This window comes from Pseudopipra pipra, chromosome 1, assembly GCF_036250125.1.
Source record: "Pseudopipra pipra isolate bDixPip1 chromosome 1, bDixPip1.hap1, whole genome shotgun sequence".
Lineage (NCBI taxonomy): Eukaryota > Metazoa > Chordata > Aves > Passeriformes > Pipridae > Pseudopipra > Pseudopipra pipra.
Genome location: NC_087549.1, coordinates 3,500,672 through 3,572,760, shown reverse-complemented (window position 1 = coordinate 3,572,760; position 72,089 = coordinate 3,500,672). Strand labels below are relative to the sequence as shown.

Sequence of the window (72,089 nt, the reverse complement as noted above, 5' to 3'; positions counted from 1 at the left end):
GAGGCTGCTGAACGATGCCACAGGCAGAATTCATTGGGAGACATTAAATAGTAAATTTTAATACATTGAAAATGAGTTTTAAATTGATTAAGGCTTATAAACAACACAAGCGTGAGTTTTCATTTTTTTCCCAAGTTTGTTTTACTTGTTCCTTATGAAAATTAATCTATTTTCTCACATGTCATTTTTTTTCAGTACTTTTTATAGGTTGGCTTGATTGCTGTCAATTCATTTCTTTAATGTAAGCAATTAAACGGTTGATCGTTTTGCTGCCTTTCAATTATCTTCCTGCCTGACAATTGCTCCAGCTGTAACTAATTTTCCTTCTTTATGTTCACAATCCCGGCCACATCAGCTGTGTCTGGCAGACAGTGGGAATGTCAGGTGTTAGCTGAGGTGAAGGAGAGGGAGTTGGAGAAGAGGCAGTGGCTGGAGATTTGGTCTCTTCCTTTGTGTTCCTGATCTTTTTGGCTGGTTTGAGCTGAGAAATGATCCCTGGGATTAAGGGTGGTGTGGCTGAGATGGTGAACAGACTTCTCAGTTGTTGGAGGAGGTGGCAGATTGTGGGCCATCAGTTGGAGCAGACCCTGATGCCTCTCTAGATGTTTATAGGGAATTTGCTTGAGGCACCAAGTATAGAGGATTATCTGGCTTATGATAATGAGGGGTCAGGGCTCATTCAAGTTTTTCTTGAGAACCTGAACCTATCTAAGGGCTTTGAGGGGGCAGGGAAAGGCAAAATAGAACACAGAGAGCAAGGCCTCATCCTTGGATAAGGACTGAATTGACACTCCCTCTTCACATTGGCATTGAATCATAGAATGGTTTGGATTGGAAAGGACTATTAAAGATCATCTAGTCCAACCTTCCTACCATGGGCAGGGACATCTTCCCACTAGACCAGGTTGCTCAAAGCCCCGTCAAACCCTGAATGTTTCCAGGGATGGGGCATCTCCCACCTCTCTGGGCAACCTGTTCCTTCCTCCCTATTAATGAGAGGTTTCTATTACAACAATGGATCTCTCCACTCAGGCTATCCATGCTGAGGTCAGAGGTTGAGCCTTTGTTGTTTCAAACTTTTCCAGGAAGATGAAACCTTTATGCTGTTTCAGAAAATTTGTATGTTTCTTTTCTTTGTTCCTCTTATTTTTATTTAGTGTATTACATTTTGCTGGAATTTTCCAGACTACCCTGATGACACCAGGTACTTGCTGTAGCAGGAAAATGGTCCTTGCTATGAGAAGAGGAGACCTGAATCAAATATTCAGAGAAAACTGTGGGAAACTGGACTTATGCAAGCTTAATATTTTGAGATAAAATGTTCAGACAAGTTGTTCACCCTTTGGTGACTTGAGTCACCACAACCCATTATGACTGCAGTCATAAGGGCCTCATTACCCTGGTGGTCCCTATTCAGGCTTCATTATTTAGTTCAGCTCTATAGGGGTAATAGATTATAGAAAGTACAGTAGAAATATGATCTGGATTTCAGCTGTTGAATCCAAAATGTTGTGTCAATCCAGTGCCAAACTTGCTGACTCCAGAACCAAAGGCATCTTTCCCACCAGGACAAATACTGCAACAAGACTAATTAACTGCAGGAATAATTAAACAGAGATGAGAACTGTCACAGTTCTCCAGCTTTCTGGGTCTCACCTGACTTTTATTTACAACATGGAGCTCTGTCCAGAGTCACATCAGCATGTTCAGAGCTGGTTCAAGGCTCTCTAACCTAGCACTGCATTCTCTGATGCAGATTCATGTTCCTCCCTCATCTTTCTCCCCATGTTTCTCACTTAACTGCCACTACCTGTTGCAATTACTTGGGTAATTTACAGGGTAAAGCTTATTAAAATGAGTCCTCATGGCAGGAAGCTTTCAATGCTGGAAACACTGTTCACATGTTCATGAAGTTCATGTATTAGAAACCTTGGTCAAATCTGCTTACATTTAGAAAAAAATCAAAGGACCTTTCTCTGGGCAAGGTTTCATTATGTTCCTTCTGTTTCGACAATGTTTGTGGTGTTATAAATACTTAATACTGAGCATCAGTATCGTGATATTGAATTCAGCAGCACTACACAGGGTCCTACAGTCAAAAAAGCTTGGCAAACTCATGTTTCTCTGATCTCAGAGCAACTGAGAATTAATTTCACAGCAGTATCATGAGAGCTTTGCTTTTACTACCTGTGCAAGGCACTGATTACCCTTTCAGTGCTTGCTGGAGACACCTTTGCAGCAGATAACTCTGCCTCAAGGACTGAAGGGAGTTAGAGACAAACTTGTGCCTGAGAGCAATGTGCTGTCAAGGAATCCTACTGTCAGTTATCCCATGCACAAGCCCTTTCCCAAACTCAGAAGAACAGTTTAACCCAAAAAACATTTGTGAAAACTCACTAAAGGATTTTCACAGCTGGACTGAACACCCCCACCTCTCATCCCAACATAAGAGAACCTATAAAACAATGGGAGCAAAAAGTAAGCAATTTGAATTGGACCATGGGGGTTACCAGAGGCAATTTATGAGAGTGTTTCACAGCCAGAAGTGTCTCATTAACTTGCACTGGCCATGGGAAAGATTTGTTGTCAGTGGGGAGGAAATCTGTGTAAAATTAAGAAAGATATTTTTTTCCTGCAGTTTTCAGAAAAATATGAATGTAATTAATGTAACATAAGTTTTACTATGTCAGGCAAATCTGTGGAAAATGCAGTGGAGAAGTCTTACTGTAAGACTTGTCAAGTGAACACTCTACATGAGATCTATATAGTGAAGAAAGAAATAAAGAAAGGTAACAGAGAACAAACAGACGGCAACTGTTTCCAAAGATGTATCTATCTGCTAGATGGAGATGTCTGTCTGAAAACTGAAGGAGGGTCTGATGCCCATCTGTTAAGATGTTCAGTGACATATTCTATAGTAGTGGAATATTTTATTCATATACCTCATAATAACTCACCTCTACGAGGTAGCAGAGGAAGGTCTGCCTGTGTCTTGCATCTTGGCAATAGTCAAGTAACTTGCTGTGCCAGGAGGTGAATGGGGAAATCTGTGTTGCTTTTCTGCTCAGGTTTTTTACACAATAAACAAATTTTGTCAGTCAGTGCCATCTAGGATGCTACATTTGCTAAAGACTATGAAAAATGAGTATCTGCCTAGATGACACTCACAGAGTCATTGAATAGAATAGAGATTGGAAAAGACCTTTGAGGTCATCAAGTCCTACTGTTAACCCAGCACTGCTGAGTCCATCACTAACCCGTGTCCCTAAGTGCCACATCGACATGTCTTAAATACCTCCAGGGATGGTGACTCAGCTACTTCTGTGTGGCAGATGCCCTTGACCCCTTCACTAAACCAGCAGAAGTTTGGTTCAGGCTCTAAGGAGCTCCTCTAGTTTTTTTCTGTTCTCTGACAACCCACAGAGGAGCAGAATGACCTGGCGAGCTTGGAACACCAATCACGCAATTAACGAATGAATGGCTGTTTCAAGACTCATTTATAAAGGAAGAAAGAAAGGTGTAGGTACAAGGAGCATCATAGCTTTCCCACCACATGTAATTTGACTGAGTCAGCTGCTTTATTCCATAAAGAGGACAGGTTAAGTGAGCCCTCTTTGTCATCTCCTGGCTGCATGGTGTTGATCTCCCCTTGAGCTGGAATGACCCTCAAGATTGTTTCTCTAGGCACAGAGACCTTTTACCAATGGCAGATCTTTGGTAATTGGTTGATATCATTCATAAACTTCTATTGACATGTGCCTTGATAGTTTAGAATAGAGTTTAGGAGAATTAGTTTAGAATAATAGAGTGAACCTTCCCATCAAACTTTTTTAAGTCACTCTTTTACAGTGTTGTACTAAACCCACTTTTACTAATGCCTTTGATAGTGGTTCTTTAAATTATCTAAATCACCCATTCACAGCAGATTGGTGTAGCTGGCAGGATGGCAAGTAGCATCACTGATTGTTTATGGAGGCATAGAATAAGTTTGAGTCCCAAATTCTCAGAATGGGCTCATGACCACTGCCATGAGTTGAGTGTTATTGAAAAACAACTAAAATTAGCAAGAGGAAATATTAAAAATGATAAAGGAAAAGGAATTATTTGTAAGAAGTTAGGCAGCTGCCTAGAAACCACCTGTCAGGATAGGAAAATGCATAATAGAGACAAAGAAGATCTGAGAGAGGAAATAGAAGGCAGGAAGGCAGCTGAGTTATTACTGTCCCGGCAAATTGAACAGCTACAGAAGCAGTTACAGGAAGAAAAGAAGAAAACACAAAAACTGGAAGAAAAGATCTAGATGATGCTCATGTGGGCCCCACATTCCCCTAAACCATGCAAATTAGGAAACTGATGGTGTCCCCAGAGGACCGGGATGGTAATATTTGATGATTGTGATGAGGGAAATGATGACTCATTTCTTCCCTCAGATTACTCTGAATATGAGACTGTACCCATCACTAAAGTGGAATGGGCTTCAGTGCCCAATACTGCAGTTTTAACAGCCACAGTATGAGTGACCTCACATCCATGGATGGTACTGCTGGATGTCAGGGATATGTTCTTTACGGTCCCTTTGCAGAAAAAGGATGAAGAGAAATTTGTTTTTTCTTGGGAAGATTTAAAGTATCTTCCACAGACTTCTGCAGGGATATAAACATTCACCCATGATTATTCATGCTACCCTTACTGAACTTTTACAGACAGTCTTGCTTTCTCAGGATGTGAAACTGAATCTTTCTCAGGATGTGAAACTGAATCTTTCTCAGGATGTGAAACTAAGAGTTTCACAAGTTTCACCTGAAAAATCATAGAATCATAGAATAGTTTGGGTTGGAAGTGACCTCAAAGACCATCTAGTTCCACCCCCTGCCATGGGCAAAGCAAAAATTTTAGGTACTAGGTGGATGGCAGGTAGTGTGGCAATTCTGCCAGACACCTCAACTAAAATACCCCAATTGTGAATGCCCCAATCTAGTAAAGAATGATAACAAATTGTTGGTTCTTTAGGGTGCTGCATGATTTTCTATCATTGTTCACCCACTGTCCTCCTATGAAAAGAAAAATGGAGGGAATGGAACCAAGAACATGAAAAGGCAGTCAAAACCCCAATACAGTAATTAAAGACTTAATAACCAGCGGGGCCAATACACCTCCAAGACCCTATTATAGCAGAATGGGGTTTTGCAGGACATGGTACTTACTGCAATCTATTCCAGACTGGGCTAAAGGGACCAAAAAGGCCTTTGATGTTTAACTCAACTGCATTTTAAAGAGACAGAACAGAGACATTCCAAGTGGGGAAAGGGAGTTTTGTCTTTAATACGAGCAGTTAAACAAGGGGTGACCTGTAAAACTGTCAATGAGACTTGATTTTTTTCCTTTCTAGGGATTGTAGGACAACAAACTTGGTAAAGAGCTGAGAGAGTAAGCCATATGAGGAGTGGCTGAGGGATCTGTGGGTGTTCAGCCTGGAGAAAAGGAGGCTGAGAGTAGACCTTCTCATATGTTACAGCTCCCTGAAAGTAGGTTTTAGCAAGGTGGATGTTGGCCTCTTCCCCGAGGCAACAGGACAAGAGGAGATGGCCTTGAGCTGCACCAGGGAAGGTTCATGCTGGACATCTGGAAGAATTTCTTCACAGAAAGGGTGGTCTAGCATTGGCATGGACTGCACAGGGAGGTGATGAAGCCACCATCCCTGGAGGTGTCCAGGATAAGACTGGATGTGGCATTTAGTGCTGTGGTCTAGTTGTCATTATGGCCATCAAAGGTTGGACCAAATGATCTTGGAGGTCTTTTCCAACCTTAATGGTTCTGTGCTTCTGTGATTCTGTGATATCAGGAATGATACCAGCACACATCCTCTGGAGATCAGGTTATCCCTTTGAAGATACTTTATCCTTTTCTAAGGAGAACCAAAATAAATTCACACACTGACAAGCCCAACACACAGGGTGATGACCCTCTCGTTTTACATGTGCTAATCAATATGGTAACTACAGTAAATTCTGCACCATGTCTTTCTTGGTTGTGGTTGCAATTTACTGTAACAACAACTATAAGGGAAGGCAATGAGGGCACCTTGACCACTGAGAACTGAAAGCTAATTTGGGAATATGAGACTCAATTTGAAAGGGGTTCCCAATCTTGGTGGCATCTAGTTAATGTTACTTATGACCCCATTGATGGTAAAGCCACAGCTTTTGTTTTACCAGTACTCAGTGCTTCAGTATATAACGTATACCCAATTATTGTGCTGATTGATTTGCAATGGAAGTGTCCTCTATCCATTAGAACACACAAATGTGAGCCCAAAATGGGAACAAATGGCAAACTGCTGATATTGGTGCATGATTGCACAGGAACAAGGATTTATTTGTGAAAATAATACTATTAAGGCCCAAGACATTTGCCTTGACAATGAAAATAATGTCATTTTGAAATACATCCTGATGAAACCCCTGGGATTGTGCTTGTATATGTTGGAAATGGATGTATTTTTATGAGAACCCTTTATGATTCTATATTTATAGAAAACACCACCGTAGAGACATATAATCACTCGAATATCTATATATGTACTTTTATCAAAATTATGTGATGTGACTTTAACTGTTCAGCTCCTGTCACAACTCACCAATTACTATAATCTAACTATACATTGTGTCAAGTTTTATTGCTTACCCCTGTTGGACTAAATCTTGCATTGGTAAAAAAGCTGTTGCAACGGTCAATTGCTAAAATGAATGCATCACAACAGACAAAGAACCCTGATTACCATCCGTCATGCTGCAGAGAAGATACACCATATCCTAGAAAGGATGAAGAAAGATGGAGAACATCACTAATGGGAGACTTTTTGGATGGTCAGTAACAGCAACTGGAATTTTGAATCTGATGCTGCATCCAGTTGTAGTATTTTCAGTTTTGACTTTATTATCTTTACTGTTTATAGTCATTCTGTCTATCAAATCTTGCCAGAAGATGAGACAAATTATGCCAAGTCTAACATGTAAACCACATACAATCAACTGATTATGTGAAATGTTCTATAATAAACATTAATGCTGACACTTAAACCAAAAAAACTTAGTGAATAGTTGTATTCTTAGGTCTGATCTGCAATATGCCACATATTTATGACACAGAGACAAGAGATAACTGTACTACCACTCAAGGAGTTGGTACTGTGGACTGACTGTAGTCAGGTAGTAGAGGCACCCAAAACTGGACACTGAGTTTGAAGTGTGGCCTCACCAGTGCCCAGCCCAGAGGGGCAAACACTGCCCTGGTCCTGCTGCCACACTATTGCTGATACAGCCCAGGAGCCATTGCCCTTCTTGCTCACCTGGGCACACCCTGGCTCATGTTCATCTGCTGTAAACCACCACCCCCAGGTCCTTTTGACCTGCAGCTTTCCACCCACTCATCCCCAAGGCTGTAGAACTGCAGAGGGTTGTTGTGACCCAAGGGCAGGACCCGGCCCTTTGCCTTGGTCAACCTCATACACTTGACCTTGGCCCATTGATCCAGCCTGTCCAGATCTCTCTGCAGAGCCTTCCTGCCCTCCATCAGGTCAACATTCCCACCCAAATTGGTGTCAAACTGACTGAGGGTGCCCTCGGTTGCCTCATTCAGACCATTGACAGACAATAAACAGAACCTGTGCGATGATTTGTGAAAACTGTGTGGTTTTGATGACAACACTTTGGTTGTACTTCAGACAGACTTGATGTGACAACGCTCCTAAAACCTGTGTGTGGAGGAGGTGCAAAAGCCAACTGCCAGTGTCCTGCAGAGCCCTGCATAAAACCCACAGAAGCACAAATCTCTTGTGTGATTTGTCTGAAGGGGGATCTGTGCAAAGCCGCTGCTCACAGTTACACCTATTTCAAAGAGGTGTTTTGGTGTCCTGACAGATATTTATTGAAATGGTTTCCCACTGAGGCCTCCACAAGGATCTTCGAGTTGATGATAAATCTGCTAATTGCAGCTAGCAGAGGTGCCTCTCCTTCCTTAACCTTTGAAGCAGATGGCTGCATAAAGCTACATAACTAGCAAAACAATCATCCAGGTAGTACCTGACAGTTCTTTCTTTTTTTTTGTTTTCCCCTAATTTAATGGATGTGACAATATGTTCTGTCTTGATGCAGGAAAAAGTAAGCAATCAAACCTGAGGGGCAAACAGCAGTGAGTGGTAAGGGAGCTGGGGAAAACACAGCACCTGACAGTCTTCACAGAGGAGCCAAAAACACCTAGGGAAGCTCAAAGTGGGTACCAGGATGCTGAGAAATGCTATTCACAGAGCTCCTAAATTACTTACCAGCCTCAGAGATGAATTCACACAAAAATTTACTGATGAAAATTCAAAAATAAAGAAAACAAGCTTTGGGTTTAAGTCCTTTTCAACCTTCAGAGCTTTGCATGGCAGCAAAGTCCTGCATACAACCTGACAGGGAGACAAGTTCATGCTGAAATGTAAATTCACTGAGTGGGAAGCATCTAGTGGGCTGTGGGGACTGGAACTGGTGGCTTTTTCTCCTGGTTATACAGAAAACTGGGATCCAATGGTCAGAGCATCCATGCAGGGTGTGGGGTCCGCTCCTGGCTACTGGTGCTACCTTCAGCTGGTTGTTTTGCTCCAGCCTCGTGAAAGGCCAGGGCTCACAGCCTTAAGACATAATATTAACTATTAGGTGTTAAATGGGAACCTGTTATTAACTTAGTCACCTCCAGCTCTCTCTGAAGAGAAAGAAATGATGATTAAATAATCAGCTTAGTGTCTACCACTCCTTCTCACACACTGAGGGTACCTACAGCACCTACTCTACTGAAAGAGGAGAAATTTAGATTAGATATTAGGAAGAAACTCTTTACTGTGAGGGTGATGAGGCCAGGTTGTCCAAAGAAGCTGTGGATGCCTCATCCCTGGAAGTGTCCAAGGCCAGGTTGGATGGGGCTTTGAGCAACCTGGGCTAGTGGAAGATGTCCCTGCCCATGGCAGAGGTTTGGAACAAGATGATCTTCAAGATCCCTTCAACTCAAAACATTCTATGATTCTATGAACTACCTCAGCTGGATGCCTAAAATGGAATGTGAGCTGCCTGAGCCTTAAATCAGAAGGAATTAGACCCTAAAAAGCTTTGAAGGTCACTCACGTTGTCCAATTTTTCATATTTATAATGAGCTTGAGTTTTCTTATCTCTGAGAAATGTGCACTGTATTATAAACTGTAATCAGGCACTGGGGTACCTGCACTAGCAGGGCTGATAGTACAAAAACCATCCTTCTATCATTGTTATGGACTGACTCCATTTAGGTGACAAATCAGCCACATAGATCTCATCCATCCTTTCCCTGACCATTTTTTTGGTCTGGTCTCCCTCCTCAGCTATGGGTAATTGTGACTCTCTCCAATGCTCTTCCAGCAGCAGCTATGGAGATTGATATTCTGGCAGTGTTACTGTCAGATTTATATCATCTGAGAAATATTTTTCTGAAACAAATGAAAATAAACATGACTTGGGAAAAGAAAAAAACAACTTAACTTTGACTTTTGTTTTAGGATCACTTCTTTGCTCTATTCCAGAAATAGAATCTGTCAGGATGCCTGCTTTTTTATATTCCAAACAAGATGAGTATGGCAGGACAGTCAGAAACTGCAAAGTAAATCCCAGGTATGGTGATCATCCTTCAGCTCCAATTTTAGACAACTCTTTCCTTCTAGTAAGAAAAAAAGCCTAACATTAAGCAGATGCATTTTAATATAACTTGATAGTTGAGCTGAGCTAGAATACATTTGAGCAGGTTGCTCAGATTTTTCACAGTACCTTCCATTATGCTATTTATTATAATCTTTGCTAACAATCATCACCAGCTAATTTATCCCATGTTGCAGTCCATCTGGTACCTTTAACTCCAGAGTAAGTTTTTATATAAAAAAAAGAGTTTCAGAGCTCATTCAGCAAATTTTGCTGGAAGTATTTATTGATTCTCATTACCTGGAAAAACCAAACCAGTATGGACCAATTTCTCATTTTGGTTGTGATGATGGATACATATATATTTCAGTCCTGTTGGTGGAGGTGTAGGCAGTGCATCTACTGCTCATTCATATCAGCAATATATATATATATATATATATATATATATATATATATATATACACATACACACTGCTATTCCAATAATACAACATATAAGTCATTCCAGGTTATTATAAGTGGACCCAGAAATCCAATACATCATTTTTGTCTTTTGAGATTTCCAGCTATAAATCTCTGACTTGTTTGATGTGAACTTCTGCCATTATTTCCCAGGAGAAATTAGCTGGTGATATTTTGGTCCAAGTGAGCCTAAAATGCACTCTGTCCATGTTAAAGATATCTGGAAAATCTTTGCTGGAAGAGCTCAGATGTCCTTACTGGAAAAGAGATGCTTATTCTTATTGGATTTAGCGGAGCTCTAGTGATATTATCTCTGTTTACATAACAAGAAAAAAAAATACACCTTGTCATTGAAGAAACCAGGGTGCTTCTTACATTTAAATTCTCTGATGGAAATCATAAAAGAGTCCTTTACCCATCACTGATTTTCCTTCAGCAGCTGTTGCAGAAAATGCTGGCACTGAGTAGTTAATTTTTTATGTAGTCAAACACCATGTAATAGGAGAAGTGTGTCAGCAGGGTCCAGATACACATCACTAATCTCGTTGTAATCCGGAAATCTTTAAATTGTCACTCTCTAATGGAACAAGAAATGTGTATTCTAAATTCATAAAGATTTATAAACATTCACTGTGCTGCCATCTGACAGATTTATGCATCACCTGCAGTTTTCTCATTCCTCAGCTCTGTCCTATGAGCCATGGGAAAATGATGTTCCTGCACCCCTGTGCAGGGGTGAGAAATCTTAAGAAGGTCAAGCTAGAGAGTGAGGGAACTGGATGACTAAAAATGAACCACAAAGGAAGAACAAGCCACTTAAATTGATAAATCATGAGGCAAAAAAATTGCATAGGAGCTTGCCTTGTGGATAACTGTCTTGCCTGGTGTTTGACAGGGTAGTCACTGAATGCCTTTATTTTAAGGCAGAGGAACTGCTTTGTGGCACTGGAGCAGTGTACAATATTCTGGTTTTTGAATAGTCAGTACAAGACAAAAATGTTCTCAGAAAATCGTTTTTCTCCCTCCCGTAAGAAGCTGATGTTTCATTATAGAAAGCAATACCCTCTGCCCACACACAAGTAATATGTAAACCTCTTAAAACTGCTCTTTGGGCTATTGTCTGCAAAGAAAAGTTAGCCTTCACTCCTGAAACTGGGAAGCATTTTCACTGAATTTCATAATTATCATGAATCAAGCTCAGCATAATCCCCAAATGAAAAGTCTGTTTTACCATTAGGACTCACCCTCACAGCCCTATATTGACTCCACTTATCTGTGTTGGACTAAGATGGCACCAAAATTTGATGTGACAAGTGAGAAATTCATAATTTCCTGCAGGGAATTTGCTTCACTCTAATCATCTTCAGCCTTACAAAAAAATGATGACTAATTTCTAATAGGAAGTGGTGTGGATTTAGTTTCCATCCACTGGGTTTTCATCTTCATTCCTTCTCCAAACTGAAGAGCCCTAGTGCATCTAATATTTCCCCCTCATGAGTTTTCTGATTTTTCTCTAATCAAACCACTTTTAATTTCTATTTTATTATAAACTATTTGGTATCTTTTACATTTTAATGGTGACTTTTTTCCCCCCATCCCTCAGACCTATCTCTTTCTCTTTACAGTGTTAAATTACGCACCTGGGCAGACGTGGAAATGAACTCACCTCCCAGCATAAAGCTATGGATTGCAGGGTGCTATTCTCCTGAAAGCCTGTGCAGATCTGCTGATACCCTGGGTACAGGGCTCATGTTCACTAGACATCAACTCCTTCACTTCTGGGCATATTGTTGTGTTTGGCTTTGTTGGAAGATCTGTTGTTTACAGGGTTTTGTCTTAGCCCATGCTCCTGATTGCTCAGTGTCCAGAGATGAATAAATCTGTTTGAATAAGGGAAGGTAAACAGTGATAAGGCCACTTCACAGTTGCATTCAGGAACAGCAACAGCATTAGTTAATGTGTCGTGGAGGAAATATAGCCTCTTCAGCCTCTCCATTAGTCCTGCTCCTGTCTCTTCATAATACTCCAAGGTTGGTATTGTCTATAAATAATTGCAACAATGATGGGTTTTGGTCTTTAGAACATGAGCATTGATTTGGGTGTGGAAGCAGCTCTGGTTGAGAGCTGTGCAAGGCTTGCTGAGATTCCTCTGTGTGGCCTGTCCTCAGCTTATGTGTCTATAGTGCATAGGGGTATTCCTGCCCAGATGTCAGGCTCTCTGGCACAGAATGTGTCATGTAAATCTTATTTTGTCATGTCTGTGCAAATGTTTTTGTCAAGGACATGCAGACCTGAACAAGGACCCACACTCAATGGTGTATACTTATTATTATAGTGACAAGTGTACACAAAAGGGGAATAAACCACCGTGAAGCAGTTGATTGTTGTTACTCCTAAAATATGGCTCAAGAAACTGTGACATTCACAAAAGAAAATGAAAACACGTAGGTGGGGCTAAATTGATAAAAGACAATAGGTTTCCTAATTTCTCCAATGACCCTGCTCGTAAGTCCAGCCACTCAACTCTGAAAGAGATTCAGAAATGGAATCTGATAAACCAGCTCCTCTGTAAAGGAACACGTTGGCATATGTCTAACATTAAGGGTGTTCTGACAAGATCTTAGCTTCAGACTAGATTCCTTGGATTTGATAGAGGTAAGGCCACAGGTGTCATTACTACAGAGAAGTGAGAAATGTGTTTGTAATGGATTTATGGAAGAATTCATTAATGATCATGATTTATTTTCTCCTAACAGAAGAGAGCAGATGTGCTGAGGTTTTCTCAATGTGTGTGTGTGTGTGTGTACATGTGTACACACCATTCCAAAGTGCTTGTGTTGTGTAAACCAAAAGACAACACAGCGGCAATGAGAGGTGGTCAACAGGAGATTACATTCAGCAAACAAGAAGCATCTGTGAGATGCATTTCTGACTGATGATCTGGTGTATAACTGTAGAGAGCTCCAGCAATCTGTGCTCAGTTTTGGCCTCCATTGGGTAAGTTACCAGCTCCAAGTAATTTGTAATTTTAAATTAGTACAAGACTCATGACATTTCTCTTTTGGGACTGTTCCAGTGAGTGGTTCCCTGCCATCATCTTCACTTTTAAATAGGTAAAGCTGCTTTGGTCAAACTCTATTTATCAGTTGCCAGTTCTTACTGTTTACTTGGAAGTCAAAAATGAGATACAAAAGGAGTGCAAAGGCAAACTTTTGTTGATATTCTTCATGTTTTCTGAGTTTTTGTTATTTCTGGTTTGCACTTGGGGAGATGTAAGAACTCCAAGTATTAATGTTTTATTTACCGACTCCTCTGGGCTGGAGAAAGTGCTTGTTTGATGTACAAACAGAGAAAGCTGGGTGGAAGTTTTAAAATGTTTTGATGTGCTTCTGTCAGCCAGAATTATCTCTGCTATTTGCCAGTTTGGTTTTTGTTCTGTGGAATGGAAAGCAGAATGAAAACAAACTGAAGGAAAGAGGAAACTTCACAGACATATTTGCCACCCTCAACCATTGGGGATGACCTGTCCTGTGGCTGTATGACACCTTTATCCTGCCAATACCGTTTTTGTGATCAGATTAGAGCAGAATTTTTATCTCCTTTGTTTTTGAAATGAGTAGTGATGGAGTGGGACAAAGAGAGACAAAAAAGTAGCAGAGCAATGCTAATGCCTTTCCTCAGAAAATGAACTCATTACCAGGAGGCAAAGTCCAGTATTATTCTCCATTAATTCAAATCGTATTTCTTTATTTTTCTAGACATTTCTAGCAGTGGCTGAAGGAGCCGTAACACAGTTACTTGGTGGTCATATAATTCTCCTGATCAGTGGGAAATCTGTGCATGAATCCTTGAGCAAAATTGTATGGCAAGTGGATCTGTACACAGCTCTTCTCTGATTGCCTGTTGCCAGTGAGAGTGAAGATGTCAAGCAGGTCCAGAGGAGGACATGAAGATAAGATAAGATGAGAAGAGAAGAGAAGAGAAGAGAAGAGAAGAGAAGAGAAGAGAAGAGAAGAGAAGAGAAGAGAAGAGAAGAGAAGAGAAGAGAAAAGAGAAAAGAGAAGGTTCCAGGGAGACCTTACAGCACCTTCCAGTACTTAAAGGTGGCCTACGGAAGGACTCATTCTCAGGAAGTGAAAAGACAAGTTTCCAACTGAAATAGAGTAGGTTTAGATTAGATAGTAGGAAGAAATTCTTCCCTGTAGTGAGGTACTGGAACAGGTTGCCTAGAAAAACTGTGGCTGTCCCATCCCCGGAATTGTTCAAGGCCAGGTTGGACAGGGCATGGAGCTACCTGGTCTAGTGGAAGGTGTCCCTGCCCATGGTAGTTGGTTAAAACTAGATGGTCTTGAAGGTCCCTTCCAACCCAAACCATTCTGCAATTCTATGAATGTGATTATTTTCACTGAAACATCTATGGAACAGAAAATTACCCAAAAGAGAAAAATAAAATCAGCTTATTTAGTCTGTGATTCCAATATTTACAAGTATATTTTTGTTGTGAAAAGGAAGACAGCAACCAACTGCCAGGAGACATTATGGAATTAGGTGTTCAGGAAACTGAGCTCTCGGACAAATACATCTCTTGGGCACCACCAAGCTCCAAAGAGAGATCAGATCAGGAAAACTGTTCAGAGATTTTGTTCACTGTTTCAGTCAATATAGTGCCCTATTCCAAAACAAGGCCTGCTTTAGTTTCTTCATTTTCAACTGCTTTCAGCCTTTGCCTAATTTTCATTTTTAGCAATGCTAATCCGATGTTTGACCACATTTCCCACGGCAACAAGTTCAGATTCTGCCCTTTCTCCCTGACAGCTTGTATGGGGTGTCTGTGCCTGGGTAGTGGCGCTGGAAAGCAACTGAGCACATTCTGGGAAGAGCAATTCCCCTCTGGGACTCATCCCCACCAGCATCCAACTGCTTCCTCAGCAAGTTGAGTTTCTGTGCCCTAGATCACCCCTGCAGGATGCTCTGTGTCCTTGTCTCCTCCCACCAGCCAATGTTGTTGGAGGCAAAGCTTGGTGAGAGAGTCCTGTAGGAAACTATACTGCAGCACTCCAGCAACAGTGCAGTTTAGTGGGATCCTTCACAGGAAGAAAGATTAATTGATGTGAAACACAACTAATTTAATTCTCTCACACTCACAGCCACCGAGAGGCTTTTATTTTAAACAGCCTGCCCATCACTCAGGCACTAAGGCCCCTGTTTCCAGGGAGCTTGTCCAGGGTGTTTTCAGGGATGTGGAGGACAAGGAAATCACTTTTTGAGACCCTCCCCACATTTCACTGCTTTTTCTTAGGTATGTGTTGGTGGTTTTGGATGTGTCTCATTAAACCATTCAGGACCTGACAGTGATTAATCTCTTTATCTTGTCCCACCTCTGTGAGTCATCAGGATTTAGTCACTGCCTCTGTTTCAGAGCTGCTTGTCATGAGGAATTGCAGGAAGTTGTGTGCTGGGATCTCAATGACCTGCTACTGTAGGTGTCAGCAGCATGTGCCATTTGACCCCCCCTTCTTCTGATGTTTTGCACCTGTGCATCCACACAGCCTGGTTTCAAATCAGAATAAATATGTTTTTTTTCTACAATTTATCACAGCTGTAGAACTTTCCTAGGCCTCTGTTTTCTAATACATTGTCGGCATGTTGGTACATACTGACAAAAAAAGGTGATAGCTACCTCTTATGATTCACTATTTTTCTCCTCACAAATATCACAAGCTCCTAGTATTGCCACCAGTATTTCAGCAATATATTATAGTGAACCTTCCTCCTTCCTGGCCCAGGATTACAAAGAAATATTACAGTTTACTTCCTCCTACATAATGATTTTGTCTATAAATTTTAATCTTCATATTCACTCTATCTTATTGGATTCTGGAGAGCATTATGATGTCCCTTCCTACCTTCCCATCCTCTTTTATTCAATGTATATAATTCCTGTTTATCCAAGACAAACCAAAAAGAGTTTGAAAGGAAAGAGAAAAGGTGGGTCAAACAAAAAGAAATCTTATGAATAATGCTAAAAAAAGGTACTGAGTTACTTTTAAATATTATTCTAAATACTCTATCTGCACATTTCAGTGTTTTCATGCCACCTCCAACTGCAATTTTGTGATTGATTGACCTAATTAACTTCCCACATCCACACATTGGGGCTTATCCAACACCTTGTGAAGTCAGAGATCTCAAACCTGCCTCTTACTCATATTTTTCATTCCCATTTAACATTCAATTATTCATTTCTTTTTCTCCTTAAAGAATGTTTTAATCATTACATATGTACCTCTATATGTATAGATATACTCAATTTATATATACTCATACATATATATTTACACACTATTTATAAATAAATATACATATGTAAAGTGAATCTATGTATAATTTTCACACATATTTGTGCTCTCTTTCTATATTTATATATAGGAAGAGACATCTGTATGTCTATAAATATGTACATATTTTTATATATGAACACTCCTTGGTCCAAAGGAAATGGGCAGCCAAACAGGAGCACTCTTAGATCACGTATAGATCACAAGAATGTGTATCCTGTATTTTCTTGCATACAAGCTGTCCTTGTGTGACTGATACGCACTAAAAGAAGGGAATATAGAAGGGGCTGTAGTGAATATAAGCAGAAGCCTTGTAACTAAAGCACAGGGTTATGCCAGAGGCCTCAAAATTATGAATACAAATTACAGAAGTTCAATTAGAGGGCACTAAAAAATGCAGCCTTGACACCTAGATAGAGGAAGTTTAGAGTTTACATGAGTTTTTACAGAGTTGCATAACAACCACTCCTGATGGGCAGCGCAAGTCGGGGCATCTGTAGATGGCATGTGAATTTAACAGCATTAACTCATTGAATGTGGTCCTCACTTCCAAATTAGACCTGTGGAATTGGCCTCTCTGGTGTCCTTTACTGCTGCAAATGTAAGCAGTGCTTGGTTATTGTGAAGGGAAAAGGCACATGGAGGGAGCAGTGGATGAACACATCAAGTGCCTGTGGGATGCAGGTAAAGGCTGGGGGCCAGATTTGGTCAGAGCCTAATCCAGAGCCTAATTTAATTCATCCCACCTTGGCCTATGCACAGTGATTTCCTCAGGATGGTATCCAGGATGTGGATGTGGATAGGGACACAGAGTAGGTTGAGCTCCTACAAATCCCAAAGGGTCCCTCTCTCCAGTCATGTCTTGGGAGTTATAGTTAATACCACAAATTTCCAGAATCTTCTCCAGAAAGTGAGGTGGGACCTGTCATCTGGCCCGTAAGAGGTACCAGAAAACACTGTGGCTCAATTTTAGTTTGGAGTCCTGCATTTCCTAACATCCACTGCCCAGTACCCCACAGACTTCATGAACAGTTTGCTCTAAACACGTCTTCAACAGAGCTCAGGAAATGTTGGGCCTGAGCTCGAAATTGTCTACAGAATTTAGTACCTTCCTTTTTTCTGTGTGAAAGTCTTTTTTGTTTCAGCAGGGTTAGTGGAAGAAAATGCAGGAATGAGGCCAATGGAAAAGAACAATGCAAAAAATTCATAAGGAGGGTAATACATCCAATTATAATTTGAATCCTAAACAGTGTGCTGTTAAGTGTAACTGCAGTCTGGCATTATTTTTAATTCATTTTGTCGGGCCCATCAAGGAAAGCAGACTAAAGCATGCAATCTACTTTTTCACTTGGCATTTCTGTATCCATCAAACCATTTCAAGTAGCCTGAGAGTAATTTCACATTATGGCCATTTGCCTTTAAGTTAGGCCAGCTCAAGTGTGGAGAATTAAAATTAATTATTCAGTGAAAACAAAGGCTGAAATGTGATCAAATTTGGCTGGTTTGTTGGTTTGTTTGTTTTTCTCCTCTCTAGGCTCTTCAGCTCCCCAGGCTTCGTCCTCCTCTTGTACGTGGCATTTTGAGAGGCAATGACAGATTGTAAATTCAGCCCAAGGTTGCTGAACCACTCAGCAGAGTCAAGGGAGGCCTGATGAATTTCTTTTATGTGTCCTGCATAAGTGTGTGTTTTACAGTCGTTAACAATGTGAGTGATAGTCTGAAGTTTGTTGCAGTTGTGGTTCAATCCATCACTGTACCTCTGTTCATACGGAAAATCTCTGCCCCTCCTGTGAGTCGCTTAAATGCCTTTGTGCATAATCTGGTATCCTTGAGGTGAGACAAATCCTGGCTGTTGACATTAAACTTCAACTTCAGCACTGTAGTGTGTGAATATGGGTGTTCAGCACTGCTTGAGATGCTGTAGGATGTCTGAGATAGCCACATGTGGCACTGAGGCGTGCCTTGGGCTTCTAATCCATCAATGCCACTGGCATGGCAACTGGAGGTTGTTTCATATTATGATAGATCTTTATCATCTCTGGCAGTTTGGCATTTCCTTAATAGAGTAGTTTTAAAGCAAAGGAGTTGGAATAGAAAAACTTCAGATAATCTCTGCAGAGATGCTGAGGAATGCAGGCTACATACAAGGGTTTTCTTCTGAGTTTGAGTCCTGCAGTTCTGGCAGGAAGGTGTGCTCCTTTCTCTCTTCCTAATGGGATTATACAGAGTGATTGTGCACAGAAACCTCTAGACCTCAAGTTTAACACCTGCTTCCTTTCAGAAAGCTTGTCCTTGTTGCTTTTAGTATGTTTGCACTGAAAAAGTAAAGGAAAAACAAAAGGGACCTGTTAAATCTGTTTTCCACGTTTGGTTAGAACAAGTAGAGTTTTAGGAAGAAAACTGGCTGCTCTAAGCTTGGCCAAAAGTTGTGCTTCAATGGTTCAATTTCCTCCTCAGCCTGAAGAAGTTTTCAGGGAGAACACACAGCACCTTCCAGTGCCTAAAGGGGACTGGAAGGCTGGGGAGGGACTTTCCATAAGGGCATGGAGAGAAAGGACAAGGCGGAAAGGATTTAAAGTGACAGATGACAAGTTTATACTAGATATTAGGAAGAAATTTTTTACTGTGAGGGTGGTGAGGCACTGAAACCTTTACCCAGAGAAGCTGTGGCTGCTCCATTCCTAGAAGTGTCCAAGGCCAGGTTAGATGAGGCCCTGAGTAACCTGGGATAATGGAAGATGTCCCCGCCCATGGCAGGGGGGTTCGAACGAGATGATCTGTAAGATCTCTTCCAACCCAAACCATTCTATGATTCTATCACTTAAAATACATCTTTCAACTTGTGCTCACCTACAGACCATATACCTTCAGCAGCCTGGGACCAACCTGCTGCATCAGATGACACAAAAGGCCCAAGGAGGAGGTATTAGGAGACATGTGCCTGGCTCTGACATCTTTTTCTGCTGTTTATGGGGTAAAAGAAATTCTGGCAGCAGCAACAAGCAGTCGGCAGCTCCAGCTCTGGAGTGCAGGATGTGGGGATACCACTTAGGAATGCAAACTGAAGAGCAGTACTGGAAGAAACACTTCATTACTAGCCATGCATGACACGCTAGTGGGGGAGATTATTATTCCAAGTAGGTTTTTCTTTCCCTTTTTTTTTTTTTTTTTTACATACTTCTTGTGTATGTTCATTATTTGCTAAAAGGCAGAATGACTTTTGAGTCATTTTGGGCAATCTGAAAGCTTCCCACAGAGATTAAACATCTCCTGGGTGGAGTTTGCCTGTGCTCACCATCAGAACGTCAATCTTCCTTCACCTGGAGCCACAGTGAAGTATTTTAACTGGATATCTTTATCAGAACTCTGCTGACAGCCTGTCAAAGCATTCCTGGGGAATTACTCATTTGCAAATGGCTTTCCTACCTTTCCCTTCTCCCTTCACTCTCTGTCTCCTTAGATTGTGTGCTATAAATGGCACTTGGAGAAGCAGAGTTTGAAAAGCACTGTATTTCATATAAATCAAGGGTGGGATGTTGCCAGGGCTGGAATTTCCTGAAAAAAGGTGGATCCAAGCTGTTTTTTGCATAGTTCTGGGTATGACTGTCATGGTCCATCAAATCAGTGACCTGTTCTGACTGCTGCCACGTTTGGAATGGTGGCTGGTTATCCCACTGACCATTTCCCATGTCGTTCCTAGGAGGAAATTTTCTTTCCAACACTGAGTATTTCTCATTAAGCCATTTAGCTGTTGTAGTACATGAAGATTGATTTTATGAATTTTTATCTTACATAATATGGGAATCACACTGTTAATCAGTATTAGGTATTTGATGCTGGCTGTTAACAATGCCCTGATATACTACTTCTGAGATCATTAAAGGTTGGAAATTAAATTCCTATGGCAGGGAAAAGCCTCTTAAACTTTCTTTGTCTTTCAATGCTTCTGATTTCAGGTTTAATGCCTGTGAAAAATCAGTGGTTTCTGATCTGAAATATCCCCTTTAATCAGAGACCAAGAACAAGCTAGTTTGAATCAAACACACTTCCATAGGATGCATACTCTGTGCTACTGGAGGAATGGTGCCCAGCAAGGGGCATCCCCCATTCCCCTCTGACTTCTTCTGTCTTCCTCCCTAACCTTTTGCTCACCTCATTGCACCTCCTCCTAAGGAGGAGACCTTACACAGAGGTATTTCAGAACTAAGACAAATTATCTGCCAACATGCAGCTCTCTCAGATCTTTCATGCTACTAATGGTGTAAGATTGGACTAATCTTTTCTCTCTCACACAGCCTCGCTCTGTAAATTGAGTTCAAATGATTTGGAGGAGCATAAACCACTCTGGCAATGTTTTCGTGAATATCTGATCAGCCTAAAACACTTTGAACCCAAGGCCTTTGCAGATGCAGAGATTTGCTTTCAGTGTTTCTGTATTTGCTATATTGAAGTTAATCAGAAAGAACAATGCAAGGAATCAAGTAATAACCAGTATCTGTTATCTCTATGCAGCAAAAAGAATGTTGACAGTGATGCAGCTCCCTGAACGTACAGGCAGTGCTGTGCTATACTGACAGTAGTTAATTGAAGTGGCCAGAGATGAATTAAAAATATATTAACTTATGTGTCTCATGGCTTTCTCACTGTATAACCAGTTTTAATTGGCAAAGGTTAGTTTTAGCCTTAGGAGATGAGTTTTCCTCTATGACCAGTGGGGAAGGAAAGAGCAATTCAGAACAAAAGGCTGACAGAGGTGCTGATAAATCAGCCTGAAGCTGTTTAAAAAGGAAGAGGGGATGAAATCTGATAAACATAGAACAAACACATGGTTTGGCTTTATGAGTGGATTTCTTGTAAAAATGTCACGACTCTAGTGAGAATTTAAGCCTTTACAGGGCAGGGGGATTTTTTGCTCTGTTCTGTGTCTGTGCTCAGCATCTAATGATAGGACTATATCTCAGAAAATGATGGTGTAGGAGAGGTGACATTAAAAGGCTGCAGGACCACAGGGAGCTGTACACCACCCACTGCCCAAAAATATTATGTTGAAACCATGTCTGGTTAAAAAGATGATTTCATGTTCTCAGTTTCTGGGCTGTATTTCTGTTACCTAAACACAGATGCCATTGCCCTTGGAGATGCTGTGTAGGAACACAGCAGACTCTATCCCAGAGAAGGTGTGGCTGCCCCATCCCTGGAAGTGTTAAAGGCCAGGCTGGATGAGGCTTGGAGCAACTTGGTCTAGTGGAAGGTGTCCCTGCCCATGGCAGGGAGTTGGAATGAGATGATCTTGAAGGTCTGTTTCAAATAAAGCCATTCTATGATTCTATGATTCTTTGACTGAATTCGGAGTTCATACTTTAGTGAGTTCTGCAGGCTGTAGTGCAGCCCATTCATTTCTATGGTGTCCGCATTTTTTTCGGTATATAGAAAAGGACAACTCACCAGCCAAAGTAACCGAACTGTTCATGGTAGGATTCATTCCACATGACTCTGCACCTCACTGAAGACTGTGTTTGACTTCATCTGCCACAGACTGAGGTAAGAGTGGCTCTTGCAGGTTGGATGGACATCAGGGACAGCAGAGGTGGCTGTCCCCTCTTCCCTGCCAAGATTTGCCTCTGCATTCACCTTATTTCTCTTAGAGATATAGAATTCTGCTTACATTTCCTAAAAGGAAATCCTTTTATTTTTTTCTTTTTGCTGACAGCATCATGTCAAGGCATATTGGAACTGATCATGCTTTGCAGCATTAAAAAAAGAGAGAAAAGGTTTTAATTAATGTTAAGATATTTCAGAGAAAAGAAAAAGTGTGAAACTTCAGGGGGAAAATCAGTATGTCGGTCATGGTGTGATTTATGCCTTTGTTCCACAATCCTTCTCTGATCTAGGATTTTGAGTCAGTTAGCAGATCACAGAATTTCTCTGATGAGGGTGATTTTGTAGTTGTCAATCTGGATCAGATTCAGGATCCAGCAAGAGCATTGTATGTCTCCAGCATGTTTAAGTCAACCTGGCTGCAAAGGAAGTCTACAAATCCACGTCGGAAGCTGACATAAGATTTCTATGGCCAAGGCACAGTTGTTTGTTTGTTTGGGTTTTTTTTTGAGTAGTTAGAGTCCAGTTTAAGATTTGAAGCTTGAAGGCTTTTATTTAGGCTAAAGTTCTCATCTAGATTTTTGTTTTTCATCTCAGAACTTTGGTTATGTTTCCTATCCATAAAAAATTAATTTCACTGGGGCTTGCATCTGGCCAGTTCTTACTTTAGTGGTGCCTTGTGACAGCCTGTTTCACTGTGGCAAATGGTTCATTGTCTGAGAAAGCTTTTATTTCCTACTACTTTGTTTTATTTTCCCTTTGCTCATGTCAGATGTCCTTTTACTTCCTTTATTTTATTCTTCAAAGGTCAGCAGAACTCCCTGTCACCTACATGTGACACCCAGTTGGTTTTGACTAGGAATATTTCTGTGCTAAAATGTGGATGAACAGACAACTCAGCACCTTCTACACCCAACCCTGATCACTCTTTTAAGCTAAACTACATCTTCTGCTTCTTGAAAATCTGCTTTCTGCTAATTTTTTCTGGTTCCCTCCAGCTGGGTTTTAAGCTCAATAATTTTGTTTTCCACAGTTACTCTACCATCTGGTGCATTTGTACCGTGCATTTGCTGGCCTGATGGGAGGAACTTTGGGAAATTTTTTCCCCACTGCACCTTTCCTGCCTTGAATAAGCTACTTTTAAGCCATGTGTTAATATATTTACATGTACCTGCAACTTCCTCTCCTTGTCAGCCTGAAAGATCTGCACATCAAAGCAAAAGGTTGTGCTGTTTTAAACTATTAGCACATCTTTGAGGGAATATATCTTCAAAAGTGTATATAGTTTTACACTTGCAGCTACTTCTGAAGTTCCCAGAGATTCACTTCACATTTTAACCCCAGAGGTGCAGGAAGACTGTGGAGTCAAAACTAGCAACAAAACTGCTTTGCTGGTTCCTCTGCTCACACAACACACTGTGAAACTTCTCCTTTAGAGAATTGCTCACAAGCAGCCCAAGCCCTCAACCTGTAAAAATTTCAGACATAAGATGGCAAACAAGAAGAAACAACCCCCCAAATCCAATATGTTTACCTTTCATTTTAGCCAAGCCTGTGAGAGGAGTTGGACTTCAATGATCCCTGTGGGCCCCTTCCAGCTCAGGATATTCTATGACTCTATGATTTTGGGGGGAGGATGCAAGAAACTGATGACTGGATGTTGAATTCTGGGAGTCTGTGTCACTGAATCTCTTTAATTTAACATGGAAATGCAATGCTGCATTGCTGCAGTTGATGGTTAAGGCAATCTAAAAATAGGATGTGTTGAGAAGAACAGGGAAGATGGCAAACCTGGAAGCCATCTCCTGTGTAAGGTGACATCATTTGATCTCTGAAGGAATAAAAAAATAATATAATTCTCCCAGAGCTACGAAGCAGCTCTTCAAATTCATCTCACAAATAACCCTACATAATGACAAGATATTATTGCCACGCTGTGTAACATAAAGTCTCTTGTTAAATGTACACAATTCACTGCCTGGTCCCAGCAAAAGGCTCTCCTATGTGCCAGGAAATCAACACATATTCAGCAGTGACTAACAACAATATCTGATTTGGAGGTTTTATATATTTTTTTCTTCCCCAGCAGCACAATTAGAGGTTCATTACATTCTTTCCACTTCTCTAATGAAGCAACCAAACAGTTTGATCTTGTTAGAAAAGGGCAGTCACATAAGTAGCTAAGTTAGGCAAAGTCCAATTCCTCCTAACTTCCCAGTTTATTTGCTTGACTTCAGAGCTCCCCCCTGAGACATTTCCATGCCAAGAGTTCATCTCTTGGTATGACAGATGCTAGTCCATGCTGTTTTTCATATCCCTAGGACTTTGGTCTGTAAACTTGTGTTTTCAGTGGAAGTTAAACATTTGGAGAGAATGCTACAGGGAATAGGTTTTGGCTATTCCTCCACATCTGCCCTATGGAGCTGGGGGAATATTTGTGAGGTTAACTTCAGTAAAGATTGGGAAGCCTTCAGATGGTGCAGGAATGGGAAATACATAAATAGAGAGATGCACAAATTGCATTTAACAGCTGAGCCAATGAATCAGCGCTGTTAGAATACATTTGATTTTCTGTGTGCACAGCAATTAAGGGAAATAGCTTGCAGGTGAATATAGAGGGGATAGATTCAGGTCTCTGCACAACAATGATGGCTGATATAATGAAGATCTAATGAGAACAAAATTGAGATTCAGAGTTACAGATGGTGTTCCTTTCCATCACTATCTGAGACATTATTTTCTTCAAGGATCTGTGGTATCGTTTTTCTCTGGTGCTTTAGAATAGAGTCAGCTGTCAGGAGGACTACATATATAAAATAGCTGGGAAGTGTGTTAGGGGATTATACCATCCAATTTTAGCTGCCTAAAAGCTAAGAACCTTTTCCAAGTCAGCTGTCTAGTGTCCCTGTAGATTTGGTGCAAATAAAGACCCCTCAAGAAGACAACCAATTTCATCTACTCTTAGCACCCAACTTGAAGTTTTAGGTCCTGAAAACCCTATAGAATTTCTGCTTAACTTGGGGACTTTAAATTATCAAACCATCCCCGATTTTGCCAATAGTGTGTCCTGGCTGTTTCGTTTCTACAATGGGCACAAGGAGAACTTCTACTGCACAACTAATTAAGTGACAGGACAAGAGGAAATGGCCTCAAGTTGTGTCAGAGGAGATTTAGATTGTATATTAGGAAAAGTTTCTTCACAGAAAGAGTTGTCAAGTGTTGGAACAGACTGTCCAGGGAAGCAGTGGCGTTACCATCTCTAAAGGTGTGCAAAAAATGTGTGGATATGGCACTTGAGGACATGGTTTGGTGGTGAACGTGGTGGTGGTTCTGGGCTGATGTCTGGAGCCTTTTTCCAACCTTAATGATTCTATGATTCTGTGTTCGTTAGGATCAAGTTGGTGAGGCCAGCACCTTGAGTGCTGTGCCCAGTTCTGGACCCTTCAGTTCAGGAAGGATATTGAGGTGCTGGAGCAGGTCCAGAGAAGACCAACAAGGCTGCTGAAGGGACTTGAGCACAAGTCCCGTGAGGAAAGGCTGAGCAAGCTGGGGTTGTTTAGCCTGGAGAAGAGGAGGCTCAGGGGAGACCTCCTCACTCTCTACAACTCCCTGAAAGGAGGTTGTAGCCAGATGGGCATTAGTCTCTTCCGCCAGGAATGAGCAGCAGGACAAGAGGGTTCGGTCTTAAGCTGTGCCAGGGGAGGTTTAGGTTGGATATTAGGAAGAAATTTTTTACAGAGAGAGTGATCAACCATTGGAATGGGCTGCCCAGGGAGGGGGTGGAGTCACTGTCCCTGGAGGTTTTTAAGATGAAACTGGATGTGGCATCAGTGCCATGGTCTGGTAACTATGGCAGGGTTGGATCAAGGATTGGACTTGATGATCTTGGAAGTCTTTTCCAACCCGGTTGATTCTATGATATGATTCTATCCTGCCTGTGGTCACTTATCTCAGAACTAACCTAAGTAAGGCTTGGTGACTACAAAATTTGAGTATTCCTTTTCTAATTCAGGGCAATGGTTAAAGTACTTCCATGAGATGTCAGAGACAGGTCAAAATTCTTTTTTACTGACTTTAAAACCATGCTTCCTTCCTTCCATGGCTGTTCAGGACTTCATAAGTGAGACAAAACATTTTCAAGCACCTCAGAGGTGTTTTCATTTTTTTATGTTTTAAGTACAAAAGGACTGACTTGGCATAAACAACTTTATGTCAGAAGGCAAATGAAACTTGTTTGAGAAGAATGAAATGTCAGGTTTGCTGTAATGCCTTGTGTCTGGGGCTGTGCTGATGTGCCCAACTAATCCTACTTACTGAACAGGAGTCTTCTGACCCGAAGCTGGAAGGGCCTCCAAAAGTTAAGACATCAAAATATTGAATTTTTCTTCTCTCAGTATTCAAAATCCAGGGGTCTGTGAGGTCTGTGAGAACTTCCCATACACGGATGAACTGAAAATGCTCAGAGTAGTGAGGGTATATTATTATCCTGTTATTATTTCCAGATATCACATATGTTGTACTCCTCTGATCAGTAAGAAAATACAAATTTTGTGTGTCTGCCTATGTGTTTGCTACAAAGCTGACTTCTTTCCTGGCCAAGTAACCTCTTCTTCACTCCTTTTTCTCAGGGAGTGTCTCCTGTGGCCCAGTGTTGAGAAAGAATCAGCTTTCACATTTATGAGCAGCTGCTGCTGCCTAAAAACCTGTAGAGATGCTGAACTCAACAGCTGTTTGGTGGTAACTGTCTTCACCTTCTTGTGGCTGCTGATCCCTGCTTTTCATTGTGTCTCGGGCTCTGACAGGCTCAAGAGCTCAGAAGTGCAGAGAGCAGGGTTTTGAGCATTCCCTGTCTGCTTCAATTACCAGCTGGAGCTTCATTTTGGCTCCTTCTGCTCAACAGGAGGCTGTGGGTCTCAACCATGTGCTGCACACCATCTGAGTGGTGTGTCTCTCTGCGTTGGCTCTTGTTTGGCTCAGCTGGTGGGGAGCCCTTTTTTTAGATCAGGCTGACAAGCTGCTGCTGTTTTCTTTCTGTGATTACAGGCATCAGCTTCTGACGTTTTTCGATTCCTCATGGTGACGTCTCAGGTGATGCCAAACAAAGCATTGCCACATCTGCAGCCTCTCCTGTCTCCTCATCTGTTTAGGTTCTCAGTGTGGTGTTTTGGGTTCCTAGCTGTGCTCTGCCTCTCCCTCCTCCCCTTTAGAGCTGTGAAACCAGTTTTGCAGCTCAAGCCACAGCAGTGGATGGTTCTTTACTTTCATCATTATGGTTGCGGTGTGGTCGCTTTCCCGAATTCTGGAACAGCCAATTTCTCACACCTTTTCCTCAACGTTTCTTAGGTTACAAAACCAGTGGCAGGTTGGAAAACTGCTTATCTCCTGGGCATACTGAGCTCACTGCCAGGCTCAGTGCAAACCCTGGTAGAGGAATTCCCCTAAATTTTCGTGTGTGCTCCAGTAATAACTCCAAAACCTGTGAAGTCCAGCCTTTGAATCATCACTCTTTGGGAAACCAACAAAGAATCCTATTGTATTTTCCCTTTTTTCATCATCGTCTCATAATACAGGGATACCGATACACATATTGTCCTATTTGCCTTTGCTTTCTGCTCTGCCTCCAACATGACCTTGTGCAGAGACATTGATGCTTCAAGGTCTGCCTGATGCAGCGTGGACTTACCCTGGAGCCACAATTCCCTCAGATGTGAAGCTGTAGCACAGGTACAACCACAGCCACAGCAACTTCAAGAGGTACCTGCTCTGGCTGGACTGGTTGGTGGCCACAGACATTCCAGGGTGTCCTGCTCCCACTTGGACTCATCCACAGGTCACTGACCCTTTGATTCAAGTTCACACTGGAGTGCCAGTGTGTCCAGAACAGCAGCACAGTGATTCCCTGGCCATCTGCCAGCCCAGGCACGTCTCTGCTGCTGTTATCAGAACATTCCCAGGCACAGCACAGTCAGATGACGAGCAGTGCAGCACCACAGTGAGCAGTGGAAGCAAAAAGCAGCCACTAACAAGCACTGGGCTCTAATACACAGCCAGGCAAACGAGTCCCATGGCAGGCACAGGAGCTGTCAATTAATAGCTCAGCAGTAATAACAGCCATAAAATTCATCTAGCATATGCCAATCAGGGCTGTTGCTATCTTGGGCTCTCCAAGCCTCATTCTCAGTGCCAAAAAGGACTGTTGTGGTTTAATTCAGCCCCACACAGCCACTCGCTCACTCCCTGCCAGTGGGACGGGGAAGGAATTGGAAGTGTAAAAATTAGAAAACTCATGGGTTGAGACAAAAGCAGTTTAATAGGTAAAGCAAAAGCTGCACATGCAAGAAAAGCAGAACAAGGTATTAATTCGCTGCTTCCTATGGGCAGGCAGGTGTTCAGCCATCCCCAGTACAGCAGGGCTCCCTCACATGTGAGGAACAGTGACTTGGAAAGACAAATGCCACTATTCCAAACGTCCCCCCTTCCTGCTTCTCCCCCAGCTTTGTATGTCAAGCACGATGCCATGTGGTCTGCAATATCCCTTTGCTCAGTTTGGGTCAGCTGTCCTGGTTCTGCCCCCTCCCAACTTCTTGTGCCCCCTTGGCTCTGTGTAAGCTCTGCTCGGCACAACCAAAAACATCTCTGTGTTACCAATGCTTCTTTCATCACAAATCCAAACCACAGCCCCATACTCTCTACTGTGATGAAAATTAACTGTCTTCCAGCCCAAACAGATGTCCAGGGTGTGAACTTCCCCCAGCAGGACAGTCCTTCCTGAGGATCGGGGCATTGTGCAGACAGGAGACAATCTCAGCTGCACTCCACTTATTGTAGGATGATTAAGGGCCTGTGAATATGAGTGATAAAAAGACTTAACTACCAGTTAAAAGGTGGTATAGCTCAGAGGAACCACTCCAAGGGTTTAAGATGACATAACATTTCTTTCCTGGGGAGAGATTTTTACAATTCCTTGTCCCATGATCCTTTATTTCTGGTTCTGATCTCAAACTCATCACATGGAGGGGGGTGTCTCTGCTTCTGGAAAGATTTTCCCCTCTGCAGTTCCTTAATACCAATGATAGCTGCATCAAGACAGATTTAGCTTTCAGCCTTTGCTGTTGTGCTTCTTTTTGGGGCAATGAGCATTGCAATCTGTGAGCAAATAGCTGCCGTATGGAGAAGTATCATTTATTTAGAATAAAGACCCTTCAGATAAAGCAGATGCTTAAAAGCCTCAGTGAAGTGAACTGTTAAACAGAGCACCCTTCCCTGGCAGGTTCCCCCCGGTGGGGGGAAAACCCACCTCCATCAGACTAATCCACATTGTTGGTTTTCCCCTTTACATCCTCCCCTTTAAAATAGCTTTTTAGCCCTATATGGGACTTTTTTATTCCTTTACTCACTGCTAGTCTCGAGGTGCTTAGGAGAGGTGACCACCAGGAACCCAACCTCTCATATATTTCTTTAGATTCTTTTTTACTGTGTACTGTTTCCTTCCTGGTGCTGTAGGGACAAGGGTCTTATTTCAGTATTTTCAGTTTAAAAAGAATTCCAAAATTTAGACTTGGGAAAATGCCCAGGCCAAAATCACTCTCAGATTTTTCTAGAATACACACATGCTTTTCAAGGGGGGCCAGACTAAACTCAGCCCATTTTTCTGAGAATGCTGCTGGTGCGGAGAAGAAGATATTTCAATAAGAAATTTGTTTTAGACCTAATCAGAATGCAGTCCTATATGATGTGAAAGGTGAATATTTTTTGCCTGTCATAACCACCAACTTGTTTCTCATTGCTCAGTGTGGAGAGAGTGTTTGCTTTTCTGTCTTCTGTTTTCTGTAGCTGGAGACTCCAGTAATATTATTGTCCTGAAAAAAATAGATTTACTCTTCATTTACACCAAGGCAACACAGATCAGAGTGAAGCTCCAAGTCTCCAGTGCAGGGGGGAAAAAAAACCTAAAAAAAAAAGCTAAAAATGAGCTTTGTGTGTGAAAATAGTGTTAAGGGTTTTATCTACAAGCTCAGGAAAAAGCAGGGAGTGGAAATGTTGAATGTGGCGAGCTCCCTGCAGACCATTTCCAACACTGGAAGACCCTCTGGAGGAGGAACAAGCTGTCATGCAATTATTTACTCTGCTATTTATGGAACAAACCCCACACGTTTTCCTGCCATAGCAACTGGTGCAGCACTTGGTGTTTGCAATGCAAACCCAGTTTCTATGAATCATCATTAAAATAATCATCTTTGTGACCAGTTGACTTGAGCAAGTGACTCATTAAGAGAACCTCTTGAAAATAATTAGCACACACACTTGTTTATGTGACTGCTTCTCCACAGAGGTCTTGTTCTTGTTGAGGTTTGGTTTAACTCCAGGGGAATTTTGCTTTTAGTGTAAAAACACTTGTTTCAATCAAGGTAATTACCTGAGCAGTACAGTTTTGTGTACAGTGTTTCCACTAAACCATCCTATTTATCATGAGAGTAAATGAAACAGAGTTGGTTTTAGAGCAGCTCTTGGCAGTGATCCAGACTAGGGGTTTTTTTGTGAGGGGGGGAAATGTCTATGTTGTTTTCAGCTCAAACACCTAAAATTGCATCTCTGTAAAAACCTCATTACCAAATGCTTCAGATGCAGAGCTTGCTGCCTCAGGTGCTTGGCAGGTTCTCTGAGGTCACAGCCATCTGTGACTTACTGTGGAATTCTCTTGGAACGGAGTCCCTGTCTCTTCCTGTGTCTTGGTGTAGCTGACATACACAAGAATGGATAAAAGTGGTGTTAGTTTGTGTGTATAAATACCAGTTTGGCAAATGTTCTTTTTTTTTTTTTTTTCTACCACATTTCAAATATTTTCTTTATCTGGATCCACTGTTAACTTTTCAGCCTGGTGCTTTTCAGCATATGTTTAAGAAATGTTTCTTGTGTTTCTAGCAGACTTTTATTTTGAGGAATTGGAAAAGTCTTTATATCTTCTTTGCAATGAAAAATCAAAGCCAGGAGTAGGATTAAATTGCTTGAATTCAAGTGGTTAGTGCTGTTTGGGTTGTTGGAAGGTATTCTTGAGAAGAGCATGACTTCCCTATTATCCAGTGTTTTAACTGCCAGCTCAAAATGGATGTCGTGTCCCTTGGTCATGGGCAACTGGGTCAGATTCAGATCTCCACTAGCAATGAGGAGATTTCAGATGGCAAGGGTAGGACTCAGTTACTCATGTGGGCACCTAGAGCCAGTTGGGTTGATTTGGTATCTCCTTTCTGCCCTCAGGATGCTCCAGATGGGCTTGTATCTCTTGTGTGTCCAGTGAGACATCTGCCAGGACAATATAGGTGTTTTGACTCCTTTATTACATCTCAAATAGAATCATAGAATGGTTTGGGTTGGAAGGAATCTTAAGGATCGTCTCTTTAAAACCTCACTGCCATGGGCGGGAACACTTTCCACTAGACCAGGTTGCTCAGAGCCTCATCCATCCTGGTTTTGAACACTTTCAGGGACGGAGAGTTTACAATCTCTCTGGGCAACCTGTTTCAGTGCCTCCCACGCTTATAGTAAACATTTTTTTTCCTAATTTATGATCTAAATGTACTCTCTGTCAGCTTAAGGTCATTCCCCCGTGTCCTGTCACTACTCACCCTTATGAAAGGTCCCTCTCCAGCTCTCTTTAGACACTGGAAGGGGCTCTAAGGTCTCCCCTGGGCCTTCTCTTCTCCAGGCTGAACACCCGCAGCTCTCCCAGTCTGTCTCTATAGCAGAGGTGCTCCATCCCTCTGAGCATCTTCATGGCCTCCTCCGGACTTTCTCCAACAGCTCAAGGTCTTCCTTGTGTGGTGGACCCCAGAGCTGGACACAGGGCTCCAAGTGGGGCACAATGGCAGAAGATTTCTGCATTTAGGCAAATCAGAACCCTACAGGTGCCTTCATTTAGACACCTGAAGTTTGGTGCCTCCTTCCCTCCTGTGGGGTTTGTTCCTGGTTCTCTGTTACTGGACTAAATGTTTGATTTGTCATTTCCTGGAAATGTGTTCAGTGTTGATTTCTTCAAAGATGAATATTTCCCATGTGTCGAGGAGCAGCTCTGTGGTGCAACATGCTTTGGACAGCCCAGCTTCACAGTGTTGCTGGGGAGCAAATTCAGATGCTGTGTTCTGCACACAAAATTCCTTTCATTTAAGATAAACACACATGCCTGTTCTCTGTAATGTAATGAATTTGAGCATGTTCAGAACCACCCAGTTGCACTCACTCTGTTTGATATAGGTCAAAGAACTGCCATGAACTGCCTGGGAAATACAAAGTCTATTTATCTTAGCTATACTTCTGGAATAATGGGGAGCTGCAGAATGTCATTTATAAGATGCTAATTATTAGACTAATGAGCTGGTTGCTCTCAGTCTTCTGAAAGACTGATGGGACACCCATCTTTGAAGGGATTTACAGACTAGTAAATGTCCAACTATTCTACTTAGAGATCCGTTCCGTGATCTGACCACATTTGTTGGTAATGGCTGGAACTGAGTGTATTGATGGAATAATTAATCAGTTAAGAAGTACTTGATGGAGAATGATGTAAGACAATAAAAAAAGGAAGAGCAAATGATGCACAAATGATCAATTTTTCTCAGATTTAAGCTGCCATTAATTAAGACATATAAATTTGGATCTCAAATTGCTCTATTCAGCCACTTCTGCACAGTGGTACTGGTCTTATCTACTTAAATATCCTGAAAGAAACTCCTGCCAGACAATTCTGGTGTTCAGTCAAGCCATTCGGGTGGTTGAAAGAGTTCTTTCTTGGTAAAGATCTGGAGTATCTAAGAATATAATATATTTACTATATTTTTATAGTAAATACATATAAATACATAGAGAATATAAAAATACTCTAGAAAAGAAGCAGTTGATGTCAACAAGAGAACAGGTCCAACCAGGTGCACCAGTAATGGGTTGATGTACTCCTAGTGCTGAGATTTCTTATGGCGGCCACTGGAAGATGTCAAGAGCAGAGCAGGTGAAAATTTTTTGAACAGTTATTTCTTTTTTTCAGTATGAACAATAAAAATATGTTGTTAACATGAACATCTGAGTCTTTTGGTGTTCTTTTGTTCTTACCCCATTTAATGCTGTCTGAAGTCCTGGGAAAGTTGACTAAGTTGTGTTTCCAGACAGAAATTGAAATGTTTTATTTTTTGCCATTTTCCATTTATTACCACTTCTGTAAATTACCCTACTGCTCAAATTATTCTTTTTGGCCATCCTAAAAGTGCATTTATTGACAGATAATATTTTCAAGCAGAAACATTCCTTCATTCTGATTACAGTACTAAAACTCAAGGAGAAGAGTCCTCTCGGAATGGGCAATAAATAGTGGTATCAATCACTACAGAAATCAAAGTTTGTGTTCTATGAAATATAGACATATTACAGTGATGCAGGTGATAACCTGAGATATAATAATGAGTGTGATATCAGAACTAGAACAGAACAGGCTGAAAGACAATCTAAAAACGTAAACTTTCAGGAGTCGGTGTCTTTTCCAAATAGTGTCCTGAAGGAGACACTAGATTTTATGTCTCAGAATATGTCCAAACTGAACAATTCTGTGCAGCAGAGATAAAAAACATAGTTCCCAGTACAAGAAAATTATCCCTCAGGAGCTCAAAGCTAACAAAGCTATTGGTAGCTGGTGATTTCTAAGCTGCACCTGACTGTGTAGGATGCAAATAAATATTTGTAGAGGCACTTTTATTTGGAAAAGGTGATAAAATATATTATTTATTGTAGCTGCAAAACACCATGCTGTTAACCAGCAGCCTGAGAGTGAAAGAACCAAACTTCAGTTATGGGGTTAGATTTCAAATGGTCAGCAGATATTGTAATGCTGCTGCATGAACCCCTGGCACAGATACATGAGAAGTCAGTGGCCAAACATTATGTTTATGTTTGTTAGCAGGAGATAAATCAAACTACTAAACTCAGTGTGTCAAAATTGAAACTCAGTAGTGGATTACTCTGTCTGGGAGAGAAAGATTGTATTGACCTTAAAGAGTGAGAGATTGTGTTGACCTTAAAATCAGTAATTTCTTTTGGTTAACCCAACAACAGTTCCAAGACAAGCATTTTTAGTCTCAAATATTCTTTGCACATACGCGTAATTTGAAATAAATGTAATTCATTTTGTGGTCAGGTGGTCCAGTTGCTTTACAGGCAGCCAGGTTCTGTTCCTGAAAAATTATATTTTTAGAAAAGAAAATAAATTAGAGCTTCAATTCACCGTTTTATTCTGTTTTCTACCCTTGTCATTTCTGCTGCACTCACTGTTTACAGCGTAAGCTGAGCAAAAATCACAACTTTTGTCAAGCAGCAAAGCAGCAATATTTTGTTTCATAATGTTTATGTTCTGATTTATGCTGGTGCCTTAGTGTTACACTCAGCTGCATATCCAATTCCATTCTTTATGTTGCTTCTAAGATTTACAATGTTGGCATCTGAAGATGTAAATGTTAGACTCTTACTCATCTATCCTGTCGTGGATTCTCTTCATGATGAAGCTTCTGCCTTTCTGCGAAAAAAATCTAGAAGATTTTCATCAAAGGCCGTGAATGAAATGCTGTGAGATTACCAGATGGAAGATGTTGACTGAGAACTAAACAACTATAAGAGAAAAAAGATTGCTTTTAGAAAAGCAGAATAATTTTTTAGATCATTGTCCACATTAGTATTTTGTTCTGTTATTGAAAGAAGCCAAGATCTTCACAGAATCATAGGAAGATTTGGGTTGGAAAGGACCTTAAAGAGCATCTATGTCCAAATGTGAACATCAAAACCATGAACACCTATACTCAAATTTATACCTACTGTAATTTAGCCCTTAATAAATTAGGAGCTTAGTCTAAGTGTTTTGTCTGGGATCTCATTATGCTCAACAAAAACAGAAATATGCTTCCATAGTCAGACCCATCCACATGCATTAGGAACAAAAGGGAAGGATTCATTCTGTGGATTAAATAACTGCAGTTTAGGTCTCCAAGTGTAAGTGAAGATAAATAGACTAAGTGTCTGAATTCTCATAATAAACAATGGGCATTGTGTTAATGCAGTTAATGAAGTGGGAAAAACTGTTCTACTGACCAGGAAATTGGTGTATTATTCAGTTCCCTAAACACAGACTTCTATTGTCATTCAGGTGCTCTATGGAGACACATGGACTGGTAAATATGACACAATCAGAGGAGATCACACCCTTCTGAAGATCGTGTGGGATACCCTATAGGGCCTAGAAGACCAGTAAGTCCTAATAGCTGGGGAACTAAATGTGCCACAGATCTCTCAAGAGTGAAATCAGTCTTGTAACCCACTGCACAGGAAAACATCTCCACTCAGGCATTTTTCCCCCAGAGCTGATTCTTATCCTGGTTTATGATTGCATGAGTTGTGCTCTGAAGATTCTTCATTCCCTGCATCAGCTAAGACACAGATGACTATCTTGGATTAGATGTCTAATTTTTAGATAGTTGAAATTAGGTGACATAAATTTCTCCTTCCCTTTAGGGCTTAAGGGAAAAACTTTACTTTACAATGCTGGAAAGACAGTGGAGCCATTACATTTTACAAGCAAGGCACTGAACGAGGAAATGTGATGTGCCCTTAATCGCGGTTTATATTTGTGTGTTTAAAAGCCTGAAAAACCTGGTTGTACTTTCACAACTTTTTGTGTGACCAGTGCACAAACAGGCAGAGGAATGAAATAATATGATGTGATTTTCATGCCCAGGGAAGAAGGCCGCAGCTCAGCATGCCTTGATATAAAAGCGGTTTCATGAAACGTGACTTGGACGAGAATTGTGACATTCATAATACACAAAGTAATAGGAAGTTTGGAGCTGATCCCCCTGTAATTCCAACTCCAAGTCCATCATTGTGCTGAAGTCCTTCTCTGTATTCACAGAATCATAGAATGGTTTGCGTTGGAAAGGGCCTTAAAGATCATCCAGTTCCAGCCCCCTGACATGAGCAGGAACACCTTCCACTAGACCAGGTTACTCAGACCCCATCCAGCCAGGTCTGGAACACTTCCAGGGGTAAGGAGTCCACAACCTCTCTGGGCAACATGTATCAGCGCCTCACCACCTTTATAGTAAAGAATTTCGTCCTAATATCTAATCTAATCTTCAGCATCTGAAGGCTCAGATCCTTTCTAGATCTCCTGGTTGCTTCAACCCTGTGCCCTGCAATAGCTTTACTTTGATTTGGTGATTATGTCCTTAATTCAAAATTCACTGGTCTCTTTCCACCAAACAGGTGAGTGGGGTGCTCAGTTCCACTGTACATGCTGTTTTGGTGCTATTTCCATGGGGTCTGGTGGTTTTTTTTCCCAAGGACTGCATTAGAAAGTGAAAATGATGGTGGCAGGGACCCTCAAGGTTCTTCAGACAGTTTCATTTTGGGTTGGAATAACTATTTGCATCTCATAACTTAAAGCATCAAGCTCCATTTGACTTTGAAAGCAATGGAGTTGTCTGTGATTTGACATTAGAGATTTGCATTAAATTTCTTATGGTTCCTAGCCTGGCTCAGTATCCAACTGCAGCCCCCTGTAAATGTGCTTGTTTGTTCTTTTTATTGCAGCCATCTCCTGCAGACATGGAAATGGCTGTTATCAAACACCCCATTGTATTCTTGCTGGCCAGATGGCTGAAGGGGCATTACTGTGCTCTCCCCATAAACTCTATGCTTTGCTGCAGGCATTAACAAGGCAATATATTTTTTAGGAACCATTAAATACTTGAGATTTAGGTAGTAGCAGGTATTGCAGTTGTGGGCTTAAAGATGCTTTTAAAGTCCTTCACTTTGTCCTTAAAACTCAGCTCAAATGAGGTTGCCTCAGGAGACAAATTAAAATAAAAATAACCCTCTAAACGCAAAGTTTGGTGGTGCTCCTGAGATTATCTCCTGTTAGGCGTGGAATTGTGCAAGTTGTGAAATGCCTTTGAACTTCCCTTTTGAGACACAGATCCAGATTTCCATGGGCTCAGTAATGATCCCTATTTTTATACTGTTAGCCTGCTTCCCTTACCAATGTGTCTGTTCCCACCACCTCAGAAAGGAGCACCCTGAGCCCAGAAAAATCCAATTACTGAAACAAAAAGCAAAGCAACCTGTGCCCCTGTCATATTTCTTGTGAGAGGCCAGGCTGCCAAGTCTTTAGTGAGCATTTACTCTCTCACATACTCTGTGCTGGGTGATAACACAAGAGGACTCTGTGCTTGTAAAACTAAACTGTTCTGCAGTTAGAGAGCCATTTACAGCTGCACTTTCCAGCCCTTCTCACTCATACTATCAGTTCCAAAGTTCTTCCCCTGTTTCCCTCCTCTAGTATTTACATTTGTCCTTCCAAGTGGTGATGTGTTTCTCCAGCTGAGCTTTGCTTCTGTGAGCTGTAAGGCCACCACCTTGCAGTGCCCACTCCCAAAGAGCCTACTTGATTTAATGTGTGAGAGACTAGATTTCCAAGGAAAATGCTGCAGAATATGAAGATTTCATAGAATAATAGAATCATTAAAGTTGGAAAAGACCTCCAAGATCACCAAGTCCAGCCTTTGTCTGAATACCAATATACCCACTAATATATATTTTGAAGTGCCATGTCTACTTGTTTTTTGAACACTTCCAGGGATGGTGACTCCACCACTTGCCTGAGGAGCCTGTTCCAATGCTTAAACACTCTTTCAGTGAAGACATTTCCTCCTAATAGCCATATTCTGATTGTTAGTGTCTGTGTTTCCCACTCACAGCATCCCTCTGAGGAAAATGTCATTATCCCCATGGGACCAACGAGACACTGGAGTAACTAAATCATTATCTTTGTGATATCTAATGCCTTCTTCTCATGCCTGTGAATGAGCTTTGGTTTGTTTTCAAAACCTGTAGGGACTGTTCCCAACCCATCAGGTTTCAGTGCTATTAGGAATCTACTTCCTTCCTTCCATCCAAGAGGTCAATGCTATTTCTGCTGCTTGATTTTAGGTTCCTTGAAGGCAGCTTTATATCTTCTCCCGGATATCTCACCCTTGGAAGGAGATGGTTGTAAAGCAGCCATGGAGGCTACCTTGGTCTTCTTTTCTAATCCCTCCTAATTCATAACTGGATGATGACAGGCTACTGATGAATGAATTTGGACAAGTCAGTGATATTCCTTCCTCACCTCCATGGATATTAGCAAAAAGATTCTTTACTCTGAGGGTAATGGGGCACTGGAAGAGCTTTCCCAGAGAAGCTGTGGATGCCCCATCCCTGGAAGTGTTCAAAACCAGGTTGGATGGGGCTCGGAGCAACCTGGGATAGTGGAAGGTGTCCCTGCCCATGGCAGCGGGTTGGAATGAGGTGATCTTTAGGGTCCCTTCCAACCCAAACCATTCTGTGATTCTCTGATCCTGCTGCACCCACCTGCTGGGGCTTGTATGTTAAGTTGCTTGGGGAAGGGCTTACACAGCTCATACAGTTTCTTGATCTGGGTTTCTCCAGCTGATGAGACAGCAGGAATAAGGGCTAAGATTAGTAATGGGGTTTTGACACAGAGTAATAATAAAAATGTTAGTCATCAAGAATTTGTAATGCTGTGACTCCATCATAACCCCCCTACTCTGTCATCCTTTGCAGATGTGTGCTCTTACACTCAGGTGTAAGGCTTGGGTAGAGATGATAGCTGGTAGTTTCCAGCTGGAGAATAAAGTGATTCCAGGGGTTTGGCCATCATCCTGTGTCCTGACAGACATGGTTTCAGTTCACCAACAGGGTTCTTGAGCATTCCTTGGCCCCTCCATATCTTCCTTCTTCCAAGCTCTGTTGGGATGCTGACACTGCCTTGCATTGAGTAATGAGGGGAAAACATGAAAGATTTTGGAGAACGTTAGTCAGGAAGCCTGAGAGGGACTGCCTGTACTTACTTTCAATGCCTGTCATCTCCTTTATGCTGATGAGGTGTCAAGTCCATAATCTACTGTCTCCTCATGATGGCTTTCCTACATTCCTTGCCTAATTTTCAACAGTGCTGTTTCTTTGCTCATACGAACGTGTTAGCAAGCAGCCAAAAAAACCCTGCACTGTTCTCCACAGTCTCCTTAAGATTTTCTTTTTTGCCTAGACCTACAGAAAGTGTCCAGCAGTCAGGCAGCTTAGTGGGATCACTTCTTACCATGTTTGTGACTGTATTTTCACTTGTCCTGTATTAGGAGTAGGCACTAAGGCAGTTTGTTGTTTTTCTGTATCCTGCACAGCACATCAAGCAGAGTGAAGCTTCCATATTTACTTTTTGACATAATCAATCAATCACAGTAATTAGATTACATAGAGATATCAATACCTGCTGTGCCTCCCCCGGCACATCTCACATTTTATGTGCATCAATTTAGATAGGAAATATTTGTAAGAGCAAACCTGAAAGCTTTGTGGGCATGATAAGCACTGTCACACAATTTATGTTGACCAAATGCACAATGAAATAAGTAAATGTACAAACTGCAAGCCCATTAGTACTTTCTGAGAAGTCTGCCAGAAACTATTAGTCCACATTTGCATCAAATCACTTTGAGTCATGAAGAAATGTGGAAAAATCAAAAGCTGTTAAATGCATAGTTTTCACACACGAAAATGAAGTTTAAATCCTTTTAATAAATTACTCAAGAAATACTTTGCTAGGCCTTTTAACACAACTGTAACAATGGGAACAGGAAAATTTGCAGGCAAATTTAATCAATTTCCCTAAGCTATAGTCATTTTAGTTCAAGATTATGCAAATCCAAAATTATTTTTCTTTTCAAAACCAAATTACTGCTTGGAATTTGATAGCTTCTATTGTCTTTGCTTTTCAGCATGCCATTGATTTCACCTTATTTCATTTATATGAATGTTTTCTGCTCACTAGGGCAACTCAATCAAAATTTGGATTTTTGTTTTGGACTTTCTTTGAGCCTGACAACAGCAAGAAGGTCAAGTCAGAGCACTGGGGCATTAGAGAAGAGTGATAATTATTGTCTGTAGTGCTAACATTTCATTTTATCCAGAGGATCTGTTTTCACACTACTTAATGATTTCTCAGTTCCATTATCTATTTCATCTAGTGTTTGTTGTTACAATGGCGACATTGCTTTTGGCTGATGATGTTTTAATATCATTTTTTCTTTCAAACTGTTATTAATTTTCAGACCTATGCATCTCTTTCATCCAAACCTTAATGAGTTGATATATTTATGGTCATATAAATCTTCTGTCCGCCTTTAGAAATATTTCAGTCTGCAGGGCTGGCATTGATTGAAGGTGGCTTCAAGTGTCATGTCAAGAAGGGATTTTTGTTAATTCTGACCCCATGAGCCTTTATCCCTCCTGTGAATACCTTGTTCATGCTCTTTTTTGGAGTCAGTGTCTGGGAATGGTTTAGCTGCACCCCTTGTTTTTTCCTGATCAACACAAATGGTGACTTTGAGGCTTTATCTGCACTGCTGATATAATTTCGGGCTTTATCTCTCTGTCCTAAGTTATCTTTAGAGAAAAAGTAGTTTCCATAATGCAAAAATGCCTTTATTTTGTTATCTCACTCCATTTGAGTTTTTTCTAGGGCAGAATAGAAAGGAACAGAGAGAAAGAGGGCTTGGGGAAACGAGCTAGTTTGGGCACAGGCTTCAGCATCCAGCTCTAGTCCTGATCCAGTCATTGCCAGCTGTGTGGAGCTGCACTGAATGAGAGAGATAAACCTCCCTCTCCACCTCTGATGTCTCTCACAGATGTACTTTAGACCTTAAAGAACTCACCTCATCACTGTTGGCAATGGTGCAACTGTATTTCAAGCTGAGGTTTTCTCCTGAAGAGCCTGTGCTCAGCCAGGCAGCCACCTGTCTGCACTGTTAATATTTCAGCCAAATATCAAACTTCATCCATACCTTTGCACCAAAATTGTGATGTGAAAAGAGTAATTCCAAGCAAGTCTGAAAAACTGATATTCTCTGTTTTCCATAGAAATGAGTTTGTTTTTTCCAAGGGGACAGGTCTAGGAGGATGTAATAGGCTATTTCAACAGAGGAACATAACTAATTGGATGCTGAGAACGGATAAAATGGAGCTAATCCTTGAAAACAAGTATTCCCTATTAAAAGAGAGGATTTTTTTCTAGTTAAATGAATTTGCCTTGCCTTTTTCTGTGCTATAGTGACAGTAGAGTGCAGACAACAAGCAAGAGTAGAAAAGGTGTTCATATTTCATTTCGAACGCTTGTCTCCATATCAAGAAACCTTACTGGAATTTGCATTTTTCTTAATTCCCAGATGTTTTTGAAACAAATGAAGCTATTTCTCCTGGAGGCACCAGGGGTCACTTCACTAATTTTTGATGTCTTGAGGTATGCACTGGGAATGTGACTGAACTTCCCCTGCTCAAGCTGTCCAGAGTGGGGTTCTTTTATATGGGACTCAGGTATTTGAGCTGATGCTGTGGGCAACAGAACTCTTGGCAGTGGAGTCATAGAATCATGGAATCACAGAATGGTTTGTGTTGAAAGGGGGCTTAAAGATCGTCCAATTCTATCCATGGGCAAGGACACCTTCCACTGGAGTCAAAGGTATTTATATCTCAGTCCATCTGACCAAATGTAGACTTGCCTTTAACATTTTTGACTGTGCTGAGTAGATCACCTTGAGTTATAAAAGCTCCACACAGAGGTCTCCTGCCATTTCCCCACTTTGGACAGTCTATGTCATGGCACTGGATGCTCTGCTGGAGCAATTGAAGTCAGCCTTGATGTGGAATTCAGTTTGAAATTGAAACAATTAAGTGCCTCTGTGCACTAAGGTCCGACAGCAGTCAGGGAAGATAAGGTTTTCTTGAGCTGCCTGAACAGAAGCATCCAGCACATGAGATGCTGTAGGACAGTCTGCCTGTACCTCAGCTGCTGGTCTGGACTGGAATGTCCTTTTTCTGTTTGAATGTAGGAGCTGTGAGATCATCCTTCTATTTTTCAGGCTGCTGAAACCAACCTCTGTTGTTGGTCAAACCTTTGTTGACTACATCAGGAGTTCAGACACTTAACCCTGTTGCACACACAGAGGCATCACAAGAGTTCTCAGAGTGGCAAAAGCATCCATATAGTCCTGCCTGATCTGCAGAGATAACCATGTCCTTCTGCAACAACATCTGGAATCCAGAAAGGCTTGTTGAGAACAGCTCAATGTCTTCATTTGCCCAGAGAAGCTATGGATTCCTCATCCTTGGACGTGTCCAAGGCCAGGTTGGATGGGGCTTGGAGCAACTTGGTCTAGTGGAAGGTGTCCCTGCCCATGGTGGGGCATTGGAACTGGATGATCTTGAAGGTTCCTTCCCACCCAAACCATTTTAGGATTCTATGTTTCATACACCTGCAGGCAGGCTATTAAACTGAGCATCTTGCATACATATAGATACCTAAATTTGGATGCATAAATTCAGATTTGTCAGTTTAAATGTGTACGTCGACAGTTTTATAGCACAGAACAGACAAGAGGAAATCCATTAATTCCTTATTCTAATCCTGGAACTGGAGAACACCCAGCATCCCAGTCTATGTTACTGCTCTCCTTGCACCAGCTGAAATAGTTTAAAATCAGCCTGACTGCCAGAGATGTGAGATCCACGCTCAAAACATGGTCTGCAGGATGATTCTGGAGAACAATAAAGACATATTTTTCTCTCTGCTCCCAGAGAAATTTTTATATGGCTGCTAGAGCTGAAATTTAATACTCCATAAAAACTTTTAGTGACAGGAAATCATGATCTACCAGTCAGTTTAACAGAAGAAGGTTGCAAATAGGTTCAGGTCAAATCAAAGAAGTTATTAATATTTGGTTTCAATTTAATGAATAAAGTCTAAGCAAAATGCTTATAACTGAGAGTGGGGATTTTTCTTTTATAAAAAGAAATAATTCAAATGAGCAGTTATGAATTGCACTTTTCAAAATTTCCATTTTTAAACAAATATTGCTTGTGTTCCAAGTCCCGCACTGAGGCAGAAAAAAAACCCATAAAAAATGTTCAGTACTATGGAAATCCAACTTTTTAATCTCTTCTAGTTATAAATCACACAAAATCATGGAATCTACTAGGTTGGAAAAGACCTCTATGATCATTGAGTCCAACCTATAATCCTATTATCCGCATATGGTTACATGGTATATGAACATTTTCCTTACTCTTGGATCACCTGCCTGTCTTCGGTGGGTTATTTACTTTCAGTCAAGTGAAGTAGCTCTCAGCCTGCAAAAAAAAAAAAAATCTAGAAAAAATCTAGATTTTACCCACTAGAAAATAGTGGGTAAAATCTTAACTTTTTTCCACATGTGGCTGCCAACAACTCGGTCAAAAGATAACATTTTTTGTTGTGAGGTGCCTCAAATGACGCAGGAGGTTGGTTGCCATCAATGCTAATTATGACCTGGCATCTCTTTAGGGAACTGTTATTTTTCTAATTTTCCACGGAAATTCCTTCAGTCAAGGTCAAATTCCTCCAATGTTTTCATCTTCAGGGAGCATGGACAATGTGCCTCCTCTCCCCCCTGGATGTGCAAAGACAATTGATACTGTCACTTTTCTGAGCAGCCTCCTGTAATGTGTGTGTGTGGTGGAAGGAAACAACCACAAAGAAAAGAACTTTAACATTCAGAGGAGGACAACATGTCAAAATTCCTTAAACCATGATAAATGTACCAAACTCATCCAGCTCTTTCCAAACAGCGGTGATTGATGGTGATTTATGACTGTGGAGATTTTTCTTAAACTAGTAGTTTTTGCAGAAGAAAGAAAGGTCACTGTAAGTTGGGTTGTGCACAGTTTATCTTGTTCTCTGCAGTTTGTTGTTCCCTTTGAACTAGTCCATACCAGATTAGAGACCTCAGCCAGGGGAGAACCATTAATAATCTTAGTTATCATCAAAACCAAAAGAAAATAAGGAACACACACAAATCTTAACAAGCACTGTGTTTGTGAACTTTCTGACACCACCACATAAATAAAGCCAGTAGTTTGTAGATGAGAAAAGTAAATCCTCTCAGGAGAAAGAATAGCTGATCCCTGAACTGAGCAAGACAAACTGAATCAAAGAAAATGAATGGAAAAAAATGCAGCGATTTGCACCGTGTCGAAGAGACTGGTTGATCATTTATAGGTAACAACAGTGCAAGCCAAAAAAAAAATTGGTGAATGAAACTATTGCATGGATAGGAAAGTGGGAGAAAAGGTCGTTCAGCAATTCCTGTCTCTTTGCCACAGGCAATAGCACAGCAAGCCTTGCTTTTTCATTGCTCACCTTGGAGACTGCCTTGCTGCACCAAGCAGGGAGAAAAACCATTGGGGAAGGTCTGGGACTTACCAAGGCTTTGTTCCACCAGGATCTCTGGTAGAACACACCTCAGAAAGCCTCAGAGGACACAGAAATTAAACACGATGATCATCAATACACCATGGGCCTGTTCAGCCCCTTGTTCTGACACCACGGGGACAGGAACCAGGAAAGTTAAACCACCAGAAAAATGTGCAGTGAGACTTGCTGAGAAAACTCACTTTCCAGGAATTTCCAACTTCCTAAGCAAGAGGTGAGCTCGTATGGAGGCTTCAATGAGAATTTAGTGCAATTTTCTTTCCTGCCATACTATTGCCAAATGGAAAGATAGTCCTGGCTAAAAATAGAGTTAGAAGGAGAGCATGATCAAGGAGAGATTTAACAGATGTCTTTATGGAGGCCGTAAGGGGTGAGTGCTAGAAATCTATAAACCTCTGGCTAAGACCTGAGTACATGAATCTTGTTAGTTTTAAAGGTAAGTGAATAACCAGAGCTGTTGGGAGTCATTGGAAACGCTCAACGGTGGGATGAAATTCTCTTTGCATAATGGACGGTACAATACGCTGATAATAAAACATAGCTGGGACCTCCTTCTTCTTCTTGCTTTCATTTTTTGACTTGTTTTCTCTAAAGAATGGGGTTTCAGCCAGCAAAATTAAGCTTTGTGATGTTTCCTTCATGTTGACTAAAAATAAGCCAACTGATCTTAGATGGTAACAAGAGAAACCAGGCAGACAGGAGATACCACGTGACATCCCACCAAGTCACCAACACTGTATATTATTATGAGCAGTATAAAAATAAGAGTGTGCTTGGAGCAAGAAATTTGCAGAGTGATCTGGACAGAGTGTTTGTCAGAACAAAGGGTAGTGGAGACAAATAACAGAGTCAGATCATGTCAGAATAGTGGAAAATAAGGCTGGCAATTTATTTGTCTTAATCCTCTGACCCAAAACATGATTAATCGAATATCACCTTCTCAATTATCTCACACTTTCTTTAAAATCTCTGATGGTGGAGGTTCCACAGCCCTCTCAGACACCTGGCTCCAGTCTTGGCTTGCACTGACAGTCACAGAATCACGGAAAGGTTGAGTTGGAAGGGATCTTCAAGATCATCTTGTTCCAACCTCGCTGCCATGGGCAGGGACACCTTCCACTAGACCAGGTTGCTCCGAGCCCCATCTAACCTGGCCTTGAACACTTCCAGGGATGGGGAATCCACAGCTTCTCTGGGCAACCTGCAGTAATATAACAGTCTTACAGAAGATGGGAAGAGTAGGAAGAAAACTGTCAGTGAAGGAGCAGAATGCAACAGGAGGTTGCAAACTGGGCAGCAATGTTTTCAGAAAAATGGATGTCTGGAACAAACTTAAAAAAAGAGTCACTGTGTGAATTTGGATTCACACAGACAAGCAAACAACTACCAAGAAATTATAAATACCTTCTAGATTCAGAATTAAATCATCTATAAAAACTTAGTATTGCATCTATTATCCCAAGCTTTTTTACTCTCTTTCAGCTCACATACAAACCTAATTAAGATATTACACAGAATGAACCCAACACTTACTTCAGAACTTTGGGAATAAATTAAATTGCTTTGCCTGTGAATGTGTGTCTTGTGGTAGATTGACTTTGGCTTTAAGCAAGGTTTAAACTATGACTGAATATTTTCTTGTGCTTGGGGGTCCTGTAAAAGGCTCTCTCCCATGTGGATTTTCCTGTGTATGCCAAGATTTATGCTTGTTTATTTTCCTGCAGTGGCAGTGCCTGTAAGATTTGTCTTCTGCCTTCATGAAATGTAATTATCTATGAGGCTTCGGGCTTTTCTATAATTTTGTTTAATGAGGTCAGAAATTATTGGTGGTGCACATAGAGACACTCACAATGTGAGTGAGACCACCCAGGCTTCATTTTCATCGGAAAACAGGGTAATAGTGGAACAGTTAACCAGAAAACAGATAGCTGGAACTTCTGCTCTGAGAAAAGCCAGAAGCTTGGTTTGAAGAGTTCGATTTAAAAGGATGCTTTCAAAGAGAAAGAGAGAATTTGAGAGCAGAGTTCAAGGCAAAGTGTTTCCTACTCTGTAGCCAATGCAAAGCATGGGATGATATACAAAATATAGAGTGAAAATGGAGGCAATGGACAGGATATGCAAAGCTCATGGGGTCAGCCAAAGAGCCATGGAGCATTTATCTGCTCCAGGAGACACATCTGGTGTGGGGATATTTTCTCTTCAAGATACTGTGTGCATGTGCAGCTCACCTGTGCTGCAAGTGGGCTGTTCCTCCATCACAGCATATGGCAGACTACGATGGCTTTGGATCAGTGAGTAAGAGAGCAGATTGCACAGAGAGGGAACCATTCCATTTTCCATCCTTAAACAGTAGAGCTGAGTGATATTTCCACAAGAGTTTATGTGGAGGACTAAAACAGAGAGATTTAATTATTTTTGGTGTGAGATATTTGAGTTTCTCCATGAAAGTTATTAATGACTAATGCTCGCTTTATTATTCTCTTTCAAAATCTCTGGTAGATGAAAGAAAGAAGTAAGGAACCATGTGTTCAACATCTTCAGTTCCAACATAATGTACAGAAGCAGCTTTTCCCCATCTTTACACTGCTGACAACAATTCTCATAAATTCAGATTTTCAGAAATGCATATGAAGCCATGGACATCTCTCACAATAAAGAATTTCTTTCTAATATTCACTCTAAAGCTGCTCTCAATTTAAAGCCATTCCCCCCATGCTATTCGGACACTATGGTGACTATGACAAAAATTTCCTCACCTCCACAAATACAAGCCCTTAATCAGCTTCATGTAAGAGTAGGATCCATGCCCAGAACCATGTTTTGATAGAAAAAGACAGGATAAAGTCAGTGTTATTTCAAGACTGTGATTTTCAGAGCAATCTGCAGATGGTCTGAACACAGAGGAATCAGTCAGCCTGCATTTAAGTAGTAATTACAGATATTAATGTCTACTCAGCTGCATTAGAAAAATAAATGTAATGTCTTTTCCTGCCAGGAGGGTGCTTCACATAATGGATCGCTTTGCTGATGTGGCTAAATACCTTTCTGGTATTGATTGACAAAGAGAATGAGAGAAAACCTAAGAAAACTCTTCAGGGTGCTATAAAACAGCCAGGGAGGCAGCTCAGGGATGTGGTAATATGGAACAGAACTTGTGCCTTCAGAACTGACGCAAAGAGCACTTCAAGCCAGGTCTTGTCAGGAAGAGCCTGACAGGCAAACAAAAGGAATTGTTTCGTTATCTTGTCTGTAGCTCTACCTGTCCTTCAGGAACAGACAGGTGATTCTTCCAGGTTGAGGCCAAGGAGAGACCTGCTGTAATACTTGGATGTGTGTGCACACAGCAGTTGCTCCTCACCTGGACACTTCTGCTACTCCAGTCTGTATTAGCACAGGAGGAGGCTCTGGCCTGGACACACCTCCCTTTGCTCACATGCCCCACCTGCACCCCAGCTAAATCTGCTCTTGGACCTGTTTGCTGATCTGTTGGCACGTGGGATGCAGGAGTGGGATTAACTTGGTTACATTGCTTTCTGTGGCCTAGTGGATTTTCAGATGTGTTTCATCTCACTCTGAATTAGGCGGGCACAATTTATGCTCTAAAACTCCTCCACCTAATTAACTTGATCTTAAGTCAGCCCAGGGTGACTTACTGAGAAGTTCACCCTGAAGTCATCTAAAGTTAGATAGGGTGACTCCTGCCATACACTTCAAATGCATTCAGTGTTTCAACACAGGTTTATTGGCCTTGGTAACTCACTGGCCATTGACTGACAGTGCAAAATTGATTTGCAGCAGACTGGAGTAGGATACAGGTTGGTGCAGTTTCTAGGGCACCACTGTTGTTTTTTTGTTTTGTTTTGATTTTTTTTTTTCAGAGGACATGATTTTTGGTCCTGACTATATCACTGCTTGAGAACACGGTGTGTTACTCGTTTCTTTTCACCTTTATGCCCCAGGCTCCTCTCTCCACCTCCTTTCTACTGTTTGGACCGTAAACCTGTCAAGCTAAGAATGTTTTGTACAGCAGGAGCCTCACTCATCATCTGATATTGTACTAACAAGCTCATTGCACATATTATGGCTTCATTGTGATGCATGACTCTGCAGGTAAAGAGCTTTCATGCTCCTTGTGACTTGCTGTGATGTCCTTAAAGCAAATCATGCCCTGAGTGGTGGAAATACAGAAACATTGATTTCTATGATCTGCTCAGGAGGTTCTATTTGTGTTCTCAGATGTTTATCACTAAGTTACAAGCTCTGAAGCTTTAGGGACTTTTATAACAGCTCTTTCTTGTACAGATTTCCAAGTGTCTGAGAGGTAAAGAGCTCAGATTGCAGATCTTGGTTTCCATTAAACTTCTGACAACTTGATATCTGAGATGTGTTCTTCTGTATCAAATTGGATTGATTCTGTCCAAAACTGGGAAAGACCAGCACACACACACACACACACACACTCTCACAGAGCATGGCAACATAACCTTTGCTTCCTCAAGAAACTGTGCAAAAACTGTCAGTCCTTTTCAGAGTCATTCTTGGCCAGTGCCCTTCCCAGCCCTTTTCTCTTTTGTACTTTTTCTGGTTTAAAACAGCAAATCCTTACGAAACTACACTGAATTGGTCTGGAAAAATCCACTACCCTGGGTAAAAGAAGTTGATACACTTTGTAATCCTCTCAGGATCATAATTCCACTCTTTTAGATTCATGGAAGGTGGTGCCTTGCTCTCAGGTGGAGAATACATTAGCTGTTATCATGCCTCTGGCTTTAGATCTGACAGACTTCAAGCAAAACAAATGCAGTGTATAGAAAGCAGCATTTCCTTTTTAGTTGTTTTAGCTTCTATTATGCAGAGCTCCGGATGCTGTGGGAATATTTGCCAAGGTGTCTCTTGGGGACCAATTTGCAAACCAGTGGGGATGCTGGTGACATACACCTGCCTGCTTTTATAATCCAGCCCCTAAAGCACAGGTCTGCTTGGCAGAAGGTAATTTCAGTGCCATAGGTTTGCGATGAACCAAGAGGATAAAAAGGATTGTTATGCACTAGTTCCTCAAGGCCAAGTTATCTGACCCCAGTGCTCTGAAAAAATAGAGAAAATAAAAAAAAAAAGACTGAGACAGAGACACACAAAGAGATGTAGAGGGAATAGCTGAATATGCACAGAAGTGTATTGTTATAGAAGGACGGAATATGAAATGAGATGGTTGTAGGGTTGGGATTTGGAAGGTGGGAGCTCTGTTACCATTAAGGGGATGGTGATAATGTGTTTTTCATCCACATACTGATTCAGTCAGCTGCCCATCTTCTGAGAACATTGATTTCAGGACTGAATTTATATTTTATCCTACAGAGGATCTAGGGAAAATTCTGGATAAAAATTAAGGAAATAAAATATTAAATCCTCCTGTTCTCTGTGAGTAGTAAGGAAGATTTGCTTCCCCACCTGTCCTAGTATCCTTAAATTTTTGTAATACCTGGGAAGACCCATTTCCAGTGGGAACAAATGAGACTAAAATTTTACTGAATCAGCTGAACAGTGGAGGTGTCACACAAGATTAATTTTGATGTTGTCCTTTTTCACTCAGGTTCACTGTCTTGTCCCACTGAACACCTTTTAAAAATGTTGGTGAATTTCAACCAAATTTGAGCCAGGTATGAAGATTTCAGGGGTAATTAGGGTGATGTGATTCCTAAAAGCTTGGTAGAGAAGAGATGTCCAAAAGGATGTTTTCCCTGGAAGTTTGGCTGAACTCCAGCCAGGAGAAATGATCAACACATACATTAAAAAGACAGGTTTCCTTATTTTCACTTTTCTCACGACAGGTTGCTCATTCTGATTATAATGGTGGTCCACAGTGATGTCTTTCTGCACATTATGTGGAAAAGTCAGGAAGGTGCAATAAATGTGGGTAATTAAGGATATTTACTTAAAAAACAAAAACCAACCTGTCCTACATGGAATACAGATGACTTTCTTATCAGCATCATAATCACTGTTTGTAGTGCTGGTTTTAGTAATGTAGTTCAATTTTGGACCCAACTGTTCTGGGCAATATTTCAATACACAAAGAACAGACAGGCTCTAATCAAGACTCCTTGTGAACTCAGTGACTCTGCTCACGTGCTTCAAAGCTGACAGGACCCTCTTAGCAAATAACTCCCTTCTAAGACTCTGTTACTAACCCCTTTTGCAAATATAAGGGTTGAGTGACTATGGTTTGCTCAGGAGGACTAAAGAAAATTTTATGTATACACTTTAAACTCTCTTCTGACATATCTGCTTATCACCACTCAGAGATCAGCCATCCACAGAGATAATTTTGGAGCGAGTGAGAAATATATTAGCTTTATAAAGAATAGTTGATTCTTGTTGCTTGCTTTATATTTCTTTAGATTGTAAAATGTCTGTAGCCAGAGCTTATTAAAAATATTCAGAAGTCTGCATTCATAGACACCAAGCCTATTATTCATATTTTGAAGTCTCTGAATTATCTGCCCGTGAAATTTAGATACAGAGTCCAAGGGGTTTTTTTGTTCCCATTTAAACACTGGAGTCACTGTGGTTCTTGGAAATTTTATTTCCTTTTATCTTCTCAGATGAATAATCCACTCCAAGTCAGTGTGTTTGCTCTAAACCTGAAACCAGTGAGAGAAAGTATCTTTCTGTGAGACAACCTCAGCTGTGTAGTGTGGCAGCCAAATGCCATTAGATATGCTCTGTGTACCCTCTCCCATTAAACACAGCCAAAAGAACAGGAATTATTTCCTCATCTAATGCCTGCTGTTAAGACCTACTGTTGGATGAAGACTTACATCCAAATGACTCAAGAGCTCTTGGACATAATTTTTTTCCCAGCCTTGCCAGAGGAAAGAAGTGATACCTCTATGCAAGTAGAGGATATGGATGTACAGACAGGACAGCAATTAATAGCCTAAAGCTAGGATTCTGTTATAATTTGAGGCCCTTTGGAGGATCCGTCCTAGTATTAACCCCTATGCGTTAGATACACTCAGCTGTTTAAGACATTTTGATGGACTGGCCAGGTATGTCACAGGACATGTGAGAGATGTTGTTTTCTGGAATGACAGGTGGAAAGAGGAATTAATCCCTTACAACATGTACAATGACACTACATGTGCGTGTTTAAGGCCATCGAATTCCATCTGTTAGATCTGGGTAGGTCACTGTGTCTTCTGGATCTGGATCCAAAGCCAAACTCCTCCACTGTGTGGCAACTGTTTTAGACCAAGTTTGCTGAAGATTTTCACCAGCCTGTGGTTTGAAGACCTCAGTAAGTGAAATGTGTCTCCCTGCCTTGTGTGGGTAGGGATGCCAGCAAAGTCTCACCTGATTTTGGCATAAATTTGTAACACCCTAAGATCTCTGAAGATGACCTTTATTAACATCTAGGATTGCAAATATTTCTTTTTTCTTTATAGACTGATGCATAATGGATGATATAATTCAATATATAACAATATATATATTGGATACAATAAGAATATTATGGACAGGCTGTTCTTATGCAACACAGACCATCCCAATATATTATGGTTCTTTTGGCAGTTGAGAAGAGCAATAGTCCACAGTAACTGAAATTAAAGACCACTGATAGAAGCCCATGTTGTCTCTAGAAAAACAGACTATGAGACAAGGATTTGCCTACAAAAATGTTGTAGAATGTGAGTGAAATCTCAATGTGTCAGGAATTCAGATATTGGGGTGACAAGCACAGCATAAAAATGGACCCAGAGCGGAACAAATTGTAGCTTTGCATGAATCTCTGAAGTCTCCTATTACAGGCAAGAAAAACGCATACTAAACTGAATTACAAAATTATCATTTGCAGTAAAAAGTGCCTGAAGAATTTGGCTGTTAGTTGTTCTAGATACCTACCACATTCCAATTTCCCTTATTTATTGAAAATAAAGAAAACATAAACTTTGAAACTCCTGGCATTTTTGTTTTGTATCCTGCTAGATGGGTTACTTATTTATTCATTTTTACCCCCACCATATAAGAATCAACACATGACAGTAAGCTTCTCTGATGAGAGTTATATATTTTTTTTCTCTTCTCCTTCTGTGGAAGGATTTTTATTGTTTTCCTTCCATGAAGGTTGTAGTTATAGCTTAGTCCTTTCATGCTAGTGCTGGCACTTCTAATGTGTGCCCCCTGAATTTATGTGGATCTAAATGAACAACTGCATTGAAGCATCTCATAAGCTTCTATATTTTCATTTCAGATTTACTACTGGTAATTACATGCTGTGCATATAACAGAGGATCTAAAATCAATTGTGCGCTTTATATTTTACTGGGTACTTATTAATTTCAATATCCATCTCAATTTAATTGACATTCCACGCATAAGTAAATGTAGCTTTTTTTTTTCAGGATGCAGTGATAATCCATTAGTGACATTTATGAATACTTTTAAATGACTGGTGACACCATGAACTGACAAAAATATGGAAATATGGGATGATTGATGAGGGACTCCATCCACGCCTTTCAGAGCTGACCTGTCACCTGAATTTGTTACTTCCACTTTTTTGCATTAGGAGTCCCAGTCTTCAGAACATGTTCTTGAAATGCAAAAATGATGTTGCTTTTCGGGTGGGTAGTCCCCTCCTTTACATTCCCTTTGCCATGGCTGAAGAATCATAGAATCAGCCCAGTTGGAAGGGACCTCTGAGATCATCAAGTCCAAGGTTACTAGACCATGGCACTAAGTGCCACAACCAGTCTCATCCTAAAATCCTTCAGGGACAGTGAATCCACCACTTTCCTGGGGAGCCTATTCCAATGCCTGATTACCCTCTCTATAAAGAATTTCTTCCTACTATCTAACCTAAACCTCCCCTGGCACAGCTTAAGACCATGTCACTGCTTTCAGTATCTCTTGCTGCTGCTTACAGTGGAGAAACTTCTTCAGCTCTCAGCTACAGAACCTGGCCCAGTTTAACACTGTTCCAAGTTCTTGTAGCCCCCTGGCCGGGGGCTGGGGAGGGGGGGGGGGTAGAGCCCCCAACGGGGCTCCAGGCCCCTTTCTCGTGGCCTCAGAACATGGCCACCACTCCAACAACAACTACAACTACAACTTTCTTTTCCGGTCTGCTTGTGATATGTTTATATTTTGCAAAAGCACTCATTGGTTCAAACCTCAAGGGTCACCACCCCCTTGGGGGTTACCATTTTATAGCTTCAGGGGGAAAACTGTTTTTCCCCCCACCACACCTAGGAACTCCTCAGCCATGGCCAAGGATAGCTTTTACTCTTTTGACAAGGTCTTCCCCAAGTCCCTCCTGTTGTGCACAGCTCAAGGCTGGCTCACCACTGAAACATAGGGAATGTCCAGCCCTGTGGAAGAGTTGTGTCTCAGTGGAAACCATGGTGTGCTTGTCACAGTGGAGGACCAATTGTCCCTTCTCTTCAAGTGTGAATATGTAGGAGGAGGGGATTTGGCTAATCTACTTTAACATGTGTGCAATGTGAAAATGCTTCTCAGATTGCCTTCCCCATCACTGGTGAGGGAAAGACTCTGAAAGGTACTATTTACCTGGTCCATTTTAAACATCTGCTCCTGATAAAAGGCTGAGTGGTGCTGTTGACACACCTGAAGTATGGGATGCCATCCAAAGGGACCCGGACAAGCTGAAGAAGTGGGCCCATGGGAAGCTCATGAGGTGTAATAAGAACAAGTGCAAGGTGCTGCACCTGGGTCTGGGCAATCCCCTTTATCAATCCAGGCTGGGGATGAACAGGTCAAGAGCAGCCCTGGGGAGAAGGACTGGAGGTACTGGTGAATGAGAGGCTGGACGTGAGCTGGTAATGTGTGTTTGCAGCCCAGAAACCACCAGTATCCTGGGCTGCATTCAAAGCCTTGTGGGCAGCAGGTGAGACCTCTGCTTCACTCTGGTGAGACCCCACCTGCAGTGCTGCCTCCAGCTTTGAAGTCCCCAACAGGGGAAGGACATCAACCTATTGGAGAGAGTCCAGAAGAAGCCACTGAGATGATTAGAGGGCTGGAGCACTTCTTCTGCAAGGAAAGCTGAGAGAATTGGCTTTGTTCAGCCTGGAGAAGAGAATGGTTTCTGGGTGAACTAATTGTGGCCTTCCAGTACCCGAAGGGAACCTACAAGAAAGATGGAGAGGGAATATTTACAAGGGCATGTAGTGACAGGACAAGGGGGAATGGCTTCAAACTGAGAGCAGGTTTACATTAGATATTAAGAAGAAATATTTTACTCTGACACTGGTCAGGCACTGGCACGGATTGCACAGAGTAGCTGTGGATGCTCCATCCCTGGAAGTGTTCAAGGCCAGGCTAGTGGAAACCCGGTCTAGTGGAAAGTGTCTTTGCCCATGACAGTGGGTTCAAACTAGATGATCTTTAAGGTCTCTTCCAACCCAATCCATTCTATGATTCTATGAAAAAGCATTTCCCACTGTGCTCCCCTGTTCCTTGTCTGCAAAGAGATCCTGTGCAGGTAAGTCAGGTGTAGACTTCTATATTTAGTCAGATATATCCTCGTCTAAACGATGTAACCAAGGGCATCCATAAGTCTGTAACAGAGTCAGAAACTGAAACCATTAGCACTGGAGAGTCACAAACATCACTAATTTATGTTTTCTTCCCATGCCAGTAATTAGGAGATACATCAAATACGTGAATGATACTTGTATTTCTAGCTAAGCTGCCACAGATGGCCTTAACTCTACCCTCTCTGCTCCCACACAGGGTCAATGATACGATCTTTAACTGCTCTTTTCCAAAATTATCATTGCTCAGACTTTCACATGCTGTCACCAGGAGCAAAGGATGGAATCTGTGAATTTTGTGGCACATGGAAATTCAAGCACTCAGATGCTGGAGTGGTTGTTCTCAGCCAATTATTTATAATTTAGGTCTCTTATCTCTTGTGTGTTTGTATTTTCATTTTTCAGGCATTTGAACCCAGTTGCTTTAATGGCTGTAGAAAACTTGCCACATGCATTCTGACGTCTGGTCTCCCCAAAGGAAATGGAGAAATGGCTGGTAATCTGAGCAAGTTCAGCCACGGAATTATAAACTCACATCTCAATTAGTCACTCATTAACAAGCTGTCCTTGCCTCTCAGTCAGCAGAATTAACATAAATCATTAGTTTCTATCAGCTGTGACCGTATTTCCCAACATATGTGGATGATCTGCAATTAGTTAAAGGGGAACTCAGCAATATGGAAAACAGTTTTGTATCTGATCAATAGAAAGTCAGTTTTTCCTGGGACATGTGAAAAGGCAGCATCTCACACCAGACAGGTGACATTTGTACTGAGAGCAGAAAAAAGACTGAGAGAAACATTGAACTTGTGAGTCCCAATCCTTGTCTACATATTCCCCCTTCCCCTGCCCTGCCCCTCACCTCTTCCCAGTCAGAGTTTGGGCAATCTTCACTCAGGAGGCTGAGAGGTTGAGAGCAGCAGCATTTCAACCACAGCAAGGATGAAGCCCTGCTGCACTGTCTTTCTCAGCTGCTGGCCCCTTTTCCTGGGAGTACCCCATGCAATGGGACAGAGGGATGGCAGAACATCTGGGAACCTCAAGGCCAGATTCCTGCCACACCTACTTTCCTGACACTGGAGAAAGCCACAGGGAATGTTGCATTGCATCCTGAAAATCATCGCTGCCTGGGCCACAGGGAATGCACGTGTGATGATCTCAGACACTGAAACAGTTCATGTGTTCAAAGTTCAGGAAACCAGCTTGGAGCTCAATATAGGCAATGGAGTCAAGATGGTTTAGGCATTATGGTCCCCCAGACAAAGCCTCAAATGGTTTTTGAAGAGAAGGATGAAGATCTCGAATCTAAAGGATGCCTTAGACAACTCCTTAAAACTGCTTCCACACACCCTCTCTGTCTGTTTGCCTCAATCTCAGCAGAAACATCTCAATATTATTGTCAAAGAAGCCATAATTAAGAATCTTTCACTCTAAACCAAGATGTCACAGCCTGGTCATTCACAGGCAGTCTCTAGATGGTATCAGTGAGCTTCTTGGAGTATGACAAATACCATTGTGACTTCGGGAGCTGGAACCCCATTTATTTCAATTTACTACCTGGCTCCTGAAGGTCAGACACTGCATGACTCTGCTCACTTTGTTAGACAGCTTCTCTCCCTGACATTGTCCAGTGGGACTTGCCATAAGGTTGTTCAAAAGGCCCTCTCTGAGGCTTTCATTTTAACCTTAATTCAGACAGAGAGACACAGGACTGTCCATGACCCACTTCACTGACTGAAGAGAGCTGGAGATAACCTTTGCCGTGGAGGGAAGTGCAAAGTGAACAGGAAAATTAGGGACAATGGAGAATGGTTTCAAATTGAAAGAGAGTAGGTTTAGATTAGATATTAGGAAGAAATTCTTTACTGTGAGTAGGATGAGGCACTGGAACAGGTTGCCCAGAGGAGCTGTGGCTGCCCTATCCCTGGAAGTGTTCAAGGCCAGGTTGGACAGGGCTCTGGGCAACCTGGTCTAGAGGAAGGTGTCCCTGCCCATGGCAGGGAGTTGGAACTGATTGATGAACCCAAGCCTTTCTGGTATTCTCAAATATAGGTCTACATACATGTAGGTCTATCTATAGATATAGATACACAGAGATATTGCTCTGCTACAGGCCTGAAAAGTGAATTACACTGGTTTAAAGTTGTCACTGTTGAGACTTGAAACTGTCACTGATCAGGAAATGATTTTCCACTCAGAGAGAGCAGAGTGACTTCTTATTTGAAAAACAGAACATCAAAACAACACCTTTCCCTGTGTATAACGAGTTTTGCCTTTGTAAAGCAGATTTGTATTTCAGTCCTTGTGGTAGATATGGAAGCCAACAGTGTTGCCAGGTGTTGGACTCTACGGTCCTTGTGGGTCCGTTCCATCTCTGGATGTTCTTTTCTCTGATTCCATGATCTTCTCTTTTGGAAGTCTGACAAGTGGAACATCATAAAATCCAGAGCAAAGATATACAGCCAAGGCTCCAAAACCAGAATATACAACAGAGCTCTCTGAGCTCTGGAAGTGCAACAGACACAAAACCAACCCAAGTCATTGAGGGAGGGACTTTGGCATGGCATGAGAGGCTGAACTGGGAGGTTTCCATTTTTCAAGCTTGTGCAGCTGTGCAACAGCATGTCACAATTGCCAGTGGAGACAAAAGCTACAAGGGGAATGTGGAAGTCCCAGAGTGGAAGTTGCCTTGATATCATTTCTGTTGGTGGACACCACACGCTTGACCCTTTAAGACTTGCCACCAGTTTTCATCTTTCTACTTCCCTCCTGGGGCAGGGTCCCAAACCTTGACTGTTGTCAGGTTCAGGTTTGTTTGTACTGCTGAGAAACTTTGATCTGTGTTTTTTGACTACTGTGAACATCAGAGTTTGGAGAGAAATTAAGCTCAGCTGTGGTACCAGCCAGCCAAACCTCAAAGGAACATGGTAAGTGGTGATGAAAGATCTCAAGAGCAGGACAGTGGAGGGGAGGCTGTGGAAGCAGTGGTTCTGAGCAGGTCAGCACTGCAGGACTAACAAATCTTTGGGAATATGCTGACTTCCAGGCCTGTGATTTTACAGTGTCTTTTAGTTGCTCTCATCATTCTCACTTCGAGGAAATTAATGGGTTTGTCGTCACAAGCTTTCAGTGAAGGTTGTGGTGTTTGCCACTATCCCTACTCAGCAGGTGCAATAAGAGTGACATTTTTTGATGGAGAGAATTAACTGAGGTCACAAAACTCATTGAAGCCAAGCCCAGAGATAGAAGTTGACCTTTTTGCATCCCTTTGAAATGGTCCCTTACAGCTGACCCCTGTAGAATCAGTTCTCAAGGTTGTAAGACTTTATATATTCAAGCCTTGGAAAGAAATGTTCCTCAGAAAAGAGAATTGTCATAATTCTCTTTCACATTAAGACATGCAGGGCTGAAGACATGGAGGTGGTACAAACATCAGGTGTCAAGAATTTTTGCCAATATAAGTACTTATTTAATAAACACTCTGAAAAATGTGTCCTCATTATGAACCTAAGATTCTAATTTAAGGGTTCAGGTGTACAAAAATATTTCTTTTTGGACCAAATTGTAGGAATATTATGGACAAATAACTTCCTGTTTGAAAGGTGGAGACTGATACAGTTATGAGCAGGATAAAATGACCTGGTGGCAGATTCAGTGGATAAAGGGAACATTTCCATTTGGAATGATTCCTGTTTCTGTGCATGCTCCCTTATTTTTCAGTGTTTTGTAGAATAATCAAGAGTGGTACTTACCTATTAGCACCCCAGTTTCTCCATTCTTAAAGCAGAAATAATAAAGAACTCTCAGAACTTTTTAAAAATGTATAGTGAAAGGTAGATGTTAATTGCTGTCTAATTTTTCATGTACCTTGTTGAATTCAGAAAGTCAGCTGAAATTCCAGAGAAAAAAAGCAGTTGTATGTGTGTCCTATACACAAAAAAAAAAAGGTGGAGAATATTTCATTAAAAAAATAGATTTTTTTTTTTTTACTCAACTTGAAGTTGAGAAATAGACAAATCTTCCTGTTTCTTCTGTTGGGTGGTTTGGGAAACCCAAGTCAGCAAGGCTGAGCACAGTTTTCAACTTTGTGCCTTTTTGGACTTATCTCTTAGCACTTCTAGGTGCCTTTTCCCCATGTGGTGTAGAATTAGAAAAAAAAAGACAGCACCCTTTTCCTCCTTGATATATTTTATCTGTGAGCTTCTCTGGGCGAACATTTTTCTTACTGCAGATGTTCTGTAAGAAGGAAACGGGTGGAGCTGATTCCCCAAACAGACATTTATAACCAAGCGATTTACCTTAGTCCATTATATAATTATTTGATTACATAATTCAAATGTAAGTCAATGGCAGGAAAGGTCTGTGATGGATGATCCAGGCTGTAGCTAAAATTTGTGGATATATATCCCAGTCTGTGCCTCTACGGTAGCACGAGCTCTCTCCCAGACCAAGATGTCAGGCATGAAATGGGTGTTTATAGTTTGGAGACGAAGAGCAAACAAAGCAAACCGCCAATAAATGTGGAATGAATATGGAGCAGCCTGGTTTATGCTCCAAACTGATTTTAAGGTTTCATCTGCTTTTCAATGAATTACAAAGTTAAGTCACCCTTGTAGCAATCAGGAGTGACAAAGAGAAAGCATGTCATATCTGTCCAGAAAATCAAGGCCAGATTGCATTTTATGACCACAGCACTTTTTTTTTTTTTCTAATGGAAAATTAGTGTTTTTCCATGGTTTTTAGGTGCTGATGGGACTCAGAGACGATGGAGGTACACAAGATGTTCTGAATTCAGTGGTTTCCTGCTGACACACTGTTTGCCTCTTGCTACACAGTGACTTATGCAGGGCTTTGCACTCATCAGTCCTGGTTCGTTTCACATCCATCTCCGGATGGAAGAGGGAGGGATCTCCCTGACAGGTTGATTTTGAATTGCTTCCACAGCCTGGGCTGACACCCAGTTTCAGAGGTGATTTATACAGTAGCTCAGTGGTAGCTTGTTTATAATGCAGTGTAGTCTAAAATGACTTTACTTGCATCTTAAAGTGAGCATTCATCCATCAACACACCCAGAGTCTCTGCTGTGAGGCTTCTCTATCCTGGTCACACACATTTTTTAAACTATTGAATTAGAATTAGTTAGAATGCCAAGTTTTCAGCTGAAGAAGTTCATCGCAAAGGAATTTTAATCCTTCTGGAATTGCATATCACCTGCTGGGAAAATCACTGGGATAATAATTTTTAAACTGTTTTAGGATATCGAGGTGCCTCATCTTTGTAGTAATTTCTCAGATGTGTGAGACAGGGACACAGACTGATAATGAGGAGGGACCTGCCTCTCAGAAGTATTAAAACTTCTGCAAAGCCCAATGAATGTTAAACATTTGAGTCTACTCAAATACAGATGTACTCATACATCTGTATGCATTTTTACAGAATTTTCTTCTTTCTTCTTTCAAAGAAAGATAAAAACTGAATCAATACCTCTGAGTATGAAAATTGCAAGGTTATTTCAAAGTCAACTAAATTAGCATGTGGCTGTTCTGCAAAGATTACTGCCCAGTGGAGTCTTTGTTTGCCATTGCTTGCAAGTAATTCATGAGCATTTTCAAACCAAGTCATTTCTAGGAGGGCATTGTCATGACAGGACACTGTCCTAGCACTGACGGACTTGGAGTTCAAAAAAAATGAGCAAAGGACATGGATAAAAAAAAATAAACTCTCACTGTGAGAGTGTGCTGTTGGAATAAGTCCAGAGAAGGCCATGAAGATGATTAGAGGAACAGAGCACCTCTCCTGTGAGGAAAGACTGAGACAGCTGGGGTTGTTCAGCCTGGAGAAAAGAAGGCTCTGGGGAGACCTTCCAGCATGTGAAGGTGTTAACATTGTGAGGGACATTTTACAAGGGCTTGTAGTGATAGAACAAGTGGGAGTGTCTTTAAACTGACAGAGGGCAGGTTTGGAAGAGATATTAAGAAGAAATTCTTCATGGTGTGGTGGTTTGAAAAAACTTTTTTTTGAGGTAGTAATGGTTTGCCCCACTGATAATACTGGACCAATCAATAGTCCACGTGCACCCTGCGGAAATTACATGCCCACAGAAACGGAAGAGAAGGTAGTGAAGATTGTGTAGAAGGTGGGTAGCCATGATCTGAGCCACGAGGAAGCAGGGGGCCAGTGAGCCCCTCTGGGGGCCAAGAGCCCTCAGCCCCCAGCTGAGGCTATGGGAGGCCCGGTGTAGTGTCAAAGCTGGACTGGGTCCTGTAATCAAGAGCTGGAAGAGTTTCCTTACTGTCAGCAGCAGCAGAAGACATTGAAAGTGGCAGCGGAGCAGTCCTGAACAGAGACAACGGTGGCTAAAAGCCAAAAGATAGCCAGTAGCAGTGAGATAACATGAAGCCGTCTGAAAGACGCAGAGATATTCCTGCAGGAGGGAGAGCTGGCAACAAAACAGAGGAAAACTCAACAGAGCTGTTTCGGGGTAAGACTGTATTACTTTCCCAAAAACCAGAGACTTTCTGAAGAGGAGGGGTGGACTTCCAAACCCTTAGGGAGTCCCAAAACGCAGCAGCAGCTGGAGAGAGAGAGAGAAAGGAGCTGAAAAACCTGGAGACGTCCTGAGAGCTGAGCCAGGATGGAATGTGCGGGAGGTGGCCGTGCCCTCTGCTGCTGCTGCTGCTACTGCTGCTGCTTCTATCATGCTGGCGAGCTGAGACAGAGCAAAAGAGCTTTGGTAAAACTGAACTGAAAGCTGCCTTAAATGCTCTAACCCAAGAGAAGTGAAGGTCTCCAAGGAAAATCCCCCGAAGGCTCGGGCTCAGGGTTGGAATTTCCACAAAGTAAGAACAAAATCCTGGCTGCCATACTTAAATCTGCTGCCTCGGAAAAAATGGAGGACACTAACCAGTGCCACAAGAAAACTGAAATGAAGGAACTGTGGCCTGAGAAGTGACAGAAAGACTTTTTCTCTTTTCTTCTTGGACTTTTATTGAAGAAAATATATAATTTAATATAAATATATATGTGGGTGTAAATAAACCTCTGTAAATATTTTCCCCTTTCCCCAATAACGAATGGTTGTGTTTTGTCTGAAAACTCTCCACATGAGGTGAAAAGAGATCAAGTCCATACCATCACTAAACCGTCTCACAGGGGCAAACTGTGGGAGGGGGGCTTGAACTTAGAAATTAGATTCTTGGGAGTTTCAAACAACCACACACGGTGAGAATTCTTTGCTATGGGCACAGGTTGCCCAGAGAAGCTGTGGCTGCCCTGTTCCTGGAAGTGTTCAAGGCAAGGTTGGACAGGGCTTGGAGCAACCTGGTCTAGTGGAAGGTATCCCTGCCCACGGCAGGGTGGTGGAACTGGATGACTTAGCACTGAGCACACTGAAACTCTACATTTTAACTTACTCCTTCAGTTAAAAATGTGGTGGCGAAAAGGAGAGGGGGCTCCTGGAAAGTGGGAGATGAGTAGGGAAAAAAAGTGCAGTGTCTCAGTTTACCCAGAGTTGAGGATGGGAGAAAATATGGATGAAAGCAAAACTTTTTCTGACATCTGTGAAATGTTGAAGCCCTGCGTTGAGGCAGGAACTAATTTGCTGTGCTAGGCTCTAGTTAGGGCAGAATCACATCCTCCAAATGTAGGGAGAAGAAAGTCGCTTTTCATGCTCACTCATCAAGGGGTTCAGACTTCTATCAGTAAACTCAGGAGCTTTGCCTCTCTCAGAGAGCTCATTGTGCACACAGAACTCCCCAGCTGGCACACTGCACCTCCCTCCACTTTTACCTCAACAGGAGAAATCAGGGAAATAGCCTTGTTCAGTTCTGCAGAGACCAAGACCTTCCCCAGGTTACAAGAAAACCCTGCTCAGAATGTTTCTGAGCACCGTGGCTGTTCAGAGAGTTGGTGATTCTTCCTTGGCAGGCGTTACTCAGTTTGTTTTGAAGATGAGTGGAATTTTATCTTTTACCTTTCACATTATTAGCAAGAACAATTTGCCCATTCAGACTTACAGAAGGTAGTTTGATCTCTTGTTATTGGCAAGGTAGGTAAAGCTAACCTGTGTCTGAATGTCTTTCCCCAGATAAACTCGGATCTAGTGGAATATGTGGCACAACCAGATTTTTCTCACTTCAGTGTTTCTGAATAAAATGTTTTAACCCATGGAATTTATCTTTATTCTCCAAAGTGGGTAAACCCGGGAACCTGTTTTGATGTCTCACAGACTAAACATAGAACTGGAAATAGAAATGACAGAAAAAAAGAAAAAGCACCTCCCCACAAACACAATAGGACAGTGAGGAGAAGTCAGGAACTCAAATTCAGATGGCCAAAGCTCAGGGTCAGGAGCATGTGTGGGAACATACAAAATACTCTGCCTGCCTTGAGAAAACACTGCTAGAATTACAGTGAAAATTAAATCTCTCCCTTTTTCTCTCCCCTGTGGGTGTCAGAACTGTTTCTGCAGCAGATGTCTCTTTAGGCTCCACAACTCACCCTGTCTCTGGTCATGTGTAGACACAGCTGGGAGGAAGCTGAGCTCAGTCTAATCCCAGGGTAGAAAGGGCAGGAAGTGTCACTGGGGATGGGCCCATAATAAGACTTGCACAGTGATCTCTGCCTTCATAGCTCTGCTTGTTCATAAAGAACTTGTCTGAAAAATAATTTATAATTATTCTTCCCCTGGCTGCTTGTGCTGCAATTATTAATCAATCTTCATTTTTATGTGGTGATCTGTACTTCGCTTCCTGGCTAATATATTAAATTGATATTGTGTTGTTTTGTAATTATTAATAATGATATTGTTATTTGAGCGTGATGATTGTGATTAGAGGTAAAGGCAATTTCCCAATGAAAAATTATTAAACTAAAAATACCGGCTTCATCAATTTCTATAATTTATGGTGACATTTTTGCAATGAATTCAGAAAATGAAACTTCAGATTAAAATATAGGACTTACATTCCACCTTTTTGCCAAACACTAACTACCCACTGTTGTCATAAAATTTGGCAAAATAATTAGGTGCACTGTTTTAAGACCAGTTTATTGGTCATACTTTGGCTCACTGTTGCCAGCTAATGTACCTAATAATGTTTATTCTTCAACAAAATAAGGTTCTAAAGAATCTGTCAGTAAAGAGAGCAGAAAACATGGGTCCACACAGCTCGTGCTCCACCTTCTCTTAATTTTTTTAACCATACTCTAGACAATTTCTGCAATACTCTGTATCATGCAGTGACATCTGGTGTCTGGAATATATACTGCAAACAAACCTCTAATTAAACTCTTTGCCCAGGACATCATGCAAAGACCAGAATAATCATAGGATCATAGAATGGTTTGGGTTGGAAGGGACCTTCAAGATCTACTAGTTCTTACTGCCCTGCCATGGATGGGGACACCTTCCACTAGACCAGGTTGTTCAGAGCCCCATCCAGCCTGGCCTAGAACTTCCAGAGATGGGGCAGCCACAGCTTCTCTGGACAGGCTGGTTCAGAATCTCACCATTCTCACAGGGAAGAATTCCTTTCTACTATCTGATCTAAATCTACTCTCGGGTTAAAGCCATTCCTCCTTGTCCTTCCAGTTTGCATCAAACTTGTCATGAAAAATGAGAAAAGCTCAGAGCTCAATGCTCTAAATTAATGTTACTTCCTAACATTTCAAAATTTTGTGGAAAATACCTCCTAACCATGGCAGACACTGTTTCAGTCTATGACTTATTCAACTGTAAATCTCAGAGATATCAGTGCTTCCTATTGTTTGGGTCAAAATTTCAGGAGCTTCAGGCAGCCCATACTTGAGTGAGTCTTTAAAAGGCATTTTGAAGAGCCCTTCTGTGTGTCGTAGGAGAATGGATCTGATGAAGGAAAGAGAGATGTGATATTATAGAATCATTAAGGGTGGAAAAATACCTCCAAGATCATGAAACCCAACCTTTGACTGAACACCACTATCCCCACTAAACCATGTTGTAAAATGCCACATCTCCTCATTTCTCAAACACCTCCAGGGACGGTGACTCCATTTCCTGGACAGCAGTTACAGGGCTTAAACACTCTTACAGTGAAGAAAGTTTTCCTAATATCCAACCTGAACCTCCCCTGAAACATATACACTTCTGAATACCATTTAAATATTTAGAAACTAGCAAAGACATCTGGCAGTTCTTTGCATTGTTGAGTACTTCTACTGCAGCTTTAAACAAAGACAAGGACCCACGTGGGACCTATTGCAGAGACAGCCATACAAGCAGAGTGTGCAGCTTTAGACCATCTCCAAGGATTTGGGGATGGAAATGGTGAGACTAAATTGCTAGACAAAGACAAATCAACAGTAGATCACAGTGCATAGAATAAATTATGGGACACAGATAGGACAGGAAGATTTATTTTTTCATCATTTGTAGGTAAGGATTAAAGTTTATTTGATGTCTAGTGGCAATCACATTTAGAAAGTTCTTGGATATACCAGATTTATGGTGTCTTTCATAACTCTAAGACTCCAAATTGCTATTCTGGCCCATTCCAGAGATCTGATTTTGTCCTCCTTCTACTTCCATGTTTGTGTTTAATATTTTATAGCAATTAACTGTGAGCAAGTTTAATACTTCCCTCTGCCACTAGCAGAATATATTGAGTTTTCATTAAATGTGTCAATTAGTCAGTTCTTTGCTTCATCAATATGCATTTGTCACGAGGGGTGTTCACTGAGCCCGACCAAAACACAACGAGGACACCAAATGTCTGGAGAGTCTTTCAGCCTTGCAGCTGTTTGGGATTTTTCAATTCCCCTGCAGGAAGCTTAGACAACATATTAGAGAAATTGGTTAATTAAAACATAATTCCCAGATACATGGCAATAGATACTCAGCCTTGCTGTGTTACTTCTGCTTTTTGGGCTAATAAATCACTGAAATGATATAATGGTTTTCCTCAGCATGTGTTGGAGCTGAAATGATTTCTGGAGTAGATTAGTTGAGAAATACTGCAGCAGAATGCAACTTGCTTTCTTCAAATCCCAGTAACTTCCATTTCCAGGCACTGAAAATGACTAAAAGGAATCATGAATTCTATTTGCAGTTGTGAATGATGGCAGGTGGTTGGAGAGGGGGTTAAGTTTAATTTATTCTTCAACTTTATATAACAGGTTAGGTGATGCACTTACTGACACAATTACCTCTTGTCAGGAGAGGGTGGTCTGGCTTTTTTCGCCTCTTCAATCAGAAACGTTCCTCAAGAATCCTCAGAATGTATAAGTAGCTTTTTATGTGACACTTAAGGCTTAATAACTCATGCACGATTTATCATCTCCGAAGCCCCCCAGAACAAATGGGTAAACACAATGACCACCCACTGTTCTACAGATGACAGAAATGAAGGCTTAGGAGGCAAAACAAGGACCCTAAAGTTGTTTACCAATGAAGCAGGAGAGCGGAAGCAACTTATTTTCTTGCTAAAAAGTAAATTCTCTAAAAAATTCACTTTCATGGTGACCATAATTATTAGTGAACTGATTGATTTCAGCAAAGACTGCAGCTTTCAAAATATGCAAGGAGCAAAATGGACGACACATGTAATTTTCACAGCTCCTAAAAGAACTCTTATTCTTACTTTTAAGTCAAAAGTGATGTTTTCATTTAGGAATTGATTATTTTCTTTTAAAAAGAAAGGAAAAGACTTAAAAATAGTCTGAACACAAAATGCCATATTCCAATTTTGATCAAAAAGAACAACTTGTTCATTCTGGCACAAGAATATGTCATTTCATTTAGATTTTGTTAAGAAGCAAAACAGAACAAAATAGAACCTTTCTTATCCCTAGACATCAACTTGAAAACAACATTTCATTATTTTTCTGCTTTCAAAAGGATTGCTGAATGACAGGTTCAATGTTTGCTGCTCCCAGCTGAAACAACAGACAGTGATCTTTCTATTGGAGTCTTCTGCTGGCATCACAGAATCATGGAATCATGAAGGATGAAAAGGACCTCTAAGATCAACGAGCCCAATCACTGGCCCAGCAATGCCAAGTCCATTGTTAAACTATGTTCCTCAGCACCACATCTACACATTTTTTGAGCGTTTCCAGGAATGGTGATTTCACCACTTCCCTGGGCAGCCTGTGTCAATGCCTGACCACCCTTTCAGCGAAGACATTTTTCCTGATATCCAGTTGAAACCTTCTACTGATAGAATTGAGGCCATTTCATCCTGTCCTATTGCTTGTTGCTTGAGAGAAAAGCCTGACCACTTGACCACAATCTCCTTCCAGGTAGTTGTAGAGAGTGATAAGATCCTCTCCAAGACTCCTGTTCTCCCTCAGCTCCCTCAGCTGCTCCTCATCAAACTTTTGCTCCAGACTCTTTCCCGAGTTTTCCCATTTTGAAATTCACAAGTGCATGAATTATTTCCATCTCTGCCCTTCAGTTTATAGAGTTGGATAATTTCAAGTCCTTCCTCTTTGCTTGCTGACCCACTAATTGCAAGCCATGTGTTTTCTGTGTGATGCCCTCCCTGAGCCCAGTTCTGCCCTGGAACACAGCAAGGTTTGTAATTCATGGGTAAAGGTGTTCAACTGAAAGTTAATGTCTGGGAAGGAGGCACTGGGCAGCTCTTCATTTTGGCACTGACCAAGCAGCTGGACCTGGCTGATCCAGCAATCTGATGCTGTATTTTTATAGATGCTATATAAATTACCCATCTAGTCCCCTTTCTCCTGGTTCACAATGTAACAAGGGCTTGTAATATTTCATGACCAGATGCCTTAAAAGAACTGGGTGCACCTGCCTGGGTTTTATGTTCTTCCTCTTTTGTCTGTGTGCCTTTGAGGTATTGACATAAAAAATATTTCTTCATCTGATTTTCACCCTTTCTCTTTTCACGTCCTTGTTTCTGCAAGGAAGGGACTTGGTTCTGCAAGGAAGATATTCCCCCCATGCAGTCATGGGTGGAATATCTCCTGTAGAATGTTAATAAAGTATTTCCAACACATGTTTATAGTCTATTACTAGAAGTTTCACGGATTAAACAGATAATATGTGACAAAATATGTGTTTGTAGGTTGTTTTTTTGTTTGTTTGTTTGTTTGTTTGTTTGTTTTTGTTTTGTTTTGTTTTTTTGTATGGTTGTTGTTTTCTTAAATCTGCCTTTTACCATCTTATTTGGCTGCTTCCTTTTGCTTTTACTGAAAAAGAAGTGAACATCTCATCCTTGCTCCCTCTCCCCATGTTGTTTCTGATTTTATGGGCCTCTGCTTTGTGATCCCTGTACCTTTAAGTATGTATGTATGGTCTATGCCTTGCAAGGTGAAGAATCCTCATCTACTCAGTGTCTCCTTACCTGCAGAACTCTATAAGTTCCTGTGTTGGGTTTGCGTGGCAAGCATTTGGCAGTGAGGGTGCTACAGGGGTGGCTTCTTTGAGAAGCTTCTGGAAGCTTCCCCATGTCCGACAGAGACAATGCCATCTGGCTCCAGGATAGACCCACTGTAGTCAGGGCTGAGCCCATCAGAGATGGTTGTGATGCCTCTGTGATGACATATTTAATAAGGAAAAAGTTACTGTGCAGAAGTAATTGCGGCCAGAGAAGAGAGGAGTGAGAAAATGTGGGAGAAACGACTCTGCAGACATCAAGGTCTGGAGAAGGAGGGGCAGGAGGAGCTCCAGGTGCCAGAGCTGAGATTCCACTGCAGCCCGCGGTGGGGCAGCTGTGCCCCTGCAGCACATGGAGGTCAATGGGAGAGCAGAGATCCACCTGCAGCCTGGGGAGGAGACCCACACTGGAGCAGGGGAATACCCAAAACAAGGCTGTGATCCCATGGGAAGCCCATGCTGGGACAGGTTCCTGGAAGGACCTGTGGAACCATGGACAGAGGAGCCCATGCTGGAGGAAGCTTATTGGTAGGACTTGTGACCCATGGGAGCAACCCACGGATCAGTTCATGATGAGCTGCTGCCTATGGGAAGGACTCATGTTGGAGAAGTTCATGGAGAGCTGTTTCCCATGGGAGGCATCCCATGCTGGAGCAGGGGGAGGGCTCCTCTTCTTGAGGAGAAAGGAGTAGCAGAGATGACATGTGATGAACAGACTGTAACTCCTATTCCTCAACTCCCTCCACTGCTTGTGGGGAGGAGGTAGAGAATTGGAAATAAAGTTAAGCCCAGGAATGAAGGAGAGGTGAGGGAAAGGTGTTTTTAAGATTTGTTTTAATTCTCGTTATCCTGCTCTGATTTTGATTGGTAACACATTCAATTAATTTCCCTAAGTTGAGTTTGTTTTACCTGTGATGATATTTAGTGAGTGATCTATCCTGGTTCTTATCTAGCTCATGAAACCTTTGATTTATTATCTCACCCTTGTCCAGTTGCAGAGAGGAGTGAGAGAGCACCTTTGGTGGGTACCTGGCTTCCAGGCAAGGTCAACCCACCACAGTTCCCAACCTTTCATTTCCATCTATTGGACTCTGTGCAAGCTGATTGATTAAGAAAATAGGGCTGAGCCTGTGCTATTGCACACACAAGTGGCACTTAATAGAACCTCCATCTCATGAATGTGTAACTTCCACCACAAAGCATCCTTTTAGCCATCAGTATAAATAATGCAAAGCCATGGAGACTGCAGCCTGCTAAAGGAATAGCACAAGAGACACTGTAAATGCATTAATTACTGATCTATTTTGCTGATATTATTCTTGACAATAGGGTTTTGCCTGGGAATTACCAGATGACTGTGGCTGTGGCAGGGACAGGTGCTGATTCTCTGCCAACCTTGTTAATCTACAATGATTTTGGTGGTGTGAGGTTTTTTGACATGTTTCTTTCCAGATTCTTCTTTTTCCATTCTCCAAAATTATGGATGTAGAACTAGCCCCACAGATTGATCACTGCAGCAATGTGATATTCATTTTGACAGACATTCTCAGGCATTATTTTTCTGAACTCGCATTTCAAACCCATCAATTAAAACCATCTCTGCTCAGGGAGCCCAAGTGGAATATGGTGAGCTCAAACTGCCACATAGGCTCATATTCCAGCCATGCATAAGAAGCTGCAAGATGAGAAAAATGGTTCACAGATGAGCAGTAGCTTTGTGTGGTCAGCAGTTATAACAACCTTTCATCAGCCAAGCACAACAGAGCTTGTTCAAAAATGTAAACCGGTACAAAACCCCCTTATTATTATGCTACAGATTACTGCAGGACAGGAGACCTTTGAACATTTGTCCATCCCTCCCTTATAAAAGATGGACTCTAGTTGTCATTTATTCCTTTCTTGCCTTTGGGCATCACTTTTCCTTATAAGCTCTTATTTGTCAGAAGTGTTAGTCAAAGCAGTTTCCATACCACTTTGATTTTACATAACCCTTGCCTGCAATTTCTGCTGGGAGATTAAATAAGGACCATGGGATAAGGCAATGCTTGTTAGAGTTTGAGTGGTGGGAGAATTCCTAATGTGAAACCTTTATCAGACCTATGCAGAGGTCTGGGGGAGACACTATTGCATTACATCTTACTATAGAGAGTTTGAGAAGAACAGTAAAAGTCTTTCAGAGATGAGGGAAATTCAGCAAATAGTATTTGGGTTAGGTTACATTTCCTAAAACAATGAGAAATTTAATTTCTGTGTTGTACAAATGAGCCTTTGTAGTGTTTCATTTAGAAACAGCTCTTTATTCATGTGAAAATGTACTGAAAGAAAACAGAGGAGATGAAAAGGAAGAGAACAAGGAAGGAAGGAGGGACGGAGGGAGGGAGGGAAGGAAGGAAAGAAGGAAGGAAGGAAAGAAAATCAAAGAAGGAAAGAAAGAAAAGTTGAGAAGGAGAAAAATTTCGAAGATGATTGAATGACCTGAAAATTTGATTGTGGATGAACGAAAAATTAAAGAAAGACAAATCAGGTAGTTATTGTGTCCTTCGTCCCTATTCTTTGTGAGACTCCACAAATTGCCCTTTCTCTTCTGTTTCATCTGTCATGTCACCATATCTGCATTATCCAAGGATCATGACATTATTCCCATTCCAGCACGGTAGTGTGGGGATCCAGAGAAGGACAGAGAATCAGTCTGCCATCAAGCAAGACCCTGTGCATGACTTTGAGTGACAAACTTCTGGCTCCAGCCCAGCAGCCACCTTCCTCCCTGCTGTAACTGAGGGAGCCACCAAAGCATCTGATATCCAATATCAACATATGATCTGTCATTTGGCATCCCACCCACTGGAACTTCAGAAAGCTGAGAGGCTTTTCCAGCTCTTCATCCTGCTCATAAAGAGGTGCTAAAACTGTAGTAAGGGTATTGCAAGGTCAGGGGAAATAGACCATGAAATGGCTGGTTTTGGGTCTGGAAGTCTGGAGGAGGGGTCACAGCTTGATCCTGAAACAGGATGCACAGAGCATATTGGAAGATCCCACAGATCCATCAGCAGGAAAACACTTAAAACATTAATACACTTCTGTTTTCTCCTTGTCAATGTGGGTTTAGTAAAACCAACAGCATGGGGTGTGGATCTCCATCTGTAGTGTGTAATAAGGGGGTGTTGTACATTGGAAAAACATTATGATTTATTTTCAAAAGAAGAGAGATGCTACAGATCCCTGTGCTCTCAGGGACTCTAATTTATTTACTAATTAAACACTTGCTGCCAAATTGTCCGTTCTGTCACTTTTAATTCCTGGTCTAATATTCCAGACAACAGAACACTTAAGGAGGCTACCTTCTACAAGAGAGGCTTAAATGAAGAGAGATGTTAATGTATGTTTCCTAATCAAAGTCAATAGGCTATCAGGAGCAATTATTCTTCAGCAGGTCTGTTCTTCTGACACCCTGCTGTGTGTGTGAATCTGCCAAGGTCTGTTGACACCTCATCCCCTATCTACCACTTCTGCTGTAGAGGCAGAAGACAAGGTCAGCAATTCAAAACTGAGAGAAACCTTTGGGAAGAAATCCAGGCAACAGGGACAAACAGAACATGTTTCTATTTAGCCTAAAACTAAATCTTTTTCCTTCAACAAGTCTTGTTTGGAATGAATGCTGAGGGATCCTGAGGCAAG

General features: G+C 41.5%; 3 long non-coding RNA genes across 3 annotated transcripts; 1 reads left to right on the top strand and 2 right to left on the bottom strand.

Moving 5' to 3' along the window:
- Window positions 1-28,797: 28,797 nt before the first annotated feature.
- LOC135415646 (uncharacterized) lies at window positions 28,798-29,765 on the bottom strand. Its single transcript, XR_010431222.1, has 3 exons — window positions 29,713-29,765; window positions 29,500-29,599; window positions 28,798-28,943 (listed from the first exon to the last, which is right to left on the bottom strand). It is a non-coding gene; the product is annotated as an uncharacterized LOC135415646 (long non-coding RNA).
- A 4,432-nt stretch (window positions 29,766-34,197) lies between these two features.
- On the bottom strand, window positions 34,198-41,566 carry LOC135415572 (uncharacterized). The gene is made up of 3 exons (XR_010431194.1): window positions 41,275-41,566; window positions 34,606-34,652; window positions 34,198-34,314 (listed from the first exon to the last, which is right to left on the bottom strand). It is a non-coding gene; the product is annotated as an uncharacterized LOC135415572 (long non-coding RNA).
- A 72-nt stretch (window positions 41,567-41,638) lies between these two features.
- Window positions 41,639-47,162, top strand: LOC135415612 (uncharacterized). The gene is made up of 3 exons (XR_010431210.1): window positions 41,639-41,699; window positions 44,497-44,700; window positions 46,986-47,162. It is a non-coding gene; the product is annotated as an uncharacterized LOC135415612 (long non-coding RNA).
- Window positions 47,163-72,089: the final 24,927 nt, after the last annotated feature.